The following is a 70,892-nucleotide window of genomic DNA, read 5'->3' as shown; positions in this document are numbered from 1 at the left end:
TGCAGGACTATCCCCAACTAGATCATTCCAGCCAAGGCTTTGCTGAGCTGGGTCTTAAAAACCTCTAAGGATGGAGAGCCTACAACCATTCTAGGTAACCTGTTGCAGTGTTTTACCATCCTAGTAAGAAAATTCTTCCTAATATCTAACCTAAACTTCCCTTGCTGCAACTTGAAACCACTGTTCCTTGTTCTGTCATCTGCCACCACTGAGAACAGTCCAGCTCCATCCTATTTGGACCCCTCCTCCCGCTTCAGGTAGCTGAAGGCTGCTATTAATTCCCCCCTCAGTCGTCTCTTCTCCAAACTAAATAAGCCCAGTTCTCTCATTCTTTCCTCAGAAGTCATGTCTCCCAGCCCTCTAACCGTTTTCATTGTCCTCCACTGGACTCTCTCAAATTTGTCCACATCCTTTCTGTAGTGGGAAGCCCAAAACTGGACGCAGGACTTCATGTGTGGCCTCAGTGCAGAACAGAGGTGAAGAATCACTTCTCAATCTGCTAGCAATACTCCTACTAATGCTTCCCAGGATGCTGTTAGCCTTCTTCACAACAATGACACACTGTTGGCTCATATTCAGTTTACTGCCCACTGTAATTCTCAGGTCCTTTTCTGCAGAGCTGCTGCTTTGCAAGTCGGTCCCCAGCCTGTACCAACACATAGGATTTGTCTGTGATGCTGTGAATGAGGAGCAGTGGCTGGTCTGTTTTGGGGGGGTGGGAGCAGGCATGGCCATATTGGGCTATTCTGCAACTTTCTGGGGAATGAATCTGATGCACTGAAAGCTCTGCTACTTGCTGTGCACTGTGTCACCTTGCCCCAGGCTCACCCCACCCAGAGGCTGGCAGGAGAAAGGTGAGGCCCCACAGCAGGTGCTCCTCCCTGGGGCACAGAGCCAGGGTGGGGACTGACTGCATCTAAGGCACAGGAGGAAATTCCAGGCCACAGAAAAGCGTAAGCCTCATTCATTAGCTGGAGTCTCAACCAGCAGGAATTGCTGTCTGGCCTGTACATACCCCAACTCCACCTGAGGGAAACTCCAGCCAGGACTTTCTGCCCTTGCACAAACTTGGCAGGAATCTGTACTCTCCCTGGCTGTCCTCTCTCACCCAGAGTGGGCCTGCTGTTCTCGGACACCTCCCCTGTGTCTGCAGCTCAAATGCTCCAGTCACCGGCTGCTCCACAAAGCGCACACAAAACCCCCGGCACAAGTTGCACTGCAAGTCAGTCACAGGCACTGGGAGCAAAGCTCAGGGGCCACGTTCTATCCCACCTATTAGGTGGGAAAGTGGATTTAGGCATCCAAGTGCAGTCCTATTCCACCCTGCTCAAACCCCTGAAAAACAGTTCATGAAAAAGATGGGGTCCTCCTCCTCACAGCTTTCTGTGCATCTTAAGTCTCAATGGTAAGATGACTGCATTACACAAGCATATGCAGTCATGGGTCTTCAGGCCTTAAAGCAGGGTGGAACAGAATCACTGTGAAGTGTCTAAGTCCACTTAGATAACTAATAGAAATAGCATCTGGCCTCAGGAGTCCTGCCTGCCTGTCCCACTCTTCCCACTTGAACAGGTCCTGGCCATGGTAGAAAACAGCAGGTGTAGGAAACTTGAGTCATTAGGCTCAGCTCTTAGCTTCCTTCCTGCTGGTCTAGAAGAAATCCCACAGGCCAGGAAGGGTCAGCCAAGCCTTTGAGATCCAAAAACTTGCCAAGCCAGGAGGATGGATGAGGAGGTGAAGACTTCTGAGCCGGTGGGAAGCCCAGGCCTAGGGTGTCTCGACTAGCAACTAAACACCAGCATCTTGTACAACATGGAGCTACTGACAGGGCTGGCACTGGCTGCTCTATCAAGTCTTCAATCTAATAGATGGTATCCTCGCATCCTGATCTGATGTGTTCACCACTCCCAGCAGCTATCCCCATATGGCAGCATGCACATAGCACCCAGCCCAGGGTGCCACTCTGGGCAAGCAGGAGCCTAAGGAAGGGCAGCACATGCTCATAACTCAACCCAGTTAACCTGGGGGCTGCAGGAGCTCTAGCTCAGGAGGCCCTGGGCACAGCTGTGGCTTTATGTGCTCCTTTAGGGGCTCTGTGGAGAGAGGAAGAAAGTGAAACAGCTACAAGATGCCAATAAATCTTACTGAGGGACAGGATCCTTTATACAAAGGGGACCATTGCAGAGTTAACTTGGGGGACCAGGAGCCAAGTCTGAGCACTCAGAGTAGCCCAACTTGGGTGGGAACAGCCAGAGTCCTAGCCAAGTTACTGTGACCTGCTGGTGTTGCACTTCCCTGGGCATGTTGCTAGGACCCTGGGGAAACCACAAAAGCTACAAAGCTTTCCTGCAAAGGCACTACACTCCTGCCTTGCTCTCGCCATCTCCAATGAAGGACACTCAAGTGACAGAACAACACAAAACTTCAAGCAAGGCACTAGTGCGCCATTCGCCACCTGTCATCTTGATGCCTCCATTTTTACCTTTGCCCAGTACCTCTGTGGCCTTTACACACCTTGCCTATTTAGGCACGCAAGCTTTTGGGGGCAGGGACTCTTTTCTATCATATGCATGTAGAGCACTCTGCACAGCAGGTACTTAGACCTCTTTGTGCAACCACAATACCTGCACTTGCCTTATAACAAAGAGAACGGCTATTTGTGTTATGTGCACACCTAAGCATGCTCTCTTCTCCCTGAACGGGAGGCAAGCAGCATACTGATTAGCAAAGTACCTGTGGAACATCAGTGCCCCAGGGCGGTGTCAGAAGCAGGAACTGAACCTGCAATCTTTGCAGCTTGGCATTTGAGCCTCTCCTACCTGAGCCAAAAGTGTGACATCTTAAAGCTTTGGCAACCTTGCCAACCTCCATCATGTGACCCAAGTTCCACAAGAAAGAGATGGAGTGTCACAGGGCAGGCAGGGCTGCTGCACATTTCAGGACCTGCTGTCACAACAGCCATCTAAATGCTTGAGCAATACCTTGCCCTGGGCCCTACCAGCAACTCCCAGGGGTCAGTCACCAAAATGTACATGAATCTGGTATTCCTAGTTGCTGAGCAGCTGCTAAGAGGATGGGCTGAGGTTAAAGCTCCAAACTATGAGGATCATTTTCCACCTGGTAGACTGTGAATAATAGTTGAGAAGACTAAAACAGGGTAAACATCTGTACAGGGCCCCAGCGGTTTGCCTGACCACAGATGAGGTGGCCCTGCTGGTTTTGGTTCTCCTCATGCAATAGCCAGTGAATAAATGTGGGGTGTCCTCTATGGGACAGGTCTCTCTGGCCAGTGAGTAGATACAGCAGAAAGATGGTTCTGCCCAAGTCTCTCCTTACCAGGCTTTAAGTGTAGCTGCTGCCTATGGGTAGCACCCTCACAAGCTGGAACACGTAATGCTCCAATGAATATGGCAGCTGAAGAAAAAGAGTTGAGGGCATGTTACAATGGAGCTGTGTTGGAGAGCAAGTACCAAGTGAGCCCATGGAATAACAACCGTACTCTCATGTGCTCATTTCTATCAACACACTCTAAATGCGCTTCTTCTAGAAAGTCACTATCATTTCACAGAGGGGGAAACAGAGGCACAGAAAGGGCAACTGGCTTGCCCAAGGTCACCAGCAGGTCTATGATGGAACCAGAATTAAAACCCAGCTCTCCCAAGACCCTGCCCAGTACACTATGCTGACTCCCAATGGCATGTTAATGAGCATGGCTGAAGTGGTCCAGACAGGAGTGAGTGGAGATCCAGCAGAGAGATGCACACCCTGTGACTAAATTCATTCTACTCATTGCAGACTCTTTACATCCTTCTGCTCTCCACAAGCTCCAGGGAGCCAGCATCCCATCCCTCACTAGTAGGCTCCCTGCAGCCTCTCACCCTCTACCTCAGGGGTGGGCAAATATTTCGGGCAGAGGGCCGCTTATCAAATTTTGGCAAGCTGTTGAGGGCCACATTTCTCTTTCCGGCACAGGGAAGCAGGAACAGCCCCATGGTCCCATGCCAGAAGCCTCTGCTAGGCAGGAATTTCTGGTTGCGGGGATGGGGCTGGGCAGACCTTGCTGCTGGGTCCTACCACTAGTTTCCTCTGGGCCCTACTGCCCCTGGCTCCTGTCATCTTTGACAGGCAGCTAGGAACAAATAAATATTAATTTTCTAAATTTTTTTTTTTAGGGGCCCTGCAGGCCAGATAGAATGGTCTGGCGGGCTGGATCTGGCCCCCGGGCTGTATTTTGCCCATCCCTGCTCTACTTCATGCCAGGGCTGTCTCTCTTTCTTCCCTCCCTCATACCAGAAACCCCTATCTTTCCCTTAGGAAGAGTTCATATGTTCCCTTTTCCTCTTCTCCCTGTTCTATAGCAGGGTGTGGGGGTGGGGGGTGGGGGGGTTCTGCTGGGTGGATGCATCTCCTTTTTCTCCTCTCTGCATTAGAAGGATGCTAGGAAGAAGGATGGAGCCTCTTCTCTGTCCTGCAGGCTGAGCACAGCCCTGCAACATGGAGCCCTCCCCTGTCAGGTGCCTCTCACGAGGGAGAGCCAGGAGCAGCTTAAGTGTAAATGGCTTTTCCAGTTCTCCTACCCCCATCCAGATCCACACAGTTCTCCCCATTGGTGCCTAGAATAGTTCCCAAAACTGGAACAATCTCTTTAATTGGTCACAGTGCAAAGCCATTATGTACCAGATAGACCAAGAAATGCCATCAAGCAACATGTTGGGCCCTGCTGGGTTTGGCCAGGCCAGTGGCCAAGCTGGAGCACAGACATTTTTAGAACCCAGGAAATTGCTCAAGCCCAGCTGAAAAAAAAATCCCCAAACCCCCCAAAACCTCACTGTCTAATCAGAAAGCAGCTCATGGAGCAGCAAAGCCACCATGATTTCAAGCAGCCCAGAAATAAACAGCAGCTGCTGTGCCAGCCTGGAAATCCAGGGAGAGGTGGTTGAGTATAGGACTGTTGTAACACAGACCAGGCAAGTCCATGACACCAGCTCTGTCCTGCTTCCCTACCTGGCAGTTATGGCAAGTGCAGGAGAACACACAAGCCAGATGTATGACCAGCACAAGGGTGAGTAAATCTGTAGAAGTCCACCAGGATGCCAGGCCAGGTGGGCAGCCATGGCACAGCACAAGGGAAGTACTCACAGCTGCAGAAGCACCCATGCAGGCAGGCACCCGTGCCGCAGCAGTGCTGGCCATGGCAGCAGGCACCCTAGGCTACAAGCTCACAGGTACTGCTGGGAAAAGGCTTGCCTGTTGGAGTTTAGGTGGGCAATGGCCCATGGGGCAACATAAGAGCAGTGGGAGCCAGAGCTCCCAAAAGCTCCCTGCCCCAAGTGGCTTGGGAAGGAGCCAAGACACTACTGCAGGAGATCAACCCCTTTCAAAAGCACATCTCAGGACCCACAACTGGGGCTTTGATGCCAAGTAATCATAAGCCACTTATGGTGCTCAAAACCCATGCCCCAGCACTTGGTGTCCCAGACTCACCATTGCAGTCACAGGGCCTGCCCTATGCTCCCCGACCACTCGGTGATGATGCTGCCAGCCAGACTGGGTCCCGTGCTGCTAACACTTAAAGACACATGGAGGCCATCATACAAGAATGCCCTTCCACTGGCCTGACTGGCCCACTCCAAACTGTGACAGGACAGTGCTCACTTTTCAGCTCTGCAGAGCCAACAGCTGCCATCTCTAAACTTTGCACTAAGTGACTGTCCCCCCTGGTCAGAGCGCACAACAGACTTGTAGGCCAGCACAAAGGCCCAGACTGCCACAGCAGGTACCAGCAGCACCATGGGAACACATTCTCATGCTTAGATCCAACTATGGGTAGGGCCAGAGCATGCAGGGGGGCTGGCAAGACAGCCCGTTACCAGGGCCCATCTAGCTCACAGGTGGGTGCAGATGGGTCCCCAATTCTTGGAAATTGCTTTGGCTGGTTGGCCAGCTGTTTGTGTACACAGCAAGGAAGTGAGAACCCACCACTGGGGATAAGCTAATCTTGGAGGAATCATACCTCCTCGAGTACTATTGCCAGAAGGGATCTGTTGCATTCACCTGAGACAGAATTGAAGCCCAGGGCTGGGTTAGCCTGCAATGCTCTTATTTGTGCACTCGAATCTGGTCAGAGCTACCTTACCCTGGACTTTAAAAGATCAGTCAGCCAAGGAATCTGCTGCAGGAGGAAGGGTGAAGTCACCTCTAGCAAGCTTCAGAGCTGCACCATTCAGAAAGGCAAACCCGATGCATACAGCCCCACGCCACCTCCTGCTGCAGGTATCTCCAGCACAAGCTGCGCTACACAACACCCTACTACTGCCAGCAGCCATCTTCTCTGTTGAAAAGATGATGTTGCAGTCCTCATGCCAAGCTGCAGGACCAGTTTCACTGGGAGGTGACTGGTGAGGGAACAGGTAGGGGCAAACGGGAGGGCTGCTCTGCCGCAGCTGGAACCTGCTGCCGCAAAGATGTGCGAGGGCAGGAAGTCTGTCACTTCCCCAATGGAAGGGGGAAGAAGGATCCTTCCTTTTCTGCCTCTGGGGCTGCTGGGACAGAAGAATGACCCCTAATTTGCTGTCAGGGCCCTGCCCAGTGTCTGCAGGCTGCCTCCTCCCCTGCACCTCAATCCTGAGCAGGTGCCCTCCACAGCCCCTATAGCAGGATGAAGAGGATGTCACTTCTCATATCCCTGAAGGGCCATCACTGCCCCTCCTTTGATGTCCCAGTCCAGGGCAGCGCACATGTTGGAGGAGTAGTTCAGGCTGCTCCTGTCCACACACTGGTCAGCCACTGGGGAAAAGCAGAAGCGGGCTGGAGTCGATTCTCCAGGTCCAAACACCTCCTCTGAGCCATGGGTGGAACAAGCCCTGGGTCCCTTCTTGGGGAGCTGGATCTCCAGATCAGAGCTATCCTAGAGCTCCGGGGTTCAGGCGGGGGTACTAAGGGAAGCAAGCGCAGGCTGAAATCAGAGCCAAGCCCAGAGCCAGGCTCAACTAAGACTCCAGTAGTTTCCTGCCACCATGATGCTGGGCTGGGTAACAGCAGTTTCCCACTGGTGACTGAAGAGCTCCCTATTATGCACCAGCACTGTGTTAGTAAGCCACAGGCTCCGCTCTGCCCCAATCCAGCAGCACAGGCAGGCTGCAAAGAGCCCATGCAAGGCTGAGAAGCCAGAACTCACCCCCGCCACCCCCCCCCCCCCCTCCTCCTTTCCCCATCCTCTCTGGCAACAAAACCTCAAGCTGTGCTGGACCCAAGAACAACCTCGAAGGTTTCTCCACCCAGCAATTGGAACCAGGCCTGGAAAGTCAGGGGCTGCAGAGTCATCACATTTTCCGTGAAGTAGCAAAAGCTGCCACAAGGAGCAGGGGGATGGGACATGGGGAACAGCCCATGGGTAATTTAAAGCAGGACTGGCCAGAGCTGTGAGCCCTGCACTAGCAGCAGCGGGGATCCTGCAGGTTCTCAGGGTGGCTGCCTCCGGCTAAGGACCTGGCACGTTATCCTCCCTGTGCAGGGCTAGAACTGGGGTCCCCCATGCAGGGCAGCAGGGACTGAGGGCTGTGTAGAAGTGGGATATCTAGTGAGACACAGCAAGCCCCCCACAGGACCCTCTGTGCCTGCAAGGGGTGGACAGCCAGAGGTTCATTCCAAACTGAGGGAGGGAAGACTCGATTCCTGCTGCTTCCTGCCCATCACACTCAGCAGCCTGGGATCAGGTCAAATCCTAGCCGACTCCGATTGAGTCAACTGATATGACGCATAATAGTAAAAAGGCACGGGCAACAATGTGTAAACTGAGCAACAACCCACGAAAGATAGATCCACATCATGTCACCACTAACCAAATTGCTCACCAGATGATTCACAGTGGAAAAAGAGCCCCAAAACCAAAAACAAACTACCAAAAAAACCCCCCAACTCAGACTGGAAAGGTACGAGTACCCCAAAGACCTGAGTTTTTACAAGCCCTTTTTTAATGACAGAGCTGAACACTGGTATTAATATACTGGGGAGACTGGGAATGCAGCTGGCCTTGATGACATGCTTATGGAACAAATCAAGCAATTTTGACCCCAGACTCAAGTGTGGCTCCTCTGCCTATACAACGCATGCACAGCTAGTCAAAACATTTCAAATATATGGCAACATGTTCAAATAGTGGCACTTCTAAAGCCAGGGAAAGATCCATATGACCCAAAGAGCTTCAGACTTCTCCCCCTGCTATGCTACATGTACAAATTGTACAAACAGCTGATACTGAAATGGTTGGTCCCATACATGGATAAACACCCAGATCTCCAAACAGGGCAACTTTTGCCCTGAGGGGGTGGAAGGGAAACAAACCGATGAGCTAGCCTCTCATTCTAATTCAACATGAAGATGGTTTTGAAAGAGGCCAAATGACCAGAGCAGTGTTCAACAACCTACAATTAACCACCGATGACTCCTCCACAGGAGTCTAGAAATAACAAAATATCTACACTTTACAAAGCCGATACTAACCCTCCTCAAAAACAGGCTTTTTTGTCAAACTGAGCAGAAAGCAAAGCAAATTGGTGCAAGTGCACTTCCTTGGGGAAGGACATTAATGTCACCCCTCTGATATAGAACATGTATACAAATGAACAGTCAATTGATTTGGAAACAAAATGTTTAATCTATGCAGATAACCTATGCATAACGGCCAAAAACATTGGCTTTGACCATGTTGAAAAAAATCCCTAAATGAGGCACTAATCCACCTAGCCTCGTGCTACATTCAAAACCCAATTATGTGCTGACCCAGAAAACACACAAGTATGTGCATTACATCTGAAGAGCCACAAGGCCAACCACCAGCTCAACAATACATGGTCCAGGACCCCACTATCCCACTGTCCAAATCCAGCTTACCCTGGAGTCACCCTCACTCGAACCCTCGCATACAAAGAGCACACCATGAAGACAAAGGTAAAGGTGAGCACTCGAAACAACGTTCTGTATAAGCTCACCAACTCAAAATGGGAACTAGCCCCTCAACCATCCGAGCCACTGCTCTGGCTCTCAGCTTGTCCTCTGCTGAGTATGCAGCTGGGACTGAATGCTATTGACTTGAAAGAGGAAAACAGAAGCCACCCTTGAGAAAAAAGCTCTGGGCTCTGCTGAGCTGGATATGAACCAAACAGCTCTGCCTCTTCTGCCACTCCCAGCCCCTCCATGGGGATAGCAGCACCGAGTGGGACTGGGGGCCATCACATTTTCTGCTCCAGCACTAGATTGCTCACCAACTACATGTCTGAAAAGAGGGCATAACCACATGCAGCTCTGCCTGAACCTTAAGAGGACCTGTCCCAGCTGGATGGAGGCAGCACAGTGCCAAGTCAGAGCTTCTGCTGCTGGGTTGGCAAGCCAAGGGCCAGCAAAGGGCTACTCCCTCCCAGGCACCAACACCATGATGCTAGGGCTGGCTGGCAGCTCCAAGCCAAAAACAGCAGCTCTGCTCAGGCGCCGGGATTCATTCACTTTCTTGTGGGCCTTTGCTGGGAAAATAGCAGAATGGGCAAGGAGCCAGCTGATCTAGGGCTCCGTGGCCAAAGTGTGGACAGGCACCCTGCTGTGGTCGAACGCAGTGGGGAGTGGTGGCAGAACCAAGCTCTTCAGCACCAAAGGTCCAAGCCACCTGTCTCTGACCCCAGGGGTTAACCCCTTTCCCTGTGCATTACTGGATGGTCCGTTATGTGGCTGGTGCAGTACAGCTACCTACGGGACCAGCCAGGAGGAGAGGAGACAGTCACGCTGGGCAGCCTGCATAGCTCAACAGGAACCGTGTAGGTCAAGTCCAGCCCTAAGGGTACTGTACCTAGTACCCACCTAGGTCTGCACCTTCCCCTCTGTAGCAGCTCATGCCAGCAAAACTTCCTCTCCTTCAGAGGTCAGGGCCAGAATCTGACTCAGAAACCAAGGTTTATATGCCCTTATCTCCACCCTTTGTAGTCATGCGCTCCCCTAAACAGCCACAGCTGTGTCCTTTCAGGTCAGTGAGCAGCCTGTTCTCATCAGCTGCAGCTTGAGATGCACTCATTGCCCTCCTACCTGCCCAGAGCTCTGCCCCATTGGCCTACTGCCATGCTACTATCTCCCAAGTACTGTAGTTACTTCCAACCCTGTAGCTCCTACTACAACTTCCCTTGGCCACTTATGTTCCTGCAGCTAGCCCTTGCTCAGCTGCCTGCATCCAGTTGCAGGCCTTGCCTGCTGAACTTCCCCTCTAAAGCACTGGCAACATATTGGGGGTGCACGTGCACCCCGAGCATGGCAGTGCACACCCTGCAAAAAGGTGCTGCCAACATTGCTGGCGGTGCCTGCAGGCAGTCTCTGCTTGCCATCCCTTCCCCCCCCCCCGCCCAACACCACCGGCAGCATCTGTGGGCAGACAGTGTCGCAGCCACCCACAGGAGCTCCCTACTTGCTGCTACCACTGCCTGTGGGAGCTCACTGTGCTCCCCACAGCCATCAGGGGCACAAGGCGTTCATGCTCCAAAGTCACAGGGGTGTAGGTTGTAGCCATGTTGGTCTAAGGACATAGGCAGACAAGGTTTTTTGGGTGAATCTGATATCTTTTATTAGACCAACTTAAATAGTTGGAAAACAATTATTAAGTAAGCTTTCGGGTTCCAACTATTAATTCCAACTAATAATTGTTTTCCAACTATGTAAGTTGGTCTAATAAAAGATATCAGATTCACCCAAAAAATCTTGTCTGCCTAAAGTCACAGGGTCACTTGACCTCTGTTCTACCCCCATTTTACAGAAGAGGAAATGGAGGCAGGGGGACCAAACTGATAGTAGTCAGGAGTAGGAGCACAGTGTGCTGGGTCCCAGTCAGGTTCTCTAGCCACTGATGACTCCATGCTCTAGGGAGGGCAGTAGGCAAAGAGAGGACTCCCAGGCAGGGTGCTCCACCTTCTAGCCATACTCAGGGGCCTGCATCACAGACAGTAGTACAGCAAGAGTTTGCCTCTGACCTGCAGGGATTGGCACTTGTTTCACATTGGTGTAAGTGCCAGATGAGGGCCCTAGCACAGGGAAGCCAACCCTGGCCACACAGGCCTATTTAAATAAAGAGGGCCATGGGCCTAGCCCACTAAAAACTGGGGGCTGCCACTGGGTGGGCACTCAGCACCTTAAAATTCAACAGATTTCTGGGGACAAATCATAAAATAACAGGGTGTGCACGTGTAGGTTATAGGGCCAAAACAAGTGCTCCCTGTCGTGACACCGAGCAGAGAACACCAGACAGAACCCAACACCCAAACTGAGTGAGAGTGCTCAGAGATTCTCCACCTGGAGATGCACGTGAAGGACACCGAGGAAAAAAGCCCCAGTGTCCCTGAGAACCTTCCCAGTAAAGCCTCCCACCTGGTTAGCCAGATGGGGAGTTTGGCCAGAGCCAGGAAGAGGTTAACCATGAGGTCCCGGGCCTTAGTGGGGCGACGGACGGGGAGTGCATAAACAAAAAGGTGAGGGGAGATGTGCAGCCAGAACCTGAGGAGCAGGTTTCGGAGGAGGAGGTGCAGGGGCTGCAGCCTGGCGCGCTCCAGGAACATGCGCGCCAGGGTCCATTCTGCAGACAGAGGGAGACATGCGTTGGGGGCCGCTTCGAAATGTGCCAGGTACACGCCCGTCGGGATGCTCCATGTAGGAGCCACCAGCCAAGGTCCCCGGTGGCTTGGGGCAAAGTGGAGTATAAGCTTAGCCACCTGGGCCCACTGGCATTGACCCTGCCTAGGACGTCCCGCCGTTTGGTATCTTGGCAGGACGTGAGGGCGTAATGATGTACAGTGCAGTGGATGAGGCTGTAGAGCTGGCGCGGATGGGCTGTCAAAAAGCGGACCGGGCATATGTCCCCCAGCCAACTAAGATGGTGAGGTGGGGATTGCTCCGGGGTCTGCCGATTCCCTGGCCACATGGGACACAGCTGCCTGGCAGATCAAGGCCCTGGTGCAACCTGGGAACAGCAACGATGCCTGAAGGTCAGAGCACGCTCACCAAGAAATCAAACAGGTCCTGTCTGGGGGTCACCCAGCCCAGCATGACCCCTATAAACTCAGGCCGGTGGGCAGAGGTGGGAAGTAGTTTGCAGCAGCTGACAGTTTCTGCCCCCGTGATGGTGTGGCATCTCCCTCGAGGAGAGGAGGGTGTGGACCGGCGCCTGCCTGCACATCTCTCTTCCCCTGGAATCGGTACAGCTTCCCGTGACAAGAGACCAGCCAGGATTCTCTCTTCCTGCCCTGGAAGCAGCTGCACAGGCAAGCACTCAGTTCACTAACAGCAATAGGGTCCCCACACCCCAGACAGTGGCTCAGGAGCCCCTGGGTGAAGACCAAGCCCTCCAGTGCCCCATCCTCATCACTAACCAGAGCCAGTAGGACTCCCAATGCCAACAGATACCAGACACCTGTGATAGTGCCCACTGCTGCCAGCCTGCCCTGCAGCCAGGTCACCAGAGTAGCACTGCCAGGGCTGTGCAAGTAGGCACCAAAGGGGCATGTCAGCAGGCGCCTGGGTTGTGCATGTGGGGAGCACAAAGCCTGGCAGCTCACCGAGCCATGCCCTCCTGAAAGCCAGGGTGAGTCTCTGATCCTGCTGGGAATGCACTCAGCAGCAGGCCGCCCTGATGCCACCCCAGCACGGCCCAGGCGTATCTAGCCCAGGGTGGGGGCCTCTGTTAGGGTGCTGTCCTTTCCAGGGCAGAATTCAAAGCTGGCTCTGCAACATCCCCCCCACCCCGAACCAGGGGTCAAGAAGGCCCCCAGGAGCTGCAGGGTCCCTGGTAGAGGCAGAGGACTGTTACCTTTCCCACCTGGCACTCCCAAGGGTACTGCAGCAAGGTCTGTCCCGGCAATGCGAGTGTGCACGGCACTGGCAGTGCATGCTCCTTCCTGCTGTCGGCCTCGCCAGGGATCAAGTCCCAGCTGGCCCTGGTGAAAGGCCCGTCTGGGCTCGCCCCGATCTTCTTCCTGTGACTGCAGGACACTGCGGAGGAGGAACTGGCAGGGTGGGGGTTGCTGCTGCTGCCTGGCAACCACAGTGCTCTGCATCCCGGGAGGGAAGGACTGTGCCCATCTGCCTGCCTAGGGCCATCACTCCTACACCTGCAGGCTGAGCTTTCTTCTCCACTCCTGCTGGCAGCATCCCCACCTACATCCACCTCCCACCCAGTGCCCTTGCCAGGCAGTGACCACATAGGGACCTCCCTGGCACTCCAAGGATACTCTAATGGCCCTGCTTTGGAGCTTTGGGCCTCATGGCAGGTGGGCGATACCACCCCCATTTTATAGGTGAGGAAGTGGAGGCCTGGAGTGGGAAGGTCACCCATCCAAGACCATGCAGGGAGGCATTGGCAGTCTCCCAGCTCCCCGTCCAGTGCTCTAGCCATGGTGATACTGGCTGCCTAAGGAAGAGCCACCTCTGGAAGGCAGCTATGGTGCTCTCTAGTGACCACTCCAGCCCTATCCCACCCCCTCTAGTCTTAGGCCACTACCCTATGCTGATTAGTCTGAGGGCTTGCTCCTATATTTATATTAAAGTAAGCCTTGGGTGCTTCACTCCACCCTGCTTATCACCAGGCCACCAGTCTGCCCAGTCATTGCACTGTAGGCTCAGCAAGGCTGTTTTCTCTGCCTCTCAGGTCAGCTACTCCGCTAGGCAGTCTTCTGCCCTACTTCACTGCACTGGACCACAGTTCACTTGTCCCAGACTAGCTATCTGTCAGGTCACTTATCCCTCTAACCACTTAAACCCTCATTCTCACCTGCCCCTGACAGGCCACCCTTCAAAGCACCTACTCCTCTAAGCCCTTCTCCACATACTAGTCACCATTTCAGTGCTCCAGGCCACAGCCCAGGCTGGACATATCAAGTCCCTGAGTCCACAGCTCAAGGTGCCTGTTTGCAATTCAGTCTTTACTACTATCTCACTTCACTGGGTCCCTGGACCACAGCTCAGCACACAGGGTACCTGCCTAGCACCCTCTCTAACAGCACCCACCCTCAGACAACCCTTCATGGCTCCTAGCTTGCTTTTAACCTACTCTATACAGAAGCAAAAAAAATACTTATGACCTAGCTCTTCACATACAGCTTCCTACAAAGCCCCTATGCTCACAGGGACCCAAACCAGACTGAATCTCTAGGTCCAGGCTCCTGGCTTATATGGCCCTTGACTGCTCCCCCTTCCAGTCACCTGACCTGACTTTCTGGAAACAGGGCCCAGGTGCTACCATTATCCACATCAGCAACACGGGCTGTTGCTCCCCAGCCTGCTCCCTGCAACACTGTTCTTTGTCCCTCAAGTAACAGGGGTTAGCGGTCCCCTGTTACTCACCCCGGCCATCATTAGATGGCTCACCGCTAGGCTGCACAGCACACTCTGGGCCTGCTGCATTGGCTCCTCCAGTGCCAATACAGGGCAGGGGTAGGAATGAGAGAGCCTGGGCCTGAGCACTCCCCTGACCTCCCTCCCTCCAAGGAGCCAGTACCACATCCCAGCTCCCTCCATGCTCCCAGTGGCTATGTGGAAGGTGCAGGAGGAGAGGACAGGCTGAGAAATAGGGCCTGGGCTGAGCATGGAAATGCTCTGGCCCATTCATGCTGACACAGAGCCTGTCCTAAAACCCTTAGTTCAAGTACTGGTGGCTCATACTACTCATAAGGCCCAGGGTTGAGGGATGCCTGGGCAAGTAGTTTGACTGTCTGCAGCCAGTGGCTCTAAGAATGACCTGAGGGGCATCGCGCCCTGTTTCTTGGCTCTGATAGTGCCTAGCATCAGCTGCTTCAGAGGAAGGTATGGGAACCCTGGGGTAGTAGTTGTGGGAGCCCCTCCAAAAGCCCCCCTGCACCCCCTGCCCCCCAAAAAGAGCCTGAAGCACAGAGTAGGAAAGCCCTAGCACATTGCTTATTAACATTGGCTCTAGGCAGCTCCAGAGGCCAGCCTCATTCTGAATTATGCTGAATGCATGGCTTCAGTAGCCTTCTTGGTTGTGAGATCCACAGTCCAACACATGCTGAGCAAGGAAGGATGCGCCTCAGGGAAAGGTTTCCTGTTCACATATATAGTGTGAGATGGGAATGCAAGGTGCCAAACGCTTTGCTTTCTCCTCTCTTTATGACTGTGCCCTCCCCACCAGCATGCACACACATACACACACACGCACATTTTTTCCTTCTCAAACTTTTCAAACAGCCCCAACTTTGGAGCATTTATTGGATGCTAAAAAGGAAAAAAATGAAACCAACTTGTCTTCTGTGTGTATGAAGTGACCGAAAAAGAATCAACCCTCAACAAAATTCATTCTCATAGAAGCACAGACTCACAAAACAGTAGGGCTGGAAGGGACCCCTGGAGGTCATCTAGTCCACCCCCTGCCACAGGCAGGATCATCTGCATCCAAACCATCCCATACATATTATTGTCTTACCTGTTCCAAAAACTACACAACCCTGTCACACAACTATAAGGCATAGCACCCTAATTTGCCACAGGGAAAGCAGAGGGACAATAGTGGTGAGAGTCCTGCTGTTGCAAGGTTGTTAAAAGGCATTTGCAAGATGCAAGGAGGAGGGTCCTGTTATGTTCAGCAGCAAAACTGAGCAGAAAAAGGGAAAGCAGAAATAGCAAGTGTTGGCAGTGCCTCTGTTCCCTGTTGGCAGTACCTCTGTGCCCAAACACCCCCAGAGAGTGAAGGCCTTCATCCAGGATGAAACAAAGTCAAATACTTGCCAGAAAACAGTTCTGCCTCTATAAGGCACAGGACATGGAGCAGAGCGGCCTGTGGTCTGCCCCACCTGTCACAGAAAGTTTTGTTTGCAGAGAAATCCCCATTTCTCAGCAGGCAGTTCTGATGGGTGAACCTTGACCCGGCTCTCCCGCAGGCTGCTCTGTGCCCCACTGCAACGGGAAGTGGTAGGCAGAGACCGGCATGGGTGGATTCTCTTCCTCCTCGCTCATCTCCATCCGTCTTTGATGTTTCTGCTGCAAGACAGAATTCAGGAAAGGACAGGGCTGGGTCCCATTGCTGACCCCATGCTTCCCCAGGTCAGTCTGGCTCCCACCAGATCTACACCCAGAGCAGGTCTCCAACTGCCAGGCTTGCACACCCATTTTGAGACCTAAGAGTACCACAGGCTCTGCAAGAACAACATCTAGCTCAGTGCCCCCAGTGCACTGAATCCTTTGCAAATTCAGCCAGACTTTTTTCTGAATGGTCAGGCAGGTGATGCAAACTAGATCCTGGAGCTGAGGTTGGCAGCTCTCTGCATCTCCTGTGCCTGCCTATTCCAGAAGGACCCCTAAGGGCCCCATTCTGCTCTGGGTAACACTGGCATGGCCTCTAAGCCATGGCACAGCTGACACAGAGAGCACCAATCCTTCCCCAGGCAGAGTCTCCCAGCAGCACTCAAAGCCCAAATACAACAGGAGTCAAGACCTCTTCCACCAGCCTGACCTCCTGCTCCTTTCCAAAGCCAGTCCCAGAGAAGCCCACCCCACCATAGTCTTCTCAGGACAGACAGTGCTTCTGTCCCTTGGAAAAATCTGTACCTCCCTGGGGCTGCTGTTCAGACTGATCTGAGCTCCATGGAGAACGTCCAGCTCCTGGCATGGCCTCCAGGTACAACTTCACGGAGTTACTGGACCCACCAGCTCATGTCAACTCTTTCTGGGCCTGTGTGTGGTTAATTTATCTCCCCACAGGTGTGCATCACATAATACACAGCCAGCCTGGTGGGCTGAGCTGTCCTAGCCTAGTGTCAGGCTTCCAGCTCCAGAGTCAGGACATGTCACAAGGGGAAAACAGCTCTTCCTTCTCTGAAGAGAGAGTAGATGGCTGCATCTTGGCGCCTGCATGCTCAGTAGCCATGCTAGACCTAATCCTTGTCCTCTCCGGTATGGTACAAATCCAGAGAGACTTCCCTGCCTACATTAAGCAAGGCTGGCAGAGTGGGTGGAGGCCCAGGCCCCAAATGCTGCTCATACTTTAGATTTCTCTGGCTCATGGGTTTTCCAGCAGGTCCCTGCAGACACCTGGCCCTTGCAACCTGTGCCTGCTCTGGCAAGGGACTGAGTTAAGGGTGCTTAGGACCCTGAATCAAACAGGAGTGATGGCAGGGGAATGAGGAAGGAGAGAGAGCAGAATAGAGGGGACAGCTTGGCAGACAGCACATCTGTCTGGACACACTACCTGCAGCCCCTGCTTTCATACAGGGCTCCATGCTGGGACCAGTCCTTCCCACTGTCTATCCTTCTCCTGAAGAACTACCATGTGCTGTGGGTGCAGGCACCTCTGGCTCAGGATCACAGGGAGCAAGGAATGGGGCCTGACCCAGTCTGCGGGGGAAAAAGCCCCAGTTCAGCCCAGTGTCGTTAGGTCTGTGTGGCCATGAGGCTTGTTTGCATAGTTGGGGCTGGGTGAATGCAGCTGGGCGTGGGATGGAGGGTACGGAAAACCACTGACTGCTGCCCCTCTGAGAAGGGGGAAAAGGCAACAGGCTGGGTGTCTCCAGAGTTCCTGAGTGGGAGACGGCCCCCCCTCCCCATACCCATGGCTATAGGTCACATGCAGCACCAGACTGGCAGAGGGCAGGGCCTGGAGCTGCCCCCTGGGCATCCCTCACCCCAGCAGGTGCAGGGACCCCCTGATCTATTCAACTAGCTGCTCAGCACTCACTGCTGGATCTCAGGCACTGCAAATTCTCCATACACCTGGGGGCAGGGGAGGGGAGGGGAGGTCCAAGCTTGCACCACAGTGTCCCAAGCCCCATGTTGCTAGATCCTCATGGATGATAGATCCATTAATAGTGATTAAACAGGTAAGAATCTCTCCTCTGGCACCTCTTGATAGTAGACGCAAGGGATGGTACAACATGGGACAGATCACTCTAGATGTATCCTGTTCAAAGGCTCTTCCTCTAAAGCAGGGGTGTTCAACCACTGCCCTGCAGGCCAGATCTAGGTTCTGGTGCCATGTCATCTGGCTTGCAGGGTGCCCTAGAGATCTGTGGGGAGCCACAAAGGTTGTGGCCCAGTAAACTGGATTAGGCACACAGGAAAGTCCCCCAGAATCTGATCCTGGCTGGGCAAGGGCAACATGGGGCCCCAGGAGCTGGATCCTGGCTGGGCAGAGGTGGCACAGGACCTTCAGAGTCAGATCCCACCCAAGAGAAGGTGGTGCAGGGGCCCCAGGAGCTGATCTTGACATGGGGGTGTGTGGCAGAGGGCCCTATCTGGCCCACGGCTAGTCCCACACCACCCATCTGGCCCATGGGGCCAAAACTGGCAGCACCACTGTCCTAAATCATCCACTCCTGCTGTCAGGGACAGGATGCTCGGCTAGATGCACCATTGGTTTGACCCCGCGTAGCACTTCTTATGTTCTATGAATGGGGCCATCCTCACTCAGTGGCTACTTCACTCTGTTGGCCACAGCTCAGGTTACTTGAAGCCCAGTGCACAGGATCAGGAAAATAGAGTCTTGCCCTGCTGAAAGTCAGAAGCATAAATCAGCTGCTGGGATTGGGTGGAAGTGGGCTTGTAGGGAGAGCACTAGCTCAGTGGCATGGGTCAGGTTTGCTATGTCATCTTAGACAAGTCCTTTAGACCTGGATCCTCACAGGAATGGGAGTCAGGTGCCACAGGCCACCCCAGGGCATAAGAGAATTCCCCTCCAGTGCTGGGGTCATGAGGCTAGACGTGCTCAGTTATTACCACAGAGAGATGCAGCCAGCCTCCAAGCTCCTTTCTAGTGCTAACTGTCCCCAGGGAGCCCATAGTGGTGCTCTGCTCTGTTTATTTGTCACCTGGGAGGGGCTGTGGGGTGCAGGTTGGCTCCAAGGGCCCAGGTGGGCATTTCTGAAGGGGCTGGGAGGGAGCAGCTGGCTTCGTTCTGTGCTTGGCTGAGTGAAAAGCAGCATGTCCTAAGTGACCTGTGTTTTGAGTGCCTTTGGTTAGGATGTTTCCTGTTTTTCAAGCAGCTCTTCCAGACCTTTTGAGCTGGAGAGTGTGTCCCAGAGAAGCATGATCCATGAGTGCAAGCCAGTGCTGCTCTGTGGGCTGGGTGCAGCCCTGGCCTCCTGTCTCAAGGAGTGCTACTGGTCCAGCAGGAAGAAATGCTCATGTGGCTCCAGACACTATCCCTCTCCCAGGGCCTGTGGGGTGTGAGGAGGGTGGGGTTCAGAGGGGGAAAAGACAATCCTGCCTTTCTCCAGACCTACTCTAATGAAGGTCTGTGTGATCTGATCAACTGCCCCTCTCAGCTGTGCAAACAGCCCCTCTCAGCTGGGAAGGAGGCTTCTGCTGGGACCAGGCTGCACCACATAGAGCAGGGGTCACAGCAGCCCCACACCTATGCCCCAGGGGCAGATTCTCCCTATCACTGCCCCCCCCCACCCGCCACGTTCCTCCAGGTGACCCTCCCTGCAGCTGCTCTGTTGACCACAATATCCCATTGCCCTATTTTCCCCCATGGGAGGATGCTGATGTGGCATGTGGCCAAACCTAGCTGCCCCTGGGGGCACAGGCACCCACACCTCCCAGGGCACAAAGACCTGGGGCACTGGGCACACACCTCTCCCATTCAGAAGGGGGAATTGGAGGAGGACAATTTGCTGGGGAACTGATGGCACCTAGTGGTACCTTTGTGCATGCACTGCACTCCAAGGCCACTGATCCACAGCTCTGCCTGCCATCCAGTGCTTTCATGCTGCACAGAGGCAGGACAGAGCATGGCCTGGTCCCTAGGGCATCTTTCCCTAGCACCCCCACTGCCAGGTACTGACTGCCCTATCCTGACTGTGGGGCTCTGGGAGAAGGGACGCTCACAGGCTCCACTTCCACCCAAGGCACATCTTGCAAGCAAAGCCTTGCATGGCCAAATGGTTTTCTTTAAAACCCTGGATTTTTTCACAGCAGGTAAAAGGGCCAACCTCCACCCTACAATTCTCTCTGCCCCCTGCCAGCCCTGGGGGAAATTGTCTGCCACCAGCCCTGCTTGTCCTCTGCAGCATCTGCCCTTGGGTGACTCAGCTTGTCATTTCCTGCTTACACAGCAGAAAAGCCTGGTCATGGCTGCAGGGCCAGAGGTGCCATGTGTGCAGCCCCACTCTGGGACATCGCTGTTCCCTCTCCTGGACAGAGGGTGCAACCAAAAAGGGGCAGGAAAAAACAATTGGGATATGGTATTCCCTGGACAATAGGGCTGTGCGAGGCTTCGGACCATGCTTTGGATCCAGAGAAGCTTCGGACTCTTCGGTGTCTGAAGCAGCGTGTCCGGCTTGAAGCTTTGTCAGGCTTTCTGAAGTAGTTCAGAGCTTCTGAACCACTTCGGAAAAACTTCAGAGCCGCTTTGGAGAGCCGGCCATAGGGTATAATGGGCAATCAATTAAATATCTATAACTTTCTTGTTTTTTGTATGATTTGGATGGAACTTGCAGAAGTGGTAGCCTCTGCTGAGAGCATGAAGACTGCCAAGTTTCAAGAAGATCAGTGCAGGGGCTTGGGGGGAACTGCACCTCAAGCTGCGAAGAGGCAAAACTGGTGCCATGGGTGACACTGTATGTGTTAAGGCGCAGCGGGGTGACAGCTGCAGGGATGCTAGCTCCTGCTGTGGCCACGAAGCCTACAAAACCACAGACTAAGAAGTGGAAATAATCTATACAGACAATCAACTGCCCCAAGGCAGACACAGTTAGTCCCACAAGCACCCATGGCATGAGTTTTGTCTGTCAGCAGCTAGGGGTGCCGGGCCCCAGAACCCCCCTGCACCGATCTCCTCCACAGCTGGCAGGCGTCACAGCAAGGGCCACCATCCCTGCAGCTGTCACCCCGCTGCACCTTAACACACGCAGTGTCACCCATGGCACGAGTTTTGCCTGCCAGCAGCCAGAGCTGCAGGGCCCCAGAAGCCAGACTCCCCCTGCACTGATCTCCTTGACAGCTGGCAGGCTTTGTGGCCTCGCCGGGGGCCACCACCCCTGCAGTTTTCAGTCCGCTGCGCCTTAACATACACAGGGTCATCTATGTCACGAGTTTTGCCTGTCAGCACCTTGAGGTGCAGTTCCCCCCAAGCCCCTGCACCTATCTTCCTGAAACTTGGCAGGTTTTGTGACCTCAGTAAGAGCTACCAGCCCTGCAGTTTTCACCCCCCTGTGGTGTAACACATAGACGTGACATAAGTTTTGCTTTCACGAATTTGGGGTGCAGTTCCCCCTGAACTCCTGTACCGATCTTCTTGAAAATTGGTAGGCGTCATGCTCTCAGCAGTGGCTACCATCCCTGCAAGTTTCATCCAAATAAGGCAAAAAACAACAAAGGTATAGCTATTTCATTGATTCACTATTATACCTTTTGGCTGGATCTCCGAGGCGGCTCCGAAGCTTCAGAGCCACTTCAGCTGGATTGACATGGAAACCCGGTCCAGAGCTCCAGATCGGATCCCTGGCATCCGAAGCGGCCAGATCTGAAGCCAGATCAAATAGCTGCCTACTCACACAGGTCTGCAGGAAACGATCTGTGGTGGGACCAGGAGTGCTGGAGGTGTCTCTGCTTTGCACTCACGCAGCAGCCAGGCACTGCTGTTAGTCTGGCCTGAGCAAACCTTACTACCAGCGAAGGAGACAGAGGACCAGAAGCTGTCTGTCACAGGCAAAGCACCTCAGACAGCACCTGGGCTGGCTAGATTCCTGCCCAGGCTCCCTGCAGTATAGATCCCACCAAGGATAAACCCCTTCTAGCCACAAGGGAGCCTTTCCTTTAGATTCCCCAAATTGCATTTATGGCGCAGCATGTCCCTGCTGTCAGACAGGAAAGAGCCAGGCAGTGTCAGGGATGGGCACCCTGCACTTGTCCAGACACTGCGATTCATGCAGCAGAAAAACAATCAGAGCCAAGCTCTGAGGACTTGCAAACAGCTCAAGCTTTGCCTACAAGCACCTCCCAGCTTGTGGAGAATGGGCTGTCTAGGGGACACCAAGGGTATTATAGCTTCTAGGCTATTGGGGCTTTTCTGACCTGGCACTCCTCAATTAAAAATGCCCAAACTCATCCCTAGGCTAGGGCCTTTTAATTCTTCGAGCCACCCCTCAGCTAGTTGAGGGTGAGGGTATGCAGCCGGAGCACCACCTCAGATGAAGGCTTCGATAGAGGTTAGAACCTCAAGGCTTCCTGTGGAAAACATTGCACATGATCATGTCACAACAGATCCTATCAGAAAGCCACCAGTCAGGGGGCAAAGGGAGGGTGTCCAGGCCACTCCTGCTCTTGCTGGCTTGCAAAAGCCTGACTTGGAGCTGAGATATTATGTTGCAGGGGTTTTAAAAACACAGGGAAAGGCCTCTACAAACACACAGGGAGGAAAGTCTGAGCCACTGGGGGTCTTGGGGATGAGCTGCAGAAACCCCTGCCCTTCATGAGTCTGCCAGTGTGGGTGGTGAAGCCAATACTCACAGATCAGGACATGTGGAGTTAGGCCCCTGCAACCCCACTGCTAGCCCTGACCTAGCCATAGGGACTGGATTCACGCTGCAAGTGCTGCTGGCACCTAGGGTATGCCTGGGTGCCTTGTTCCACCAGGCAGGGGCAGAAACAGAAGGAGCCTTGGGCAGCCAGGCTGCTGTGCAGCTCCCATGTTGTACCTGCAGTCAGGGGTGCCATCTGCACCGAGGCACTGTTCTCGGCACAGGCCAACCTAGGAGCACCTGCCCTTTCCTAGCACTCTTCCCCTCCCCGTAGAGGTGGACCAGGAGCAGCTCTGCCAGCTTGGGGCTGCTGTACAGAAGCTGATCAGCCCCAGGCCAGTGGGGCCTCTCTCTTGCAGATGTACCTGACCCCTCTGCAATGATCAGTATGACAGTCGCAAAGCGTGGGTGCTGCTACTACACCCAGGCTCAGACCCTGCATGGAAACACAGCTCTGGATTCAGCTGGACATCTGAGAGTGGATTCCTCCTCAAGCCTGATGCGTCCCTGTGTTGCTGTGGTGTCAATCAGAGAAACCCCATCAGTGCATGTTACTGGTATAAGTGAGGGGCAGCCAGCACCCTGCCTCAACCATCATCCCCTGAGCCAGCAGTGCTCCACACAACCTGCCACAGCTGCAGCTGCTTGGCCTCTGGCCTGCGCATGCTCCCACAGGACTGCCTGGCTCTGCTGGGGCCACGTGTAAGAGCACAGGCTGCCTGCCCACACTGCCTTCCCAGCAGTCACGCTGCACCCCAGCCCCTTCTCATGCAGGCGGGCAGCTGTAGGAAATGCAGCAGCCAGGGGAACCCTGTGGGCTAGCGCAGATGGGGCCAGCTGAGTCACTCTAGTAAATGACAGCGTCAGAGGGTCCCCGGGGGCCAGGCACGTTCCCATGCTGGCTGGCACCCTCCAGAGAGCAGCTGGCTTGGAGTAGGGTCCCCGAACAACTGCAGCTGTGGGGTAGCACCCAGGCTGGGAGACTATCACTGAGCCCACATGACAGAGGACACTGAACTTCTTGGTACTGCCAGTGAACAGGGGCAGGAGACAGCTGCAAAGTGGCTTGGGCTCTATGAAACAGCTGTCCACTCTCCCTGATGCCTGTGCCAGGCAGGCTGCACCCTCACGCCACAGCCTGCATGGCAGTGTGAGCACTGGGCATCTCCACAGCACTGTACACCCCCAGCTACAGCCTCCTGGGCTGGTGGCTGTGTGCAGCTCACCCTGCAGGGGACAGTGGCCACAGGAGATGCCACAGCCAATGTGAAATGGAGAGAGTGGCACCCTCAGGTATGGCCCACAGCTCTGTGGCAGGCATAGCCTGCTTTCTGTGCCCATTGCCAGAAAAGGGCAGACTGGGCAGGCCTTCTGCAGGCATCCTTTGGAAAGGGGCATCTTGAAATAAGACCTTCAAATATAAATGTAGCTGGGAGAGAAGTAGAGGCTCAGCTGTGCAGCTGTCACTGGGGTGGCAGCAAGGGCTGGGATCAGGACAGAGCTAGAGAAGAAGAAAAGACTAAAGAGGGATTGGTTTAGACACCTGCTGTGGAAAGGAGCCTGGGCCTGGCAGGAACCTTCTGGGCCCAGCCCTCACCAGGCCCTTCTCTAATCCCAGCCCAGGCTCACCTTTTACCAGCCCTTCCAGAAACTGATCTCACTCCAGTTTACAAAGCAGTTCAGTTTTTTTGTCCCCACTTCTCTCATTCCAGCCCTGAACTTCTCATTTCTAGCCTACAGCTATTCATGGCCAGGATATAAAAAGCGAGTTGAACACAAAGGCACAAAGGGCCGAGGGAGTGATTGCACACGTAGTCCCAGTAGGAAAAGCCCTGGCCTTTCCAGCCCCAGTCGTGATTCATACAGAACAATGCAGGGAGATTTGCAGTCAGTTCTCAGGCCCTTGAGAAGGTGCAGAGAAATTCAGCTGACTCAAAGAACGCACTTGCTCAGCACTTTGAAGCTGGTCCCTGGTTGCACTTTGCACAGCGTTGCAGTCACTGATGTCTGGTTGGTTTATTATTTAGTACTCATGCCATTGCATCATGAAAAACATTTCACAAAGCCAAGGCCTCGAGCCAAATGTGACCCGGCCACCTGCACACATTTCTCACGGTAATGTCCTCACCTCAGAGTAGGAGCATGGCCCTGCCAAGCTAAGGTCCCCGAGTGCCACCGCTGGCTATTGATAGTACCCAGAAAGGTACTCCTCCTCCTCAGCACTGAGGGCTCTCCCCCACGCTCAGGGGCTGTGCCAGACACAGAGAGCAGATATCACTTGAGGTAGGTACTAGCCAGTAGCCTCTGGCCTTGTCATGATGAGACACCTGTATCCAACTAGGTTTATTCAGTACATCTAAACATGCTGTTCGAAAGGCAGTCAAGATCATTCTCCCCTTTTACAGATGGGGACACTGAGGCACAAGTAAGGAAGCCACTTGCTCAAGGTCACTCCTTAGGCCAATGGGAGAACCCAGAGCTCCCCGGTCTGAATCCCCTGCCCTGCCAGCAGACTACATGGAACCAGTCCACCAGTCCTCTATAAGTCATGTCCCTGCCATTGTGCAGCTCCTCTTGGAATAGCTAAAGGCTCCTGTCACCTGTCCAAGAGTCCAGTCAGCTCCTTCATCAGGCAGGAAAGTAGAAGGAATGGCAGTGGAAACCCCATCCATATCTACAGTGGACCTGAGAGCAGTTTTCTGTTGCAGAAAACTAAGCTGTTGTTCTGCAAAGCCCCAGCAGTCAAGACTGCCCATGTCATCACTACAAGGAGGATGGCCCTCCCATATTTTAGCCCAGGACATCAGTGACAGCAGGATTCCCAAATTCTGGGTGCCCTTCACCCAGAGAGGGCTTAAACCTGCAGCATCTCTAACTTCTACCCCACTGCTCTACCAAAAGGGCTGTAAGTTAAGTGCTATGCAAGTTCTGCTTGGAGCAGAGGCCTGGCCCCTTGCATTTAATAGCAACTGGATAAAATGAATGGAGAACGGTGGGGAAGTTTCTGTCCCACTGGAAACAAGGATCCAAGTTAAAACCCAGCCCTGTACTATTCAGGGCAACATCCCTCTCACTGAGCTACACACTCTCTGGTTTGCTGTCTTCCTTCTGGCCCCACATAGCTCCCACTCTTGGCTGCCAGGGGGGCAGCTTCAAAAAGAAAGGTGGGGAAGAGCCTAGACAACACCTGTCCTGTGAGAGCACTCTGCTGGGAAGTCAAGAGAGCAATGACTTCACATCTCTTCTAGGTATCAGGGCCCTAAAGCCCAGGTTCCCCATTTCCTGGGCGAGTGTCCTACCCACCCAGAACATCTCCTATACATCCAGAATAGGATCGCACAATTGATATAAATGCCAGAAATGGCAGTCACACAGCTAGGCAACTGCCCTTTGGGCACATAAACCAAAGCAGGAGTTTGTCCTTGGTGCCCACAAGCCAAAGTTTGCCTCTCACATGCAATTAGCATGTTTTCTGTTTAACCACTGCCGCATTTCATCAGCGGGGACTGAACACACCAGGGAGCCCAGCAGCATGGGCCAGGCTTCGAGCATATGACCTAAAGTGGTTACTCTCTTTTCTCATGCATTTAAATACAGTCAGATGCAAAATCCTACATCCAGGTACAAAAACAATGCAGATCATACTTCCAGGGAGATGAGGCTGGATACAGGAAAGCAGTGATAAAGCAGTGACTGCACAAAGGACTCCCCAGTGCTGTTAGAAATCAATTGATCATGAGCACCCAGTCAGATGCTGTGGCTAGCAGGGTTCCTGTGAGCTTTGGCTGTGTAAGTAGAAGTGTACCTGGAGGAGTAGGGAAGTGGTATTACCTCTGTACGTGGCTGGAAGAGGGTTGTTTATCCGGCTGCCTTTTGCAGGAATGCTAACTACATTAGTAGTCTTTCAGGTAGCTTTGTTTCCCACACCACAAGCCTCAGCTTTCAGCAAAGCAAACTAGCTAAACCAAAATACTTTGTCCTCCCTGGAGATTAGAAGACACACTTTCACTCTGGCTTCTCTTCACAGCAAATTATTGCACTACTATAGGCCGGGGACCAACCAGCTAAGCAGCAGCTCTGCAAAAAAGGACCTGGGGGTTACAGCGGACAGTAAGCTGAATATGAGCCAACAGCGTGTCCTTGTTGCGAAGAAGGCTAACAGCATGCTGGGCTGCAATGGTAGGACTGTTGCCGGCATATTGAAGTGATTCTTCCCTTTTATTCAATGCTGGTGAGGCCACATCTGGACTCCTGTGTCCAGTTTTGGGCCCCCCACTATAGAAAGGAAGTGGACAAATTGGAGAGTCCAGGAGGGGGCAATGAAAATGGTTAGAGGGCTGGGGCACATGACTTCTGAGGAGAGTTTGAGGGAAATGGGTTTATTTAGTCTGGAGAAGAGAAGCCTGAGAAGGGATGTAATAGCATCCTTCAGCTATCTGAAGAGGGTTCAAAAAAGGATGGAGCTGGACTGTTCTCTGTGGTGGCAGATGGCAAAACAAGGAGCAATGGTCTCAAGTTTCAGCAAGGGAAATTTATGTTAGATATTAGGGAGAAGTCTCTCACCAGGAAGGTAGTAAAGCATTAGAACAGGTTACCCAGCGAGGTTGTGGAATCTCCATCCTTGGAGGTTTTTAAGACCCAGTTAGACAAAATCTTAGCCGGGATGACCTAGTTGGGGATGGTCTTGCTAAACAGGGGTTGAACTAGATGATCTCCTGAGGTCTCTTCCAACCCCAATTTTCTATGATTTTATTATGCTATTCGCTCTGTTTTCCTTTCTGGAAACTTTTAGAGTAGGACACTCCCTGATCCACAGAGCCCCACAGCTGAATGACCTTAACAGGGCTGGTTGCCCCTTCTTAAGGGAAACAGACCACCTTAAGAGAGACTATCAATACAATGGCATTGGCGAGAACATGCATGGGATACTGCATCCAGTTCTAGTATCTGCACTTAAGAAGGATGCTTAAAAAAGTGAGAAGGGTTTAGGAAGAGGCCAAGGAAATGGTTTAATGTCTGGAAACCCTGCCTTCAAGTGAAACACTTCTGAAGCTCAAACAATTTAGTTTGTCCAAGAAAAGCAGCCATGGTTCCTGGGTCACAGTATCCAAGTGTGTGCTACCACTAGAAGTCTCCTACACCTACCAAGAATAGAAATGACTCAAATGGGGAACTAGAACGCAATCAGAACTCAACTGGAACTAGACACAATCAGACTGGGAATAAGGTGTACATTTTTGCCAGGGGTCATGGAGATCAGCACAACTGACCTAAGGAATGTGGGTTCACTTTGGCTTGAGAAGACTAGTCTTTGGGAGAGGGAAATTGCTGTGACAAGTCCCAGATGTACTGCAAAAGTGACTGAGTGATGCTCTCTGGCCAGCTCTGCTTCAGTGGCCATGGTCATAGGATCTAATCCTCTATGCAGATTAGAGGGTACACAGTGCACTCTCCCAACATCTTACACATGGCAACATATGATCATTTCCTATAGGGACGGAGAAAGCTGGCTCACGTGGAGTTGTATGCCATTTTCTGTAGGAACAAGGATGATTCAGAGTCTCTTTTACCTACCTCTACCTCCACCCAACAGGGCTTCTTTTCCCCCCTAGTAGGGGAGGGCCTCTTGGTGGTTTTTTTTTTCTTCATTTCCTTGGTTGTTTCACCCACCACTCTCTGTGGTTGAAGACAAGGGGAGGAGCTGTGCGTTCTGCATGAAGAAGCTGATCCCAGACCAGATAGATGCTGGAACAGCCATGTCATTTCACACAGGTTTTCTGTGCGCGGGCGCAGGACCTATCGCAGCCGAAATGGAAGCGAATGGTTTCTAACGGCTTCCTCTCTCGCTCGCTCTCTTTCTCCCTCTCAACCTTCTTGTCAATTTCACTTCCTGTTATTGATACCCACTCCTGCTCGGTAAGGGGGCGGTCACTGCGCTTCAAGATGTGAAGAAGAGAGATCTGTGCAAAAGGACAAGTCCCAGGGGCTGTAGGAATCAGCTAGGGCCTGTGAGAGTCTTGACCATACAATGTTCAAGGCCCTTTGGCAGATTTTTCCAGGACTCAGTCTGCGCCCAGTCTTGGAGCCAGGCTTTCTGCAGAGCTCAGCACCACACATGCCTAGCAAATCTGGATGCCTGCCCACTCATTTGGGGTCTCACTATGATCTGAGCTCTTCTGAAAATCCTGGCCCAGCTTTTTCCCACTGGAGGATTTCATCTGTTTTTGGCTCAGTGTCTGCAATTCTCAAGCCTCTACTAAGGTTCTTTCCATCTGCCCACCTACCTGCCCACTGCCTTGCCTCCTTTCCTTTCCAAAGTGCTTCCTAAAAGGCTGCAGCAACCAAAGACCTGATCCTGGGAAGATGACAATGACAATAACCACAACTGAGGATGCCTCTGTGACCCTCAAGAAGACCCAATCCCGCTTTGATTGCCACAGGATATCAGTCCCAAAGGAATTCTCTCTTCTCCCACTCCCCTGTCACTGGCTTCCCAGGTGCCAGCACAAGACCTGACTGGCTGATAAAATAGCTGATAGTAAGTATCACAAGAGTAGCTGCTAAATTTTATGCAGTGTGGTGCAGTGCCCCGTACATAGTTTGTGAGCACTCTGGTGCTACCTGTGCTTTTTGTATTGCAGAAGCCATGAGAGCTCTGACAGCGGTGCATGTGGGCAGCCCAGCCATGTGGGATGTCTCTGGTTAAAAACAAGGTTCCCTCTAAGATGCACGCATGCGTGGCCATGCACAGCCTTTTCAAGGCCATGCACCAGCCCCTGGCTCCCGGTCCCCAGCCCCTGGCTCCCAGCTTCCGGCTCCAGCCTCCAGCCCCCAGCATCCAGCCCTGCAACAGGGGGGGCCTCTCAGAGCTGATTTCCCTGTGGCCCACCCACCTGTTTCTGGGCTAACCGCCTGCCACGCCTTGTTGGCAATTGATTAATTGTTAATAAAGTGGGAGGCTGCCTATTTCCTGCCCTGATGCCAGGGGGCGCTATCTGAGGCTCCATTCCTCCCCTACACAGCAGCCCAAGCCTCGCAGATGGCATCCAGATGTTCTCACAATCACCGGCCCCTCTCTGGGCCCCATAATCCTAGTGTTGAATCCCTCTATGATCCCTCCATTCCAGCAGCCTAATCCACCTTCATCCTGGGCAATAGAGCTCCCTGAACTGCTTCCCCTTCAGGTGTGGTCCCCCCGGGACCTTTGGCTCACTAGCCCTGGCCCACCTCCAGGACAGTCCCTCGTGGCGGGCCCCCAGCCCTTCAACCCTTCTGGTCCTGGCCCCAGCATGGACCAGTCAGGGGAAGTCCAGACAGGCGCGAGTCTATGGCTTCACTCTCTCTCTCCAGGGGTCCACCCTCCAGACCCTACAAAGGGGTAACCCACCCGGTTGTGGGGGCTGGGGTTAAGGCACCCCAACCCACCTTTCACCGGGGTGGTAACTGGCCTGGCATTTTCTGTGGGCTCCCACACCACTGAGAGCCCCACCAGGCCACCCACTCCCGGCAGGGTGCAGCTTTAGGTCATGCCCAGGACCAGGAGCCTCCTTACCATCCCCTACAGCTCCTCCCTTACCTCCAGATGATACCAGCAGCCCCCCAACCAGGCAAAGTTGTTGCCTGCCCTCCAGCAGCAAAACTGCCCTGTTTATATGGGCAGCCCCAGATCCAAAATGACTGTCCTCATCAGGCACCTGCCAGCTGCCAGCTCCAGGACCTTAAAGTGGCCGGCACCCGCAGTGCCCTGCTACAGGCCCCCTTCAGTGAGTGTCCCACACCGGACCGAGGCAGCGCGCTCACAGACTGCTGCTCCTTAGAGGGAACATTGGTTAGGAGGTATGGTTATTTGAACCACTGCACCTTCATGGCACAACAACGAGCATCTTGGAAGACCTGGCCCTTGTTCTGGTACCTCCATGGGATTGAAGGTCCCTTGGTGATCTGGTCCCAAGCCACTTTAGGGAAGCTGTGGCATAGATAGGCACTGAATCCAAGTGCCTTCATTCCTAATGTGTCTATGCCTGCATAGCTGAAGCCACATGACCCCTGTAGTGCTTGCACTGAGATAGCTTCTTCCTATACAGGAAGTGGAATAAGCTATACTGGTACAACCCAACCACATCTGGGCTTTTACTAATATAATTACACCAATAACCGGCATAGCTGTACTGACACCACAGACATGGCATGGACCTCAATGCTATGACCACTAACCCACCTGTCAAGTAGAGCTGGAGTTTCTCAAGCTGTTTCTTGCCAAGTTGGAGGCAACCCCAGCTGGGTTTGGAGAGACATGAGCAAACCACTGACTTTAGCAGTTTCGAGGAAGGAAAGACAACTGTGCTCCCTAGTCATTCAAAAGCAGCTGAACAAAATCCAATCCAGTAAACATCCCCCACACTCACCCCTGGCTCCTTCTCCAAATAAGGAAGGTTTTTGCTATTGTGGGGTAGAAAATGCTGCAAAAATGGGATGATGACTGATTACACGTGTAGAGTGGGGCAGGGATGGCAGCCAGCCACGCATGGACAGTCACTGGGATTTCAAAGCCAATTCCCCCTCTGCCCCCTTTGCCCTTGCTCCCAGAAATAGCTTAGTGTCCACATTTACAGGCACAATGTTCATCCAAACAGGGTAGTGTGTATGAGCACTTGAGGCACAGCTTTGTTCAGGAGCTGGGTGAGGCATTTAGGTCTCATGAGCTCCCTACAGAGAAAGTTGCAGGAGCAGGTCTCAGTTTGGCTCCCAGGCTGCAGCTTTTCTCTGTGACTGGATGATGGCACCCATGTGCATGTGGCAGGAAAGGGAGCTGAGCCCAGGATGAGCTTTCAGTGAAGACACTGCAAGATAGAGGCCTTCGCTTCTCAAGAGCTTCAAATATTCCTCATGCAAATTTGCAGATGCACCTAGATCTGCCATCATGATCCACTAGCAAAAGAGCCAGGTGCACTCGGAGCAGACATTCACAAAAACACCTCATCTCTAACTCTAAGTCTGCCCCTATCTCTATCTCTGTCTCTATCTCTGTATCATGTTACAAGTCTTCTGCTACAGTCTGCAGTGGTTTGCTACACAGAACGTGCAAGTTCCTTCTTAATGTCCATCACAAAGCTTATTTTCTTGGTTGAGACCCATTTTGGACAGGGCTGTGGTGCTCATGTGTGGGAGTCTCAGGTCAAAAACCCTCATCCAGATTTAGGTAGCTGAATAAGAGTAGCCTGATTTTTAGATATGCTCCAGGGTATCTAAAGATGCCAATGACCTGAGCAGGAGTAAGATTGCTCTTCAGTGGGTTCCTATGTGTAGACTCCCCTGTTTGGACCACACGGTTTGTCTCAGCTATGTACATTGCCTTCTTTCTGTGGTACCCATGTTTCTCACCAGCCCTTGGGAGCTGAGGGGCACAATGCTTTTATCCCCATTTCACACATGTAGAGGGAAGCCCGAAAAGCCTAAAGCTCCTTTGCCTTAGGAGCTAGATGGGAGTTCAGCACCTAAATGCATCTGAGGATCTAAGTAGCCAAGGTAACCCAGGAAGCCTGTGGTGAACAGGGGGCAAAGCACAGGCTTCCTAACCCAAGCATCTGGCCCCTCATCACAGCAACATAAGGAACAGGAAGCATATGTCCCCCAGGGTCCCATGCTTATAATAGGGACCCTGTGCCTCAGAGGGTAGTGGGGGACATGCTACACTGCACAGCAGACCTTTCTAGGGAAGACCTGGGATCAGTGTTGCCTCCAGCCAAGAGAGATGGGACATACAGACCATCTAACAAATGATCAAGGAGTTTAAAGAGGAAAGGGTCTGAGCTTGAAGCAGGTGACTGTATTGTTCTTGGGAAGGGAAATGATTGTGCTCTCTGATGATTAGGGGATGCTGTAGGTGGAAATGATACTGCTGCAGGGGAATCTCAAATGCAAATGAGGAACCAGCAAATACCAGACACAGACAAACATCTTTGGCCATGACTTAAACACTGGCAGCCTAAGTCGTGCATATTGACAGAGCCTGTACTGCACGGTGTAGTGAAGTCCTCAGCCAAGACAGTTAGGACTCCTTGAAGTCTGGAGTCTGTTGCCTGCAGAGAGAGGCAGCCAGTACACAGCCACCAACATACGGGGCTTCAAAGGGAATGCCTCATTTTCTCCCATCTGGGGATTTCGGGCTTCTTTCTCTTTATTTTGTTTTTCTTATTTTCTTTCATTAAAAGACACAAAAAGGCTACACACAGCCTCAGGCTGTGGCTGGTTTTGAGCAGCTTCTAAGACATGGAACAGGGTGTGCACATCCAAGGGGTTTGTAGACCGCTTAAAGGAACACTACCCTATTTCTATCCACTGCAGTTCTCAGTAGGTGGGTCTATACAGGATGCTATGTCACCGTAGCGATGAGCTATGTCCCCATAGTGCATTGCTATGGCGATGTAGCATCAGCAGGCATGAACTGTAATGCTGACGTTACTGTGCAATAGCAACAAGCTACTGCACAGTAGCTTGTTGCTACTGTGCGGTAGAGTGGGAAAAGACCCGTGTGGCATCCAGACTGTGCAGTAACGTTGATTACTTGTACTAAGTGCTTAAGCAAGTACTAAATGACTGCGCAGTAACAACTGTGCAGTCTGCCACACATGCAGACGTGCCCTGTTTGAGCCACAGGTCATTCTGGCTGCGAGTGTCAATTGGCCTTCTGTGCATGAGAAAAGCCTGGGGGGTTTTGGAGTGTGTCAGTGGATTTACACAGATTTGGGTTCATGGAAATCCAGCCCCTCTCCTTACATGCTGGACATCTACAAGAGGGAAGAATTGGAGCCTGGAAAAGGACCCAGGAACACTTCATTCCTTAGCAGAGGCTCCCCTGTCCAGGCAAAGGGCTTTCTTTATCAAGCCCTGTGTGTACCTATACCTTTTGGCGACATGCTTGGCTCAGCCAGGATGTACCTGATGTGGAGAGTGCACAGGCCCATGTCAAGACCTATACCTATTGCATCCCTGTCATGTTCTTCTGGGGAGACTCCATCTGTGTGCACTGGGCTTCAGAAGCAGGGTGCCAGGGGAGCACTGGCTGCTGTGGCTGACTGACATTTTTCAATCCAGAAGTATTTCAACTAAAAATGAGGCTTCCTTGGAAATGAAGCAAACCTTCTGGCTGGGCTTTCACAAGGCAACCATGCAGGATTTCAGGTTTCAGGGGGTTGCTTCCCTATTCTCGCTACTCTTTGCGGTAGGATGAATGATGCCTTTTTGTTGCCATGCTGATTCTAGCAGTGCTTGGCAGTCCTATGACAATCCAGGAGCTGCAAGTGCTTTCAAAAGCTGCAGAGAGGTAAAAACTGAAAGGACATAGTGAGTAGCTGTAGGGCACCACGCTGCGCCCACTCACTATGTGCCAGGTGCTGGGCTGCACCCTGCCCGGGCATCCTGCAGCCCATGCAGCCTGCTTGCTGGACCGCCCAGGACAAGATTCCTAATCCACTGGGCTCTCCCTGTTTCCTTCCTTCCCCTAAGCCCAATGCCCTCATCAAGTGTTGTGGAATGGGGCTAATTACACCCATACCACATCCCGTTAACGCTTTCTGACCTGTGGGGGGTTTGTGCACCCCATCCCACACCCAAGGTCAGTCATTCTAAACAAACCCCCACCACACCCAAATTGTTTCCATAGAAATTGAAAAATCTCAAGAATTCAACATTAAACCAATGCAAAACTGCTCCATTTTGGGTCCTACAACAGGAAATGTCATTGTCCTTTGGGTGCATTGTATGAAATCGCCTTCCCCTTTCCTGGCCCATTCTCAGGGGCTCGTGGAGGGAGCTCAGTGCCCCTCACTAGGACCAGGGAGAGGGGGCTGTTCCAGGCAGGCACCAGCATGGGTACCTAGGGAATGGCCCCATTGTTAATGCACAGGATGGTTGCTCTCATGCCTCTACTCATGTTCTCTGTCTCTGGGCTTGTTTTTGTTTGCTGTATAGGGATGGGGTACAGATAAGTATCCAGGTGCCTGGGGGATCCTCCTGGGGCCTGGAGAGCAGTAGCCTCACCTCATCACCTGCAGATGGTGCCAGGAGTAGCTGTGCACAAGTGTACATGCAGGCATGCCCATGCATCTGTGTGTGAATGCATAGGCATGTTCATACCTGTATGTGCATACAAACATGTGTATGCACAGGGTAACAATGCATTTGTGGACATGTGTCCCACATGTAAGTGTGTGTAAATGGGTGTGTATGTTCATAGATATGCACCTTTGCATGTGTGTGTGTTGCCTGTGTGAGTGTGTTCATATGCACAAGTGTGTATGTGGTATGGCCTGCACCAGCAGCGACATGAAAGACAGGGAGAGATAAAAACAGCCCTGGCTTTCTCCAAGTTGTATTACATGCCTACCAAAATCAGCCCCATCTCTGCCTGGCTGATGCCATCATGGCATGCTGTGTGTATCACTTGCTCCCATGCAGGCCCTGGGCTCATAGGGCACAAAGACAAAGTGCAGGCCTAGGTTTAGCAACCCCACTTTCCTCCACAACTGTCTGTGCCAGCCTCCCTGGCCCCATAGGCAGCAGCAGTGAGGTTGGGCATGCACAGGTAGTGCCAGCCCTTTGGGAACCTGGCTTTTGCTGGCCTTTGCTCCATTACTCTCATCAGGATCTAGCCTCCACCACAGAACAATGCCCCCCAACCCTCCCCAGCCCCACACCTTCCCCTTTCCATCTCCATTTGGACCTCACCTGCCATCAGTTTCCCTCCATGCCCATCACCTTTGTTCCCCGACCCCAGCATACCCTGTCTCTGCCTCTCAAGCCTCCCTCCCCCTTGCCCTCCTGGTCCAGCCCACCTCCAGTACCCCATGCTCCTACCCATTTTTTGACACCCCATCACCCTCTTCCCTGTTGCCTTTCAGTGCCCTTGTCCTCTGGTGCCTTGTCCGGCTCTTGCTCAGACCTGGCCCATTTCTGGGCTCCCTGTCTGCACCCCCCATGCACCTCTGGTTGATAACTTGTTTGTCACTACCTCCATTCTCTGGTGAATCAGCAGAGTATGAGGAACAATAATCACAGGGAGAACTGCGGAGCTGCATCTGCAATGGTGCAAGGTAATAACTGCAACAAAACATAATCCATTGCAAAGGCTTGTGCTTCTGGAGAGCACCCAGGGTGGGCAGTGTGCAGGAGGCACAGAAAGTGGACAGCCCTGGGGCCCACTGCCCCATGGCAGGGCAAGCCCTGGGCAAGTGAGGCATGTGCATACTGGAGGGTGGCAGCATGGGGGGATAGCAAATTCCTACCTCAGGAGATGGGAGATTCCCATCTTGTTGCAAGACTGCAGTCAGTGGCTGTTAAGGTGGAAGTGAGTGCTGGGGTAGGAATCATAAGATCTCAGTTCTACACCTTGCAAGTGGACTCGAGTGAGGCACATGCTTTCCCTGTGCCTTGGTTTCCTGTTCCCTCTGTTTAGGCTGGGAGCTTTCTGAGGAAGGACTGGTCCTGCTGTGCATGTGCTGTGCCTCGCTCAGAGAGATCCTGCCTTCCAGGCACTGTTCTGCCAAAACTCCTTGCAGGTGTTGGACATAGTGAAGGTGCTGCCCACGTAGCTCTGTACCCGAGAATGCATAAGAGCCCCTCTCGCATCTTTGGATGAGCATGACTGTCCACAGAGGCCCTGGGGCAAGAAGCAAGCTGAAGCCTGCTACTGTACCACTTCAAGCTGTGAGCTAGGAAGGGGTGTACTGGGCCTAGACGTGGAGGGGAAACCTCCAGAGTATAGTAAGAAAAGTCTTGGTCAGTTGAGGTGCTAAAAAAGGGCCAATGTTAGGGCATGAGTTTGCTAGGTAGGAGACTGAAATTTGGTCCCTTGCTGTGTTACAGACTCCCCGGGTATTCCTGACTCTTCCCATTTCTCAGAGGTATGTGATGGTAAATGCACGGGAGGTAGTGAGTGAGGCAGTCCGGACATGGGGGCCTGCTAGTACAGATACCATTAGTAGGTTGGCCCTATTTTAACATCCTTAATCCAATGCTTTCAACAGCACAGGTTTGCAGGGGTAAGAGATGGCAAGTTTGGACCCAGATTCAGTGCTGAGCCAGTAACTCTAGGGCTGTCTGTATTTGTGATGGTCAGAGCTTTCTTAAAGCCCCAGCTGCTGGAGTCACAAGAGCATGTGAGAATCACAAGTTTGGTTTTAGACAGCCAGTAAGTCTACAGCTGTCCTAGCTGCAGGGCACAGCTTGAGAACAGGAGTAAACCAAAGGGCCTAGGAGAGAAGGACCTCAAATGCACTTATTTTAAACAGTTCAGGATTGTTAACCTGATCTCACGATTCCTGACACCTAGTCCATGAATTTTGAATAGTTGAGGCTGGCAGCATAACTACAGAAAGCGAGTCCTGTGCTGCCTGGTACCTGCAGCAAACAGCTGAGCTCCTGAGCACTTGGCTGATGCAGAAATGGGAGAGAGACAGGCTGAGGCCACAAGAAAGGCTGGAGGGGGCAAGAGCAGAACGATTCTCTGTCCCCTGGAGCACACTCCCTTCTAGAGCCCAGAAAGAAAGATCCCTGAGTCTCACCTCTTACTTTTCTCCCCGGACTCCAGCCTCACTCATGGACCCGCCATGACTCAGGGCAAGCCACGGAAGGGGAATGACGTACAGGATCCCTGCTGTTTGCTGCAGAATAGTGATGACTTAAGTGAACGAGGCAGAGAATTGCAGGAAGGGAAAGAAGCCTCATGCATCGGGCAGATTAATACTTCCCCGAAGAGGTAGCTTTTACCACAGAGTTCCTGTATCATGCTGCACAGCCCCTTAGACCAAACTTGTCACAAGTGGTTGCAATGGGGCCGTTCCTCATTTTCTGGTATTTCCCGGACCAGCAGGCACCCAGTCCAGGTGCCCGCTGGAGCCCCTGGGATGTGATTTGCAGAAGTGCCCAACACCTACAAGTGCACCTGCACTTGGCAGGACCAGCGTCTGGGCGTACAAAGCTTTCATTATGCCAAGTAGTCAGAAAAATCAAGTCCCAGGCACCTCACACTGAGCCACTAAAATTAGGCGCCACTTTTACCTTTGTCTTTCAATGCCCTAGCTCTCTATCGGTAGAAGGGGGTTGTAACTGCCCCTCCCCTAAAAAAAACCACTTGTGAAAAAAATACTCCTGAATCATTATATAATGTGGCAATGAACACCACAGCAAAAACATGGAGAATCATCCTGCCTTCAGAGTCTTTTGACTGATGGACAGTTAATAAGGCCTGAGGCCTTACAATAGAGAAAGAGAAAGCAAAATACAGAAGAGGCTCTTATGGATTGAGTATTGCCCAATCTGTAATCCGAATCAGTCGGGAGTGCAGCAGAAATAAGAGCATGACCCTGTAGTCAAAGACCGTATCATAACACACTTGCCCAAGGGGGGCCAAGTCCAGGGAGTGGGGGAATTCTGACATCTCCTAACTTTGACGTGGTCAGCCCTGCAGTCTGAATGCTTTATCACAAAGGCTTCCGTCTGGTTGATATCATTCGAAACAGGACAGCACCCATCTCTTCAGCTTTTCACATGAGACTCGTGAGAGCACGGACCATTTTTATTGCTATTTGCTGGGTCTTTTCTATGCCTGCAATATCCTCTTTGAAGTGGGGGGGGACCACAATGAACACGGTGGCAAACACCGATGGCACCGCTGTGACTCGTATCAACCTTTGATACTGCTCCTTGTTTGAATACCGCCCCAGAGTTTTTCCAGAGTGGCAGCAGCTCATGAAGAACTCCATACCACGTAGATACAGCTCAAATCATTCGTTGCAGTCAACCTCATCTATAGTAGCGCTTATTATTATCTACGGCATGTTCAAATCGCTGCTTCCCAGCCAGCTCCTTGTGTCAGTAGGTCTCTCTGGGGTTCCTCTACCTGCAAGAACTCAGTTCATTTTTGCATCCTGCACAAATGTTTTAACTTGACTGCTTTTCCATTTTTGTCAGCTCATTTATAAACTATAGGGCCTGGCAAATATTTTTTGTCACAATTGTTTTGGACAGAAAGTTAGTTTTTGCGATACATTTTTTTTTTTTTTTTTTTGCTAAAAAGTCTCCTTTTTGTAGACCAAGGAACCTTGTCATCCTTTTTGTAGAAGCTTTTAATGTTTCATTAAAACACCCAAAGCCCCCACACTGAAATCTGGCAGCTGAAGATGGAACTATTTCCATTTGGAAATGCTCCTGCAGTGCATCAGTGAGTTACACTTGCTTCCAGCTCTCTTCCCCCTCAATGGGCCTGGCTCCTCAGACTTCCTTTCCCTTAATGCCTGATGGACATATCAATCCCATAGTGCACTGCTCCCAAACACAAAGCAGACCTTCATGCATTGTGGGAATTGTAGTCTGGCCAACAAGGCCAGCCTAGAGCTAAGAGTGGAAGAGTCAAAACTATATTTCTGTAAAGTGCCCTGGCAGCATCTCAAAATCCAGATACTTTGGCTTGCAGTTGTTCACCAAAAAGTAAAAGCTCCAGCTTTCTCACCAGACTTAGTCATGACAAGACTCCAGCTTGTGCACAGCAGTCTCTTAGCACTTGACTTATCTATGCTCCTTTGAGCCTATTCCTTGTCCCTGAAGCTGTTCCTATTGTGAGAGGCACTTCACCTGTTTCCCGTGGAAGGTGCCACATGGCACCAAACAAGCTCTCGGGATCAGATGCACTCCTTCCTTGTTCAAATGTTCAAGAGATGATGATGTGTGTGCCTCTAGGCTCCTTGTGCTTCCTCGGCGAGGTCTGTGCACATCCCTGTGCTATACCAAGGTCTGGTCTTGGCTCTTTCTTGACTGATGGGGGAGTCTCACAAATGTCACCCACTGTGACTCTAGAATAAGTTGTTACTCACAGTAAATTGGGTGCTGCTGAGTCCCCAACCTCCATCCGTTTTAGTGGCTAATCATTTTCCTCATCACTCAGTCAAATTAAATGCAGCTGCAGACTGAACATGGCTTTAAATGATTAACCTTTAACACCTTTGTGAGGCCAAGAGGTGATCTCTATCTGCTATAGAAGGGAGTGGGGGCAATTAGGAAGCATGATTTGTCTGAAGTCACAGAAAAAAATCAATGTGCAAACAAGGGTTAAAAATGTGAGTGTCTGGCTCCAATGCAACTAGATCCTGGTGCTCTCTCTGCTGTAGGATCCAGTGAAGAAAGGACTATGGCAGCCTGCAACATGGAAAGGCACTATATATACTGTAAGGTGTTGTCTCTGATATTTCCAGGAGACTTGGAGTGAAATCCTGGCTCCCTGAAAGTCAAGAGTTTTGCCATTGAGTTTGTTAAAGCCAGACTTTCACCCTGGCCATGATTCCAGGGCCAACAGATCTGGTCTGGGGCAAGTGATCACTTCACTGTGTTTTTCAGTAGACAGGGATCTCTCCCAGTCAGCACTGTCAAAGACAGAGGAGTGGGTGTTTTGGGGAAAAGTGAGTAAAAGCAGGGCAAAGAAATGAGCCCAAAGATCCTAAGCAAATCAGCTCGTAACAAGTCTCAGCAAAAGATGATGCTGTCATGAGCAATGACAGCAGACAGGCTATGGTGGCATACCCACCAATGGAACTAGGAGCGTGGTCACTAACAAGTGCCCAGGGAAATCTGCCACGCTCTTAATTCTGCGGGAGGGCGCAGGAGCACAATAAGCACAAATCAGGTACAGAAACAGAAGCACAAATCACTTACCTTTCTGGAGGGTGTGATAGGAGGATTCTAGGACCTGGGGAAAATATGGAAGCTGCAGATATGGCTCTTCCTTCATGGGCTCTCTGCTGTTGGCTGATGTTCCCTTAGAAAGTGGCATTTACACTACTGTTCACAGTGCAGCTGAATATGAGATACTAGATTTGTTCTCATGTTTACCTTTCCAAGCCAGAATGCACATTTGGTGCTGCATCCTCAGGCCCAGCTCTGTGCTGTACTGTTGGGGAAGTCTCAAGAGTTAGGCATACAGATATGCAGAGCTGGGACAAACAGTCAGGCATACAGATATGATAGTAAGGGATGCTAATGTTAAACGGACGGGGGACAGGGACTCTGTGTGTGTGTGTGTGTGTGTGTGTGTGTGTGTGTGTGTGTGAACACACCCTCCCCCCAGGATGCACAGAACAAGAGACAGATTTGGCCATCTACACCAGTGACTGTTTCATGCTGATTTCCTTTGTGTCCCATTTTTTGGCGGCTACACATTCTTTGGCTGAACTTGGTCATAGGGCTAGTAGGGGAGTTAGGCTTATCCTGGACCATGATGCAACTACCATAAACATGACTGCATGGAGTGGGTTTGGGGCTAGTACCTGACTCCAGTCAGAAGCAGGATGGGAGCCAGAACGAGCGTAAATTCTGTCCAGGCAAGATGGGAAGGCCATATAGACGGGTTTCCTGCTGCTTCAGCCCTGGGATGGCCTGGCCTGTAACTTTGTTCTGCCAACGTAGGAGACTGGCTTCTTCCACTAGCCACTATCCTGAGATGGAATCAGATGAGACCTGCTGCTGACCCGGCCTAGACGGCGGTGAGACTGTTTGCAGCCAGGGACATTTTCACAAGAGGGCCTTTGCTTCTCCATAGCTGTGAGGCTGGGGGCAGAGTTGTGTCTCTCCTTTGCTAGCTTCACAGTCTGGCTCTGCACTGGGCTACAGCTGCTTCGCACAGTGTCTGCATTGTGTAGGATTTGTCCCAGCTCTGCAAATCCAAACAGATGGCATCATTTTAAAGCTCTGAGGCAGATACCAGCCCAGGAGGAGGGCACCCCACCTCTCCTGGCCCCACGGACACAGGGAGCAGCATGGAGAACAGAGTCCAGGAGGCACTGGCGTGCTTAGCAGGTGCTTGCGTGGGTGATTGCTGAGCCCTAAGCAGCAGACTCACTGATTGTGGAGGGGAACCAGGCTCAGGAGATGTGCACAGGGGGCTTGAGGCCCTTGGCTCTCCCTGTGTGCAGTGAGGTGTCTGTGCCTTGGGCAGCCTGTGCTCAGAGAGATGGCGAGCCAGCATCCTTGGGCTGAGCCGGCTTGGGCTAGCTCACAAGGCCTTTGGCCAGGAAGTGGTCAAAGCAGCGCGCACGTGAGGCAAGAAGAAGGGACCGTATAGCAAGCGATAGACTTCAGTAGGGTGGGGGCGGAAGAGAGGAAGGAAATAAGCGGTGAAGTGCTTGTAAAGAGCCCAGGCAATAATAAACAGGAAGAGCTCAAAGAGCTGTGCTTGGTATGGTGGAGGGGAAGGACCCAGGGCAAGGGAGTCTCTCCAGGGGCTGCTTTTGTAGTAGTCGAGGGGCAGCTATTGCTGTCTTGGAGGCAGTGGCAGTCACAGCCTCTGTGTTAGGCTCATGGGCGTAGAGATCGTGGAGGGATCTTGGGCCGAGACAATGGCTTGAAGAAGGTCTCTGTGTCTCAAGGGGAAATCTCCAGAGTGGATCCATCTGCCCAGGCAGCTCCTCAGAGGGATTCTCATCCATGGCCTCTGCTTAGTGGAGCAAAGCAACTTCCTGGCACAGACTAAAGCAGACTACCTGCCTTGGGATGAGACCCAAAGCACTTTGGGATCTGATTTTGTCCAAATGGGAATTCAAGGGGGAGCACTGGGCAGGTCCAGTGCCTGCACTGAGAGATGCACAGGGCACAGCCTGCACGAGGGCGCAGCCTTGCTGTGCTCACCTGGCCTGGGGCTGGAGAGCTGCCTTCTGGGATGGCTGTCCAGAGGGGAATGAAGGAGGCATGGGGAGAGGGGCTGAGGCCTCCAGGAGGAAGGATGGGGTGTGGGGCTGTGAGCGTGGTGGTGCTGGGCAGATGCTGCCTGTTTGCAGGTGTGGGAGGGGTAGGCAGGCCATGGTCATGGATGCTACAGGAGCTGAAGGAGAGGCAAAGGGAAGCTGTGAGGGATGATGGGGTGGCCATGGGTGAGAGGGGCAGCAGGCTCCAACTCAGCCAGGGCACCACACAGCAGGAATGGGCTAGGTTACAAAGACAACATCTTACAATATATATTGATATATATATATATAGTGTCTACTGTGTAGGATATATATATATATAGAGAGAGAGAGATATATAGCCCTACAATGCACAGTGGGCACAGGCCATGTAGTACCTGAAGCCAGTGTCACAGCACCACGGCGGCCACCTCCAGAGACCCCCTACAGCGCCAGTGCAATGGCACAGGGTGGGGTGGCCAGATTCACCCCCTGGGGAGTGCCACAGCCCCAGTGCAGGCATGGTGGGGCTGCCCCAGAGAGGCAGTGCCACAGTCCAGGAATAGGCATGGCCAGGTACCCCACTAGACAAGTGTTGCCATAACATGTGGGGGAGGGGGGAGGCTGGGCATACCCTTTGATGGGCAATGTGGGGGCACAGGGCAGGTGTCTCCAGGTGTGCACTAGCCTGGCAATGCTACAGCACATGAAGCAGTAGGTTTGCAAGACCCAAACTTGTACCATTCTGAGTCTTCATCCATGTGCTCCAGGGCCCAGACCTTGGCCACCACAGGTCCACCGGGGTGGCCAGCCCCACTCACCGCCCTCCCCTGGGAAAGGACAGTGGCCTCAAAAAATCTTGCTGGGGCAAGCGCTGCAAACAAGGCCCTGGTGAGTCCCAAGCTCTGCCAAAATCGCTCCGGTGCTGCCAGCATGCCCTGCTCCAGCAGTCAGGCTCTGCTCTGCTCTGCCTGGCTCTGAGGGTGGGCACGGGAAGGGTCTGCAGGTCCTGGACGCACCTGAGGCAGAGGAGCAAGTTCACCTCGGGGGGCGTGGGCCTGGCTGCTGAGGACGGCCCTGCCGAGCAGAGCTGCAGAGGCTGTGGCCGGTATGTGCGTGGGCGGCAGGGAGGGTGGGGGGAGAAGGAGGGAGAGGAAGCAGCCGAGGCAGCGAGCTCCTTGATAAGCAGCTTCCTGAACACTTTCAAACCCTAGTGCTAGACCCACGCATGCATCACTTACCACCCTAGTGCCGGGGTGCTATGGCGACTGGCCAGCTCAGGGCACCAGGTAAGCATGCGGGGGCCCGGGAAGCACAGAGGGCATCTCAGACCAACTCGCGGACTCCTTAGAGACCAGGCAGCCCAAATGCTTGGCAAGGGGCACAGCTGGGCATGGGGTGCGTAGCGCCACTGCAGGGCTCCGTGCTGCAGCCGTGTGGGGAGACAGCAGGGATCTGAGTCACGTCTGCGTGTCGGGAGCTTCCTGGGGAGCAGGACAAGGTGGCACAGGTGCCACAGGCTGGGAACCCAAATGACCAAGACGGGGCTCTGGCAGAGTCAGAGAGAGTCCCACCTCCTGCTGCCCCCCGGGAGCTGCCAAGGTGTGCGCTGGCTGGTACCTCCAGGGGCTTCCTGGCTGGTGTGTGGGGAGATGACTACCTTGGGGCTGGCCTCAGGGAAGCAGCCACTCCCTGCACCCAACCCGGCCTGCCGCTGAGGTCCCTCGAACAGCCCAGCGCAAGCTCCTGTGGGGGGAAAGGGAGAAAGGGCAGAGGAGAATCCCTTTTCCCTTGCCGCCCAAGACATCGCATCACAGAACTCCTCGCGTCTTCCCTGGAGTCATGCAGCACATTGGGCTCGACACAGCTCTTCTGGACCCATAGCCACAGTAATAGGGAATCAGTCTTCGCAGCAGTGACTGGTCCCAAACCCAGTCTCATGACCCCCTGGGCTTTGTAGATGGGTCCATCTCAGCACCCTCTCACCCCTTAGCTGTGCCACAGTCCCATGCATTGCAATATGGCATGCTCCAAACCCCACCCCGAGTGTTGCCTTTCTGGACTCTATTCAGCGTGGAGATGCTAAGGCTCAGCCAAGCCAGCACGGCCCTCAGCGTGACTTCAACAGAGGGATGAAAAGGAGCCAGGACCTTGTGGGGCCTGGATCTGGGGCCCAATGAGCAGGAGAGCTTGGCCGGTAGCTGGTTACAGTGAAACTGGGATTTGTTTTCTAATGGCATCTGAGCCTTTGGAGAGCTTGTTTAGAAGTCCAGCAAAGAGAGGGACCTGGGTGGGCCTCCTCTGAGAGTCAGGATCAACTTCAGGATCCATACAATGAGAGGAGGAGACGGACCTCCCACCCTCACTCTAGCTCTCAGCCCCTCTTCTCCTTCCAGCCACCAACTCTTTACCTCCTTTGAGATTTCGTTGCTGGCTCCTTGCCCGCTTTGCTACTATTTCAGTGTGTGAAACTGCTGTAAGGCAGCTGCAGCACGAAATCCTGGAGACGGCCAGTCCCCAAACCTGACGGGCTGGTTAAAAGGGAGAGACGGGTACCAGCTTTGTCCTCATGGGAAAGCCACAGCAGTTTAGTTGCAAACAGTTTTCAGACTGCTTCAGTGAAATCAAGGCAGCCCCCTCCCTGCTTTAAGCCATAGACAGACTCTGTGCAGGTGTTGGCTGCAGATAAACCATCCTTAAGGCCTGTCTGCGCACAGCACCCGTCCAGCTACAAGTAGCCTGGCTGAGCAAAAGCAATACAGCTGTGCGCTTGTTTATACTGGTGGAGCAAGTCCCTCCCTTTATCACAGTATAAGCATGTCCATAGCAGTGTAGTGATGGCATTGACCAGTTATCCCAGGACAAAAGCTGCACACCAGGCCTACGTTAAACTGGTGCCTCTTTCCCATGTAGGGAAAGACAAAGGAAGGGACATTCCCTGCAGCCTGTTCCAGCCTGCAGGTGTACTCAGTCTTCCCCTCTCGTGCTGCCTCCCCTGGCTTCTGCCCCCCCAGAGCTCAGCCCTCCTGGGAGCTGGGCAGCCCTGACTCCATGCGGTCTGTGCAGGAACGTCCCATGCCCTCAAACAATGGACCCTCCGTTACCCTTTGGTCGCCCCGCAAGGCTCTGCTGGGGTTGTGCGCTGCTCCCCAAGCCCTCCAGCCCCCACGGCACAGCCTCTTGCTCAACTGCTCGGTTAAGCCAGCTTCCTCCCAACGGTCGGAGGTTGCAGCGGGGGTGGTGGCAGCAGGGGGAGGGGAGTGAAGTGGGGGTGGAATCTGTCTGGGCCGGTTCCCTCTCACCGGGGCTGCAGCGTCTGCACAGAGGACAGATCAGGGTCAGGCCAGAGAGGCTGGTGATGTTGGGCCAACCTGGGCTGAGGGAAGCACCCCCTGGGCCCATTGCTCAGGTAGGCAGAGCACTGAAAACGCTAAGGAAAGGTCTCTCCTGATACCTGCCTGCAGCCCTCTCTCCTGCCGGAACTGTGCCTTCCCTGTCTTTTGTCTTTCCCTCTAGCAGAAGGGAGGGTGTGGCTGGCACTGCCCTTGGCTCCAGCTAATACCCTCCCTCCTGCAAGCCTCTCATGTGCAGGCCACCTGCCAGTGCTTCTGGAGAGGGTGGAGGAAGGACCCAGTCCCCATCTGGGGTCACTATGCACCACTTTTGGCTCTGGTAGTGCTATGCTCACTTGTCCCAGCAGAGGAGATGCCCAGGCAAAGACATGGATTGGCAGAAAAGTGAGAGCTGAAGTAAGATTTAGCAAGGAGCATGAGCTGTCGGCATGGGTGGAAGGGGAGTGGGCCAGGGATGGGCAGGGGTCACTCAGACTCACATGGGGATGCAGCAGCTCCAGTGATGGGAGCCGTGCGGGTGAAGGAGCCATGCCATGGAGCAGAAGGAGAGGCGCCCGCTGTGTACTGCTGGAGCTGGGCTCCTCTGGGTCGGGCTAGGACAGAGGCCCGCCTGAAGGTGATTCTGGGCAAGGCAGTTATGCATAGGACTGTTTTTTTCCCTCCTGTCAGGTCCAAATGATAGTTGCTCCAGTCACACAGTCACCTGTGTCTTACTGCTGGCTTGCCCTGATCCCTGGTGGTACCCCCCTCAGCTTCATTGTGAGGATTGATGGTCTACGGGGCAGTGACAGCCCCACAAAGCTTCAGTGTCTCACAAGTGCCAGTGACACCCAGGGCATGTGCCCAAGGGATCCACCTGGAGCAGGGCAAGCAGAGCTTCCCCTCCCTGGAGGGTGCTGTAGGGGCAGAGGGCAGATTCACGGGGCCATTAGGCACTCCCTAACAGCTTCACACCCCAGCTGCCTTGCCCTGCCCCACAGGCCACTCTCAGGGTTGCTATTCTGATCTAGTGGGGCAAGATAAAAAGTTTGGTGCTGAGTCTGTGGCTTGTTCCTGTGAGCCCAGATGAGGGTGCTGCATGCCTGGGGCCCCCGATGATGTCTGAGGCAGGGGCTCTCAGCCTGTCTAGAAAGCATGTCTTAAACTGGGCCTCAAAAACAAAGACACCCACAGTATAGGACCTCTGTGACCTAAATGTATTTTGTTTGGCTCTGTGACTGCACAGAGTTGGCATCAGTACTGGATCATGCTTTTGAGATGCCATAAGCACAGTTCCCATGGAAAACTGGTCACAGGCATGCAGTGCCATGAGCCCCGCAGAAGGGGTTAAATATATAGCATCCAGCAGGACCAAGAGCCTGAGGGCAAGTAGCAAAGCCTCAGGATATACTGGAAGCAGCTTGGTCCTGGGAGAGGTTTGCTGAGCAAAGGTCCTGGGTGTGAGCTTGCGTGCGTTCCCATGCAGGCCACTCACATCCCAGAGCGCAGGGGTTGGGCTGGGCACCAGCACCTGAGCATAGGACCAACCCCAGCCCCTACTGTGCACAGGGGTCTGTTGCCATCCTCACCCCTGTGCTCAGGGGTGTGCTCAGTGCTTGCAGATCCTTTGGGCCCTGTGCCCCCACCATGTGGGAGAGCTCAGCTCCGCTGGATGGGCTGATGCTGGGGCATTTGTCTACCAGCTACCGTGGAGGCACTGAGCGGACTCCAGTCATAGAAAGGGAAGAGCTCTGAACAGGCACCTGTCTGAGCCACCCTGGCAGTTTTTTCTTGGTGTTTTCCAGATGCCTCCACCCTGATGGCTCTCTGATCCCCTTGGAGCCTCACGCCACCCACTGACACCCTCTCTACCTCAGTGCAAGGGCTCTATCTCTGGCACAGCATGGTACAGGCCTGCTCGGCATGCTCCAGAGTTCATAGCACAAACCAGCCAGGCCGGGCAGCCAGGGGAGCGATGGACAAAGCTGGCACTCCCAGCTCCTCTGCCAAGAAGCACGTGCGTCTCCAGGAGAGGTGAGCAGCAGCCAGGCTGTGATGGGTTGTATGGCCCTGGCCCCTTATCCCCATCTATGCCTGCAGACTCAGAGCACTGCACCCAGACAGAGCCCCTTATGTCAGCCTCAAGGAGGAGAGAGCCTCATCTGTGCTGCTCAATCAACTGATTCCAGCTCTAAGGTCCTAAAATCCCCAAGGGCATCCAGTAAGTGGACCCAGCTGGGCTCAGCACATGGAAAGAGGCTGTTTTCCTCCTCCTGCAGCATCGCTACCATTTCCAGCACAGACCCACTCCTCCTTCCCTGCCCCAGGGCTCCACCAGTGCCTCAGCCCCCAGCACAGAGGTCTGTGCCGGCCCCCGGAGAACAGCTCACAGACTCTCCCGCTGAACTGAGAAGTCAGCAGCAGCCCGAAGTCCAGTCAGACTGAAACAGAATCTTTGGGCTTTGCGGTGAGGCATGCGGACAAAGATTTTCCTAATGAAAGAACAGAGGATGTCTCATTTTAGGCCACCCCCAAACATCCGTGACCCAGAAGAAGACATTTTTCTGCTTTGTGAAGTCACTGAATCATTACTTTAAAAAAAAAAAATGCATCTCTTTTTTGTTGAAGTCAATGTTTAAATGAAACATTTACAAATTATTCCCCTCTCCACCTTATCTTTTTCTTCCCAAATAGATCACTGGATTTGAGTCAATGTCACTGAGTTTTGGTCCCTTCCCAAACTCCTTGTTTGCTGAAGGTCATGGGTGCTGGGCTGGGGTGGGAGGAGACACTGGGCACTGCTGCACTTGGTGTCCCTGCCAGGTGGGACAGGAGCTGTGTGGTTATCACTTCTGAGCAGCACTGTCCAGAGGTCACCCATGACAGAAGGCCAATTGGCCGTAGTCATCTTAAATGGGGAGTAAGATTAGAGGAACATATTGCTCTTGAAAGGAGAGCTGGCTCAGGCAGGTTGAATGTAGCAGGGCAGTGCAGCCGTCCAGTGTTCAGCTCTGCTAGAGACCTTCATCTCAGCTCAGCACCCTTGTTCCAGCCCTGGGCTCCTCTCCCAGTCACCACTCTGGCCATGCCCCTGAATCCCAGGCCACATGCTTCTGATAGTCTAGTCTGGGGCTGCTTCTCCCCTCGGGGCTGCCAGGGCCTCTCAGTCCTGACCTCCGTTAAAAACTTACGTTTGGCACCAGGGCATAGCCTCAACCACTTCTTGCTTTGAGGGTCTGAGACTTGAGGTTCTCTTGGTCTGAGGTTGCTGCTTGTTATCTTTGCCCCAGGCATAAAAAATACCCAGTTCAGTAATAATCTCAAGCTTATGTGTAACACACACACCCTCAGCCCTGCCCCACACTTGTCATTCCAGCCAGCACCCTGCCATCACCCCATCGACCTCCATGTGTCCCACAATGTCCCATCCAGGACTCTGCTCCTTGCACCTCCACCTTTCCTTTAACACAGCCCCAGGCACGGAAGAGCAGTGCCACGACTAACTTGTGACACACCACTTTGCTTTGCAGGAGAGGCTCCAATGTGTCGCTGATGCTGGACATGAGCTCGCTGGGGAGCGTGGAGCCAATCCAACGGGTCTGCACCCCACGGGACATCACGCTGCGGTTCCTGAGGACATCCAGCCACATTCTGACCAAAGAGGAGCTCCCACATCAAGCCAAGAGCCTCACACAGCTCCAGGAGGAGTTCTCGGTGAGGCATCCCCTATGGCCGTATCTGATGCCCTTGGTCTCCCCACCCAATCTCCTCCCATCTCTCCCCTCCCTGTGATCACACAGGCCCTTGCATAACTTTGGCTGTGTGGCCATGGGCATGAGGGTGGGCCTGGGTGACTCAGTGGTTGGTGTCAGGATAGAGCCGTCTGGTCCCCTACTGCAACCTGGAGCTGGAAAGGTGACCTTTGGGTCTGAGATTCCTGTCTCAAAGGTCTCCTGGCTGCCTCAGCAGTGTGCTGTAGTACCAGAGCTGCTCTCCTTCCCCTGGAGGTAGCTCCTCCTGGGGTTTGGCAGAGAAGTAAGGCCAGCCGGCACCACAGGGCTTCTGCTATGCTGTGCTTGGAAAGAGGAGGAGCACAAGGTCCTGAGGTCTCTTCAGCTGTGTGCCTGGTACTGTTGCTGCCAGCACTCTCCATCCACCAGGCACTCACCATGTGGCTGTTCCAGGTGATCCTTTCTTGGGGAAACAGGAACAAAGCTCTTGCCCCAGTTCCTTCTCAGGAGCTCCAGGCATGAGATGGAACAGCTTTGCCCTTCCATTGCCTGGTCAAGGACAAACTCTTTCCCAACAAGCCCTTTCTTGGGACACTATGAAAGATGCGGCTTGGTGCATGGAGGGTGGCTGCAATGTCTGACCTGCTGAAGGGGATATAGCATTCTCCAAGCCTGGTCCAGCCAGATGAATGGAGAAAGCCACATGCAGGAGAAGTGATGTCACTGATGGTCACCTTTGCCTCCACAGAAAATCCCACCCAACTTTGTCAACCCAGAAGAGTTAGACATCCCTGGACGAGCCTCAAAGGACAGATACAAAACCATCCTGCCTAGTACGTGCCAATTTGTACCTGCTGGTGGGGTGTGAGCATGTGTGTGTGTGTGTGTGTGTGTGTGTGCTTGGGGGAGGGAGAGACAGACAGGCAGACAGAGAGGGAAGAGCCCCCTGGAATTTGAGAGGTTCTGCTTGGGAATCTGTGTCTCAGGGCAGTAGAGGTTGGATTGAAGAAAGGTTCCCCAACTCCCTCCCCCCTCCCCATTTTATTCCAGACTCCCCCATTTCAGCATGAATGTGTCTAGACTCAGCACAGGACGCACAGCCCTCAGCTGGCTGCTCAGGGCACTGGTCTCTGTGCATCTGTACAGTTCATTCTGTGGACTTCTCTTGTGCACGTGAGTTCTCTGCACACAGATCCGGGGTGAGTTCCTTCATCATCCCTAATGCCTTTTGCGAAGGCTGTTTATCTTCTTGTCAGTATTTTGGATCCCCAAAATGGACCTGAGGGTTTTTGAGACAACATTGCATGTCTCGGGACTGGGGGAGCAGGGGCTGAAGGTCAGGAATGAGAGCACCAGGGGAGCAGGATTTTTTTTTTAAAGAAATTGTTCATATTACAAGCCAAATCTGCCAAATCAAGTACAAATCCGCGAGTCAGTCCGGAACCATAGGTGGCCCTACAACTGGCAAACATCCTCCACCCCCACCAGGGGCTTCAGATATTTCCAAAGTTTTTTGGCAGGCATCCTATGTGCAGGTCCAAGCTTGGGGTTTGGATGCCTAAGTTTTGCCTGCCCTCAGCCATATGGCTGTAGAAGCAAGCGAGGGAGGAGCCTCCCATTTCCATAAAATGGACTTTAAACCCCAACACCTTGGCGGGTACTAAACCATGCCACGAGAACAGTTTTCCCTGGGAATGCTTAAGGAAAACTGCCTTCATGGGCCCAGATATGTGGTGTTTGATGCATTGAGGAAGCACAGGACCAGGAGAGTGGTGGGTGTGACCCATTGCTCCAGTTGGGCTCCTAGGCCCTCCCTGAAGCTCCCCAGCCCTTTCACATACACTGGCACCAATGCTGTGGCATTGGTGGGAAGGTTCATGGTTCCTTCCTTGTGGCTTTGGACTTTGCTCTTCCCAGGGGGTTATCTCTCCTGCAGGCTGATGTTATGCATTGGGTTCACACAGGTATAGGCTGGGCTGATTTCTGCATGTGTAGCCCTCTTGCATCTACCATGACATGGTCAGTCCCTCACAGTCCCTCCTGATAAGGTTTGCAGACAAGACAGGCTGGGGGCATCAGTAACACCCTGTGGTCTAGGTTATTTACTAAGCTGAGTGCAATCATTTAAAGGTTTGCATTTAGGAGCAAGGCCACATTTCCAGGATGGAGTGTCAACTATGGACAGTAGTGACCCTTGAAGGGACTAGGGTGTCATGAGAGAAACCAGGAGAACATGGGACCCTAGAGCTGTGAGAACTATGAGCTCTTGGGATTCATGAAAGGAGGAGGATGTTGAGGAAAAGGTGGGAGGTGTTGTGACCATACTGTACTGGATCAGGGTATTGCATCCAGGCTGGGTGTCATGTTTCAGCAAAGGTGTTGAAAAGCAATCAGAATCATTATAAGGAGAATTCAAGATCTGGAAAATGTGGCTTACAGCGACAGAGGCAAGCAGCCACAGAGACCATTAAGAGGTGGCTAGGGGAGATTTTGGATAGCAGAGGGTTCATTAATCCAGCAGACACAGGCAGAACAGAAGCCAGTTACCACCAGGGACCAGGGCAAGCCACCAGTAAGGCACGCAGTGGAAAAGGAAGGGATGGGGAGCTGGGAGCAGTGAAAGCCTTCAGGGCCCTTCAGCTTCTCTACAGAGATTTGGGTTTTCCTTCACCCCGGTCATGATCGAGTCCTGCTTACTGCAAGGATGGAGCGCATCTTCCTTTAAGCTCCAGTATTGGGTGGTGTCCTCCATTTCTTATGCCTCCTGGGACTTGGGACAGCAAAGGGCATCTGTGAAACTTGTCTGTGGGGAGGGGAAGCAGTTCCTGGCAGGTAGCCCTCTGCTGTGGGCTTTCTGAAGGCACATACCCCTGCAGCTTCTCTCTGTACCTGTCTTCTCCTCACTATGCCTCTAGGAGCCCTGAGGACATGTCCCCTGCTGCTCGGTGCTGCAGGAACCTGAGCCACTCGAGTATTCTTTCCCGGGGAATTCTGGAAGAACAAAACCAAAAAATCTCTCTTTGGGCATATGTGGGAGATTTTGGGAAGGCATTGGAGGACTGTCAACATTCGTGCTATTTAGTCTGTGTCTTCAGTGCAGAGTGGAGAAATTATAAGCACAATGGAAGTGAAACTAAGCCATGGGTGACTGGGGGGGACACCAGCGGCCGATCGCTGAGGGGGGGGGAGGTGTTCCCCAGCAGCCGATTGCTGACCGGGGGAGTACCCCAGTTGCCGATCGCTGACTGGGGGGGTGTTCCCCACAGCCGATTGCTGCCGCTGGCAAAATTGCCAGCAGCAAAACAAGAAGTGCTGGCAACAAACATGAATGTGTCTCTGGCATTTCTCTCAGGGGGGTCATGAACAATTTCAGGGGATGCACATGCACCTGCATGTACCCCCTATGCATTACCAATGAACTAAGCTGCCCCCTCCAGCTGTGTCATTTAGCTCGGGTGGGAGATTTTTATGTAGGCACAGGAGAAGGGTTAGGAGTAGCACTCAGTGAAATGCATGGGTTGTCTGTTCTGAAAAACACACCTGGAAGGGCTGCACATGGACTTAGAAGCTGTAAGGGGGCCAGCCGGGGTCTCGTGGGATGAACATTTCTGTGGGGCTGAGGCCAGAAAGAGGCACTGCTCTATGAGGTAGCACCCTGGCTAATTCATACTATGTGTCATAGACCCCCAGAGCCGTGTCTGCCTCAGGAGAGCTGGAAGCCAAGAAGATGAGACCTACATCAATGCCAACTACATCACAGTGAGTATCATGTCCACCCTGAGACCTGTGGAAACAAAGCCCTCCATGTGCCTGCAATTTTCAGCTCTGGGGCTGTAACTGCTACAGCCTGACCTATGGGGCAAAGGGCTGGGTGATCTGCCAGGAGCCTCTAGGTTCTGTGGGGCACTGTGGTCACCTCTGAGCCAGGCCTGATCCCATGTACCAAGGGGCAATGTGCTACTCAGAGTACAGCCTCTTCTGGTCAGTGTTGCACAGCAACTCTGTGACAAACTTGGGACCAAACCTCGGGCCCTCTATAAGCACTTCACTTACCTGTCAGGGGCCAGAGCCTGCATTCCCACCAGTGCCCTGGCCCAGGTAGCACAAACCCAATCAGAGCTGTAAGCTCTAGCAGCTAGAAATTACTGACGGGAAGAGAACAGCACCCCCCTGCCCCGACCAGGGCTGAATCACATCCCTTGTGTTGCTCAGGAAGCATGAAGATCTGGTTTTTAAGCCAACCTCCTGCATTTGGGGACTAGCTTGTAATTTCTCCACACCAGGGGTGGCAGTGGTAGATGGCTCATGCAGCTGAGCCATTACTCACCACTGTTAACCCAAACCTGCCTCACAACAGCCAGCAAAGTGGTGTGGCCTAGTTGGGGGAGCACTAGCACAAACACAAGAGATCTGAGCTCTGATCCTGGTTCTGCAACTGGCCTGCTAGGCAAGTCACTTCCCACCCTGTGTCTCAGTTTACACATCTGTAAAATATGGATAATGATGCTGACTGCCTGGGTCATCCTGGAGAGGTTGGGATGAGAAGTGTACCATAGGAGAGGTGCACCCCTAGCCCCTCTGGTGGCACCGGCCCAGGCAGGTGCAGTCTTGGATGAGGTTTTTCAGACACGTGGCAAGCAACTCTCCAGGGCCGCAGGCCTCAAAGCAAGCACAACCTTGGGCTCCTTCTGCCCAGGAATCCCCAGCTTGAATTCAGTCCGGCTGTGCAGGGAATGACACACGTCATCCTGGGTGTAACAAGTTGGTGGGTCTAAGTCCATGCTGTAGTAATCATCGGGTTCAATAAACATAGGCACATACAATGAAGGAGAGGAACTAAACAACAAACTTTATTTGTGGAGCAGGAGGCAACCTCTGCAGACTCTTTGTCTGTAACTGACTAACTACCCAACTGAGGGACCATTCCCCAGTTAATCACTCCCTCCGTCTTCTTAGTGAAGGAGCATCTTTAAATTACAACTTCTATCCCCACACACATCTCTGTGATTACATCCCCACAGCAGCCAGTGCCAGGGCTGCACCCCTGGCAGCAGGAGGCAGAGTTTGCCAGCTGGCAGGAGCTAGGGGCCAGGACTCTGCTGTGGAAGCCAGGAGCTTCCTGCCCTCTGGGCACACAGCACAGCACTGTGCCCACCATGGGGACCCGCTTGGAGGGCATTGTGGGAAGAAGCCCTGGTGCAAACCTCACTCCTTAACTACCTTGTTAGTACCGCTCTCTGCTGGTGAGAGGCAGAATTGCACCTTCCTGGCTCCATTTGAACTTTTGAAAACATTTGAGCTAACATTTGCAAACAAAGCCTAGGGATTGTGTTGGCATGGAGAATAGGAGTACTCTGTCATTCCTGCTGACATGTACCAGGCTAAGTTAACCTGGGGGCAGACAGAGAGAGAGAGAGGCTGCCAAGGCATCTAAGAACAGGCTGCTTGCTTAGGTCAAGCAGATGCTCACTCTAGACAGGGTATTTCATGGCCTTAGGTCACAGGTGAGTATGAATAGAGGCCATGAAGTGAGAGGCAGAGTGACATGAGATTACAATAAGACCACTAATGTGTCCCTGCTTCACAGTTTTTGGTAATACTCATTGGGCTTCGCTGTTACAGATATGTAAACTAAGGCATAGTGAGGTGCTCAAGGGTTACACAACAGGCCAGTGCTAGAGCCAAGCTTTGGTTGTAGGAGTCCTGGCTCCCAGTCCTGGGCTTAGACCACCAGTAGATGGCACAAGCATGGCCTCAGTGCAAGTCTTCATGGGACAGTCCGACTGTTTATCACAAATGCAGGAGAGCAGGGTTCATGGGCTTATTTCAGCACATGACCCAGTATGACATTTTCCCCATGTGAAAACACAGCACATCACAGAACACCATTATCCTGCTGTCAGACTGTGAGAGCATGGGGCCACATGGGGTGCACACATACACTTACACACACACATACACACACACACACACAAACACACACACTGCATTTTTGACCAAACACATGCACACACTCACACTACCTTTGGGCATGCACTGGCATACATTCATGCTGCCCTTAGATACACATGTGCATGTGCTGCATACGCTGTCTTTGTGTACATACATTCAAATTCTCATGCATGTGCACACCTATACTTTACTGTGTTTACATTCATATACATACATACTGCCCTTGTGGGTGCACACACATACACATTGCTTTTGTACACACATTTACGCACATACATGCACCATTATTTACACACAGTCACACACACACACACATGTTACTGTTGTGTTCCCATATTCATATGTACACATGCTGCCTATATGCACACACACAACAGCACACACATACACACACTATAATTTTGTATGTGTACTCATACAAGTTTACATGCTTGCTCTTGTCATGGAGTCATAGAGAAGTAGAGCTGGACGGGACCTCCATAAATCATTTAGTCCAACTTCCTGCCAGGATCATCCCATACAACCACAACTATCCCAACCATCACATACAAACATAATATAAACTCTGCATAAGACTACCATCAATCCATGTGCATACCTGTATACACAAACCCTCTCTGTCTACATACACATTCACATATAGCAGCACACCCTTTGCACTTGTCTACACAGTATTTCCATGGCTTGGTTCTGTGTTGCATAAAATCCTCTATACAGAATCTCAGATTATGTCAATATGTAAAACTTGCTGTAATGCTTCAGGGAATTGGCAAATGTGTCCGGTAGCTGAATATTTGGCAGGCCATGATCTATTTTAAAGTTCTCTGCAACACATTTGATGACACATCAGCCTCCACAGAGAAAAGACACTATTTCTAGATAAGGCTTTACTGGGAAAACTCTGCCAAAATAGTGGCTGGAGGTAAGAACCCACCCAGCCTGTCTTGCCGTGACCTTTGTTACATGTCCAGCCTCTCTGGGATAGTTCCAATCACACAGACCCTAATCTACAGCTCCACTTACAGATGTGACTGGCAGAAGGCAGGGGTATCACCCTGAGAGGGTTCAAGGAGTGACAGCTTCTCTTTCAAACAGTGCATTCCCCTTAGGTGGGGGTGCTGGGTACCTACAGCTGCAGTTTCATAGATTTCATAGACGTTAGGACTTGAAAGGACCTCAAAGATCATCAAGTCTAGCCCCCTGCCCCAGGGGCAGGAAGTCAGCTAGGGTCAAAGGATCCCAGCAAGGTAAGCATCCAAGCAGTTCTTGAATGAGTCCAGAGTAGACGCCTGCACCACTTCTGGAGGGAGTCTATTCCAGGTCTTGGAGGCTTGGACCATAAATAAATTTTTTCTTATGTCCAGCCTAAAATGGTCTTGGAGGAGTTTATGACCGTTGGTCCTTATTTTTCCTTGGGGCGCTCTGGTGAACAGACGTTTTCCCAGATCCTGATGTACAGCACTTGTGTACTTATAAGCAGCCACCAGGTCCCCCCTGAGCCTGCGCTTTTCCAGACTGAAGTGTCCCATGGCTCTCAACCTCTCTTCATAAGGCCTATTTTCCTGCCCTCTGATCATGCATGTGGCTCTCCTCTGGACTCTCTCAAGCTTCTCCACATCCTTTTTGAATTGTGGAGCCCAGAATTGGACACAGTACTCCAGCTGCGGCCTCACCAAGGCTGAGTACAGCAGGAGGACGACATCCTGAGATTTACTTGAGACGTATCTATGGATGCAAGCCAGAGTTTGGTTTGCTTTACCAGCTGCAACATTGCATTGGTGGCTCATGTTCATCTTGTGGTCAATCATGACCCCCAAGTCTCTTTCAGCAGCGGTGCTAGCAAGTGTAGCAGTTGAGTCATGTAGAAGCTACGGGTGCTTGGCATCTTTGAAAATCAGGCCCAGGTTATATAAAATAGGATCCTTTAAAGCTCACTATGGCCGCTATCAGTATTGCAAGACTATTACATGCTTGGTGCCCTGTGATCTGGGCCAGGGTCCCCAGCTCTATGCCACAGTGCAGAGCTAGTCTGTTGACTTACCCTGGCAGCCAGACTTGGGTGTTATTAGTTCCAGCTCAGGTTTATAAAATGTTGGAAAACTTCTCCAAGATAAATGGAAGGGGAGGGAGAAGTACTCTTAGGGAGACCTAACACAGTCAGATGATGGATAACTTGTCCTAAAATACTCCAAGGAGATGGGAGTCAGCTGTGGACAGTCCTCATTGTATGTGTGGGAACCTAACCACTCACGTGGATAGATACAACAAGCAGAGGCCATTGTCTTTCTTAGGATCATAGGAAAACAGGGCTGGAAGGGATCGGACAAGGTCTAGTCCAGTCGTTGCACAAAGCAAGATCAATACAGGCTGCTGTGGCTTATGGGTAAGGAGACATGATGTTTCCAGATGTCACCAGTCGGTGACCTGCTCATGGTGGTTCCTTCTCATGCAGCCTCATCTAACTGCCTCCCACCCTTCTGGTTCCAGGGCTACGCGGGACGTGAGAGAGAGTACATTGCCACGCAGGGGCCGATGCTTAACACAGTGGTTGACTTCTGGGAGATGGTGTGGCAGGAAGGCGTGCCGCTTATTGTCATGATCACCAAGCTGAAGGAAGGCAAAGAGGTGCTGAACAGGGCCTGCACACCTGCTCCATGTTGCTGGGGAAAGACCTGGCATTTGGCCACAGCCTGGAGCAGGGGGCTATGGTTAATACTGACCTGGAAGACCAGGTACAGAAGGGGCACAAGACAGACCTGCTCTGCAGTCAGAGATTCCCAACCCAGGGCTCTGGGCATCTACTTGACTGCACCAGCTCTGCATGGAAATAGCAGCTAGGGCATGTGGGAGGCAGAGCTCCTCCTGATTTACACCAGAATGAGTGAGGGAAGTATCTGTGTATAGCTTAAGGCACGCTTCTAGGCCCTGCCTCCAGGCAACATTGGGAGACTGGAGCTCTGGAAAGCTTGTGTGGTTCTTCTCAGACAAGCCTACCCTGTCAGTGTCCCTGGTCACTAGGATTTCCACCCATGGGCTATTCAGGAACCTGTTTTGCTGATGTGCTAATAGGATAAGGGAAATTAGGGCAGCTACGTGGAGCAGAGCCAGCAGCAATCAGCTGCTTCATTCCCCAGGCACCGAGCAGCTCTGCTCTGGGATATGAGCTCTTAGCCAGCATGGTAAATCCAGGCAGGGGGCCAGAGCCCAGGCTGAAGGCAGCTGGCCCTACGAATGCTGGTGTAGGGGGAGTATGATCAGGTGGCCTGGTTCAGTGCAATCTCTTCCTGTCCTGACTGGTTCTGCTGGCTCAAGCATCTTGGCCTAGGTCCAGCACAACCAACCTGGAGGATTTCCAGCCATTACACTCATTTCCCTCCTGGCCCCAAGCCTGTCCATCCCCTTGCTCCCTCCCCCTGCTGCTGCCTTTCAGCCAAGCAACAGTCTCTGCACTGGCCCCACATCTTCTCTCCCAGCCTCCCATTGATTGCTCCCAGGTGCTGGGAGGAGGTGGAAGGGCCTGATTGCAGCTACCTGCAGGGAGGGCCTGCACTTGTGCCCAGTATGGAGGTGGCTGTGACACCTCTGGGGCAAGAGGAGCATGCAGCAGATGTTGGAAGGACAGAGGACACACCTGCAGTGTCTTAGGCACTCAGCCACACCCAAACCCAGTGACCTGCCCCTAAACCATCCCCTCTCGGACAAGCCCCATCAAACCCTTCTGGCCAGTTCCCTGGCTTCCCCTGACCCTCCACATCATTTGCAGTGGGTCCCTTTCCCAGTGTGGGGGCAGGGGGAGGTCTGGGAGGTTGGGACAACCTGACTATCAGTGCAGCTACACCCTGAGAGTAACATGCTGGCCACCATCAGCCCCTAGGCAGGTACCTTCTGCAGCCCCCTCACCACCAGTCCCCACCTTCTGCTTTCAGAAATGCGTCCACTACTGGCCTGAGAAAGAAGCAACCTACGGCCCCTTCACCATCCATGTCAGAGGGGTGAGCGAGTGCACAGAGTACGTGGTCCGGAACCTCTCAATTCAGGTGGGCCAGAGCCCTGTCCTGCGGTGCTGGGAGTGGGGGAGCTGTGAACTGAGGCCATGGGGCTTCTCAAAAGGACAACAAGAGTTAATGCATAAGCGGGGACAGATTGTCTTCTGGGAGGAAGGTCAGGGGTCAGGATTCCCACTTCTGTGGGCGCCTATACACAAGCAGCAAGGCTGTTCTGACGCACTGTAATTACAATGTGTCAGAGCGGACTTGATTAATTTTGTCTACTGGAGTGTGGTAATCACTGTGCTCCAGCAGCCTCCAGCATCTTGTGTATCAGCATCCCCACACTTAAAAATGGTGGTGGGGGTGCTTTATCTAAAGCTTGTTCAATGAGTTTTAAATAAAGTGCTCCTGCTGCCATTTTTAAGCGCAGGGACACTGATACATGAGACATCTCTGGGTGCTTTAATTAGAGTGGCTCTTGGAGCTGCTGTAATTAAAGCGGCCTCTCCCCCGCCCCCGGAGCATGTGTATAAACGCCCTGTGTGATTAAGGGTCTCTCTGCTCCCTGTTGGGGATGGTTTCTTTGTGCAACACTCTTCCTTGACCTCAAATCCTGTTCCAGCACCATCACTTTCCCAACAAGGGCAGCTCCTGCTCCAGACAGGCTCTGTACCCACCACTGCCCTTGAACATCATAGTACAGTCTAGAGGGCCTCGCTAAGGTGCCTGGAGTTGGTGTTAGCGTGGAATCAGCGGAATGAGTCTGGATTTACACCAGTGTAAGGGAGAGCAGAATTTAGGCCCCAGCATCTTGGGGTTAAATTTCACTTGGGAAATGCAGAGCCTGGCATAGCTGAGTGACTGGGGAGGGGACAGCGCATGTTCTTGCTGAGCTGAGCATCTTAGGACAGACCTGTCTCCATGCACTGCTGGTGATGCCTTCATTAGCCCCGACTGCCAGTGCTGCCATGGTCAGTCTGGGCTACCATTCATCCCTGCAGGGGTTCAGTCTTGGCTGCAAGACAATCATGCTTGGTGCCCTGGGGTGGGAAGGCAGCATCCTGACAGGGAGGGCAGTGCTCACATTGTGTCTGGACAGCGCTGTGTGGGTGCTCATGTACCTCTGTTTCCCCCCTCCCCTCACCCCTTTCTCATGGTTGGAAGCTCAAAGATGAATGTCGCCATGTCAAGCACATCTCCTTCCCCTCCTGGCCGGACCAGCAGACCCCTGAGTCTGCCAAGCCCCTGCTGCACTTGGTGTCAGAGGTAGAAGAGATCCAGAAGGCTGCAGCCCCCCCGGGGCCCATCGTTGTCCACTGCAGGTAGGAGCCTCTCCCACACCAGAGTGTGGAAGGAAGCATTTGGAGTCAGCTTCTGTCTGTCTGACCAGAAAGCAGATGAGTTGGTGAGGGTGGGAGAGAGGCTTTGGCCTCCCACTGACCCACTTGAGGTGGGTGACTAGTGGAACAAGGCCAGCTGTGCTGTTGCTTTCTTCCCTTAGGACTAATATTGCTGACTTATAACCACAGAATTTGCCCTATATTTTGTATCTTGCCTAATTTCCAAAGCCGCATTGCCTCCACCATTTCCCTTTGCCTGTACAGAATGGTAGGAAGCCCTGGGGCCAGTATCATAAACCTGGAAAGCAAAATTCACATGAACTCCTGAGCTGGCCAGTTTTGATGGGGGAATCACTGCAGACTGAAGCAGTGCAGCTGTTTCATTGCAGTGCTCAGCTTGGGGTAACAAGCTCTGTCAAAATGCAGCATGGCAGAGTGCCACACTAACCCAGTTTGGCTGTTTCAGCATTCAGCTAGCTTGGGTCCCTACATGGCACTGATTTGTGCCACGTAGACATCCCACTGAGAGGTAATAGTTCACAGCCAGCATCCCACATTCACTGTCCATCTCAGAGCAAGAGCTGGGTGGGAGTCTCTTCTGCACTCTTAACCCTGGACTCCAGCTGGTCAGCCTCATAGTAGGACAGTGGATGCAACCACATACACATGTGCTGAATCTGAATGCAGTGTGTACAGGGCAGTGGCTGAGTCTTAAAGCAGTTTTCCACATGCATCCTATGTAGGGAGACAACCATCTTGCAGTCTTTAAACCTGTTCACTGACTCATCACATGCTTGCCATGTGAATCTTGTGCTGGTGGGATGTGTTGCCACCTCCCTTTAGAATGAGCTTCTCTCATTACCAACAGAAATCAGATGCATTGACAGTACAAGCTTCCCTACCTCCTTCCAGAGCTGTTACCTCCACACAGGAGTCCATTCTCCCTGGACAATTCACCCCTTGACCTACAAATGAGGCAGGATGGTTCAGGTCTGGGTGTCTGCCTGGGATTTACAAGATTTAGGTTCATGCTTTGCTACCAATTCTGTGTATTTGTATTACCTTGATTTAGGTCATGTGTATGACCTTGAAATTACTTAGGTCCTCTGTGCTTCAGTTCACCATCCATAAAATGGGAATAATAACATTGTTCTACATGACAGTATCATAAAATTGTGGTACTCAGATCCAAAGGTACTGAGACCGTGTAGACACTAACTATGACTATACTGCAAGCACGTTACCAGCATAGGAATCCTGGTAGCCCATACCAGGAAGGAGCTCCTAGTGTTCAAACAGCTATTCTGGCAAGAACTGGTGGTGGAAATACAGCTTTCAGATATAAATGCGCCTGCACTAGACCCTAGCAACCCTGCTGGGTTGCTCAGGGATTGCATCACATTGGGCATGTCTACACATACATTTATGTTGGCTTAAATTTACTGCACAGTAAGTGAGAATAGGCTGGCATCTACATGTGCAGGCATTAAAGCACATTAATGTTGTGTGTGGACTGACTTGGGACTAGACTTAGTCCCAAGTCAGCCCACACACACAGTGTTACTGCACAGTAAAGAGTCTATATGTGCGTTACTGCACAGTAACTAATCAGGCATAACTTTGATACCTGCATGATGCAAGTATCAAATTTATGCTCATATCAGCATAAGTCACCATATTTACTGTACAGTTTGGGTGTGCACGTGTAGATGCGTGCTGGTACTGTGCAGTAATTTTGGTTACTGTGCAGCAAATGTGCACGTGTAGACATATCCATTATGTTCTTGACTGACAGAGTTCTTCTAACAGGAGTCTGCAGCAAAGACCTGAGAATGATCAATAAGTGGCTGAAATTGGGATGAAGGGGCCCGCTTGTGGGTAGATAGCTGCAGTGCCCATTTGGAACCAAACTGAAGCAGCCAACTAGGCAACAGATGTGACCAGTCTGCCCTTCCTCCCAAACTGAGCTGGCAGTGAGCTGAAACCTGGAAGCAAACGGTTTTGTGTCCCATCCTCAAATGAGCCAGTGCCCCTTGCCATCGGCCTAGCTGTTGTTTAATGGGCCTTTTGGGTTCTATTCAGTGCAGGAATTGGCCGGACAGGCTGCTTTATTGCTACCAGGATTGGATGCCAACAGCTGAAGGACAAAGGAGAGGTGGACATCCTGGGAATAGTGTGCCAACTACGCATAGATAGGTATGTATTAAGAGACAATAAAGGTTCATGGCCATATTGGGATACTAAAGAGGAACAACACAGAGCTGGGAGTAAATGCTTTGTGGTTCCAAGCTAAATCTAGGGGCACTGACAGATGTACAGCTCCCCTCTGTAACTCATGGTGCTTCACAAAAAGTGCCATGAGTTACAGCAACCCCCAGCAATCAACAGACATTGACTATTGGATTGGGAGGGGTCAGGGTCTACTTTGAAGCCTATCCAGGAGGAGCTGCCTGTCTGCAGCCTCTCTCCCCTAGCTCCCCTGTTCCTGCCCCTCCCCAGCTCCAGTGGTATCTGTAGGATGAGAGGGGGAGAAGGGAAAGGAGGGAGCTTCAGTTTGGGGTTTACCCAGCTTGTGCTGGGGGAAGAGGGATCAGGTGGATTGGAGCACCCCACCTCAGACGTGGAGGGAAGCAAGAGCTAGGATGACAGCACTGCTGGCTCAGCAGTCTGTCAGAGAGGTATGGAAGGATCCAGGGTAGTACAGGATAAAGGCCTTAGATTGAATCTTTTTAGGGATTTTGGTAAAAATGCTGACTTAGAAACATCAAAACATTTTGTAATTTTATGCAAGAGGCAAAGATTTTTGGAGTGATATCTTCTATTGGAACAACTACATGGTTGGAAGATATTTAGTCAAGCTTTCAGGCACATGGTCACCTTCTTCAGATTTTCTCAGACCTGGGGAAGGGGCCTTGTACCTGAAGGTTGTCTAAATGCCCCCAAACATGCAGTTAGTCCAATAAAATATATCACCTATAAAAATCCTTGCTTCCCACTTGCTTCCTAGACCATCATGACTACAGTTTCAGTCCAGCAGTACCACAACATTGCAATCTCATGTTCATTTTGCCAAGTTGTTGGGTTCAAAAGAAAAGCATTAAAAAAACTGAAAAAATATGTTGCCATTTCATGTAAATGGTTTCAAAGCAAAACACTCCAAGTATAGAGTCAAAACTCATTCTTGTCTGAAATTCCTTTAAATATATTTTTTTTAATTAAGAACACTTCAAAATCACTGAAAATCAAAACAAGACATTTCATTTGGTCCTAAATTGAATGTGTTGACTTTTCGGTTTGACAAGCAATTAAAAAAATAGTTTGGTTTAACCCAAAGGGGTTTCCCCTGGTTCTTTTGAAAACGCAGGGAAAAATTATTTGGGTTCAGCACACCATTGGCCTGGAACCGGATGGCATGTCTGAGGAAAGAAGATTCTCCATTCTCTTCATCTCAGCTGTTTCTGCAAGTGACAATCCCAGTCCCAAAACATGGAAAGCAGTTTCCATCTGATTCCCTTAATAAAACAGTTAAGTGCCCTGGCTGTCATTGGCTTGACTCCAAGAGCCATATTTTCAAAAGCACTCAGCACCCATTTGGACATTAAAGTAGATGGCCAAATTTGCAGAACAGCTAAGCAGGTTGAGTGGCAAGCTGTCCTGAAAACCTAGCACCAGGTGTGAGGTGCTGAACCCATGAATATCTGGCCAAAATTGTGTCGTGCATCAAGCAAGATGTTCCACTATAGTTTCTGACCTGCTCTGAGCTGAAAATTGGTCACCAGAGAGTCTTTTCTGCTCATCTGGAGCTTTCAGGTACAAGGAGATAGGAGAACCTATCTCCTTTTTCATTGTTTCCAAAGCACCATTGCAGTAGAGGCTGCGAAAGAATCATTTGTGCTGTAGCTCCTAGTCATATGAATGAACTAGCTTATTCCCTCACAGTGGCTGTGTCTACACAAGACACTGACTGTGCAGTTGTTACTGTGCAGTCATTTAGTACTTGCACATACAAGTACTAAATGACTGTGCAGTAACTGGGGTTACTGCGCAGTAGCATCGTTGAACAGCTTTTAGGTGATGCTGACAATGCAGTAGCTCATTACTACTATGCAGTAGTGTCGTGTCACGCTTCTTACCATGCAGTTCTACTATGTAGTAGTAATGAGCTCCTGCTCAGTCAGTGTCCTGTGTAGACATGGCTAGTGACCCCTATGCTTGGAGGTACTTTCAATAGGTCCAGTTCTAGGAAACAAGTGTGTAAAACTATGAGAAGCTTTTGGGTATCACAGCACCCTTCACTGAGATCCAAGGAAGGGTACTGTGATACCCCAAAACTTGCTGAAATCTATCCCAACCATACACTTGGGCCAATAAAAGATATCACCCACAAAAACTCTTGCCTCTCCCATATTTCCTAGACCATCATGGCTACATTATTTCAACAGTACTAAAATTATGAGCTTATTTTTCACAGGTAGTTAGTTATCTTAACAGCCCATCTAAGCCCATAGCTGGACACCCAGCACTTAGGGTGTGTACAGAAGTTAGTTGCTTTTTTGCCATTTAAAGCACTTTATTGCCATGACTTAACAGAAGTGCACAGCTTTACAGCGCTTTAAAAATGGGTACAGTACTTTAAATTACCCCTTGTTAAAATTTGAAGCACTGTATTTTATAGCACCTTAGCAACCTATAGCGCTTTAAAAAACTTCTGTACACTGGTCAAATTCCTGACCAGTGGAGAAGTCCCAGGAGGCTGCAGAGCATCCCCTGCCTCCTAGCCTGGAAAGTGCAGGGAAGCTCAGTGCTCCCCTCCCCCCCCACCAAACACTGCACTAGAGTGCTGTAACTTTATAGTGCTATAAAAAGTGCTCTAAATTACAACACTGTATAACATGCACAGAGCACTTCTGTACACACTCTTAGTTGCTGAAATGAGGCATTTACTTGCTAAAGGAACAATCTGAGAAATGTAGAGCCAGATTCTGTTCCCTACCCGTGTTTGTCCTGAACCGACTATTGACCTCAGGGGAGTTACTCCAGATCAGAACCAGGGGAAGCTAGAACAGAATCCGTTCCCTAATCTAGCCTATAATGACTTTCAAATCCCAATGCTGTTAGGGAATTCTAGTCAGTGAGGTTATAGCTCATGAGGATACTCTCACTCTGGTTATTTATACAAGAGGGGGCTGGAATACCTGTGCAGAAGTGACTTTTCCAAGGATTTAGAAGATGAGATGGCTGCCCTTTGCTTCGACATCAGACTGACCTGTTTCTTTCTTACAGAGGAGGAATGATTCAGACCAGTGAGCAATACCAGTTCCTCCATCATACACTGGCTCTGTATGCTTCGCAACTCCCTGAGACAACTGGCCCATAATCCTGGCCTGCAGCTAGGCTCCAAAGTCACCATCGCACTCTGCGGTCACCAGCAGCAAACCCAATGGCAATAACAGTAGGAGAAGAAAGCCATGGTTCTCTTCTGCTCACACCATGCCACTACGGCAGCATCATGAAAGGAACTTTATTTCCCATGACGAAAATGGCCGCAACCAAATCACCCTGAATCTGATTGCTTAATTTCCTAGTAGCATCTTGTAGTTGGTGTTTTAAACTACAGCAGAAGATAAATGTCCAACAAACAATGATGTTGTAATAGGTTGGCTTGGCAACAGGTTTGGACAAGAAAAGGGGACACTGGTGGATTTTGGAGGCACCTTTTGCAATGAGCGTAAGGCAGATTTCACTGGCAGAAGTGAGCTTTTTGCTTTTTTTTAACACATAATGTTTTAGCCCCAACTGTGCCAGCAAACTGTGCTAAGGTCCAGGATCTGTGGTAGGAGGTGATAGCATGGTTTGCATTTAAACCATTCAAAAATATAAAACAAGTTAGAACTGGAACTGGTTACATTGCATTGAAAATAAATGGAACCCTTTTTTCTGCTTTATGAATCATTTGTGAGGAAGCGTTGATTTTCAGGAACAAGTTATCTCTTTGGAACTGTCAGGATACTTTACGTGAGCAAATTTCAGCAATAGGTTCTTTGTTGATGGTTCAATTTCACAATTAGCTACTCAAGGTACATAGCTGGTTACTTAAATTTCATTGTCTGTTCTCCTCCTTTTGGGTTGGTATAAACTTTGTAAAGTCTTCAGGAGTACTAAATTATTAGATAGATTTGGCTGAATAAGTCTGAACAATATTTTTTTCAGTTAAAATATGGTCCTTTCCCTAAATAGATTTTTTTAGTCTGTTTTTCCAATGAAATCAGAACATGCAAAATGCATTTTTAGTTTATCTCTGATCCTCTCTCACCCCTTTTCAGTGACAAAATAGAAGAGTAAAGAGGGGAAAAACTGGGAAAATAAAAGAAAAGACTTTGACAAAAATGTTCTAAGGTGGAAATGGGCTATAAAAATATGAATAGACAATTTAAAACAAACAGAAGAGTGTGCTTTCTTAAAGACTGTGGAATGAAAGTGCCTTATGCCACTATTACAGCAGCTGGTTGGGGAACAGCTATCACTTCCAGAGCTACTCAAGCACTAACTGATTTTCATGAAAAAACAGAATTTGGACTGAACAGAATTTTTCACTACAAACATCCGTTTTCCATGGAAAATTCCAGCTTTTCATCAAATGGCATTGAACCTCAGCTTGGGCCTGTACAAAAACAATCACAGAAATTGCTGAGGAAGAAATCATTTTCCCGTTCCTCAAAATGTTTGAGAGTTTTAAAAAAATGTCCCCATTCCAAATAAGGATAAAAAGGTAAAAAAACCTCAAAAACTTCTGCAAACCAGAAATCTGAAAAATATTTTGGTTTAGATCAGTCACAAAACATTTCAATTGGTTCATAGATAGTTGGAGGCCCTAATGATCTTTGATTCTTATGTCATTGGACCAGTTATATAGCTGACTTCTTTGCATCTAGGGAGAAGGAACCAGCAACACACCTATGGGCTGGGGAACACCCTTCTTGCCAACACGGTGGCAGAAAGGGATCTTGGAGTCATTGTTGACTCCAAGATGAACATGAGCCGCCAATGCAAGGAACCGGTCAGTAAGGCTAACTGCACCTTGTTGTGCATCTATAGATGCATCACAGGCCTGTCCAGGGAGGTGATCCTTCCCGTCTATGCGGCATTGGTCATGCCGCAGCTGGAGTACTGCATCCAGTTCTGGGTACCACACTTCAAGATGGATGTGGCTAGTATTGAGAGGGTCCAGAGGAGGGCCACTCTCATTGTCAAGGGGCAGCGGGGCAACTCCCTACAAGGAGAGGCGAAAGAGTCTGAACCTATTCAGCCTCCACAAGAGAAGGCTGAGAGGGGATCTGGTGGCCATTTACAAACTCACCAGGGGGGACCAGCGGGAATTGAGGGAGGCTCTGTTCCCCTGGGCACCACCCTGAGTTACTAGGAATAATGGTCACAAATTGTTATAGAGATGGTTCAGGCTGGACTTCAGGAGACATTACTTTACAGTTAGGGTTGCCAGGCTCTGGAATGGGCTCCCAAGGGAAGTGTTGCTCACTCCTACTTTGGGGGTCTTCAGGAGGAGGCTGGACAGATATTTGGCTGGGGTGATATGACTCCGGCACCCATTCCTACCTAGGCAGGTGGTCGGACCTGACAATCTGTTTAGGTCCCTTCTGACCCTAAGCATTATGATGATTGCAATTTAGCCCTTGTTTATTTATTTTTCTATTATACTTACGTTTTGAAACTAAACATCATTTCAAACAGAAACAGCAGGATTTGTCGTTTAAAAAATAAGCAAAACTTTTAGAAAATTTCAATTTTTTTCCAAGTTGGGAAATTCCTCCAAACTGGCCCTTTCCCACAGCAATTGAGGGGATTGACAAATTAGCATTTTCCAATGAAAAAATCCTTCATCAAAAAGCCTAGCAGATATGAGGTTGTTCAGTGCCTCTTGCCTCTCCTCTCAGTTCTTTCTCCACTAAGCCAGGGCCTTTATTTATTTTGAGCCTGAGGAGCTAGCTCTCTGTGTATACCTGGCAGTTTGCAAGTGATACCACTTGCTCAAAGCTTTGGACTTGTCTAGTAGAGCTTCAGATACAGCTACAAGGTCCAAGTAGAAAGGGTTGCTTTTGAAAAGGGAACTGCTGAGAGATTGACCCTCAACTAGCAGATACAAGGTTGTTCAGTGCCTCTTGCCTCTCCTTTCAGTTCTTTCACCACTAAGCCAGGGCCCCTTGTGTGCTGCCTGATGCAGTTTTCTTCCATGCAGACACAAAGGCACAACTGTTCCTCCCTGAGCAGGCAAGATGGTGTGAAGGATCTAATTAGAGGTTTTTCTGTCCCTCTCTTCTCTAACCCTACTCTGGAGACCTGTTTCTTTGGTCTTTGTGTCTGTTTTTGTGGATAAGAAATGCATTCATTGGCAAGGGAATCTTTTATTGTTATCTCTAGAGATGCACTATATTCCAGTGAAAGTCCCGTGAGTAGGGCTGCCACCAGTGTCACCTTTGGGCATGTGTGACTTCCATCCCCACAAGCAGGGCCCAGTCGCTAGTCTCCTCTGAGCTGTTGTCTTTGTACTTTTCTGCATAAAGCAGCCCCTGATACACTTTTCTTAATATAGAAACTGCACAGAAGTCAGTTATTTCTGCCTTAATCTTGCTGGTTCTAAACAGTGAACTCAGTGGAGCTTCAGGAATCTCTTGGAGAGCGTTGGGGAGGTAAAAATAGCCAGTATTGCAGAAATTATCATGTGTCACTGAACCCTGTCATTCTTTATTAGCTGCTCTCATGTCTACACAGATTCTCCTGCTGGATATAATAGGTATATATAGCATGATTGATGTTACATTGAGTTCTGGTCTTTACCATGGTAGCTTTAGATGCAGATGAGTAAGAAACAGAATAATTTCTTTGAAAATAGCCTTAGGCAGTTATTCAGCCCAGGAGACTCAACCCTGCTAGTATAGCCGCTTGCTGAAAGGTTTGAACTATGGGAAGAAAATGTTTAAATGTGTGTCTGCGGCTATTGCACTACAAAGTGACCCTAGTGCTGTTGGGCTTAAGCTATTTCCTATCGCGTCAACGGCCAAGTTTTGCTTTTCTATCCTGACATCTTTCACAAATATTGTCACATAGAACATGGCAAAGGGATGGCAATTATCATTAACAGCTGTTGCTTTTAATAAGGTTGTGGACAGTTCTTCAAACTCTTTGACCTGGCATCTAAGTCAGTAGCAGAAACTAGGCAATGGATTTAAATTGATTCTTCTGCATGCATTCGTTCTTTGGCTGGATCCTGATGTTATCATAGAAAATTAGGGTTAGAAGAGACTTCAGGTCATCTAGTCCAACCCCCTGTTCAAAGCAGGACCATTCCCAACTAGATCATTCTAGGCCTTAAAAACCTGCAAGGATGGAGATTCCACCACCTCTCTGGGTAACCTGGTCCAGTGCTTCACCTCCCTCCTAGTGATACATTTTTTCCTAATATCCAACTTAAACCTCCCTTGCTGCAACTTGAGACTATTGCTCCTTGTTCTATCATTTGTCACCATTAAGAACAGTCCAGCTCCATCCTCTTTGGTACCACCCTACAGGTAATTAAAGGCTGCTATCAAATCCCCCCCCCCTTCAGTCTTCTCTTCCACAGACTAAATAAGCCCAGTTCCTTTAGCCTCTCCTCATAAATCATGTGCCCCAACCCCCAAACCATTGTTGTTGTTCCCTGCTGGACTCTATCCAACTTGTCCACATCCTTTCTATAGTGGAGTTGGGGAGGGGGGCACATCCAAAACTGGACACAGGAGTCCAGATGTGGCCTCACCAGTGCAGAATAGAGTGGACCAATTACATCTCTCAATCTGCTGGCAATGCTCCTACTAATTCAGCCCAGTATACTGTTATCCTTCTTGGCAACAAAGGCACACTGCTCTCTGATATCCATCTTATTGTCCACTGTAACCCCCAGGTCTTTTTCTGTGGACTCATCATCTTTCTTGCAAACTCACAACCTGTTTAAAACCAAGGTTGTCACATTTTTCTAACAACTGTGCTCTGTAATGTATCTAGTTCAGGAGAAAGAAATGCCATTGCAGTGTTTTAATGCACCTTGCATAGTTTGTTTTTCACTTGCAATGTGTTGAAACAAGGGCATCCTATGTTTATTATCTACCTCCTCAACGCAGTGGTCAAACCCAACCCATGACTCTCATTCCAGACATTTAATACTGGGAATCTCCCAGGAATGGTATTTCCAAGGAAATCTTTACAAAGATCCTGTAGAAACAGCCTTTGCCCAGGATTTGGATGCTTCTGCTTTTAGTTCTAGGGACTTTCAGGCAGGCATGAAAATTGCTGCATGTGTCTGGAGG

The 70,892-nt window shown here is 51.4% G+C and overlaps 1 protein-coding gene across 3 annotated transcripts; it reads left to right on the top strand.

The window, feature by feature from the left end:
- The first annotated feature begins 43,353 nt into the window (after positions 1-43,353).
- Positions 43,354-66,486, top strand: PTPN7 (protein tyrosine phosphatase non-receptor type 7). 3 transcript variants are annotated; one of them, XM_006266080.4, is made up of 10 exons: positions 43,354-43,482; positions 47,331-47,559; positions 49,056-49,239; positions 50,005-50,089; positions 52,939-53,015; positions 57,696-57,833; positions 59,135-59,245; positions 60,362-60,519; positions 62,620-62,733; positions 65,821-66,486. In XM_006266080.4, exons 2-10 carry the CDS (start codon positions 47,429-47,431, stop codon positions 65,912-65,914), a joined length of 1,092 nt encoding a protein of 363 aa, XP_006266142.1. In that variant the 5' UTR covers positions 43,354-43,482; positions 47,331-47,428; the 3' UTR covers positions 65,915-66,486. The 3 variants fall into 3 exon arrangements, with proteins under 3 accessions (XP_006266142.1, XP_059573117.1, XP_014464897.1); XM_014609411.2 differs by lacking the exon at positions 43,354-43,482 and adding an exon at positions 45,582-45,602; XM_059717134.1 differs by lacking the exon at positions 47,331-47,559.
- Positions 66,487-70,892: the final 4,406 nt, after the last annotated feature.

This window comes from Alligator mississippiensis, chromosome 14 (genome assembly GCF_030867095.1).
Source record: "Alligator mississippiensis isolate rAllMis1 chromosome 14, rAllMis1, whole genome shotgun sequence".
NCBI lineage: Eukaryota > Metazoa > Chordata > Crocodylia > Alligatoridae > Alligator > Alligator mississippiensis.
Note: the sequence above shows the minus strand (reverse complement) of the source record. Positions and strands in the feature narration are given on the sequence as shown.

Coding starts and splice junctions, on each gene's coding strand:
- PTPN7 (XM_006266080.4), top strand. CDS start 47,429: ATGGTACAGGCCTGCTCGGCATGCTCCAGAGTTCATAGCACAAACCAG. Junction 49,240..50,004: donor AGCTCCAGGAGGAGTTCTCG/GTGAGGCATCCC, acceptor TTGCCTCCACAG/AAAATCCCACCCAACTTTGT. Junction 53,016..57,695: donor TCAATGCCAACTACATCACA/GTGAGTATCATG, acceptor TTCTGGTTCCAG/GGCTACGCGGGACGTGAGAG.